Below are 72,089 nucleotides of genomic sequence, written 5' to 3' on the forward strand. Positions count from 1 at the left end.
CTCGGCGGACCAGGAGGACATCGATACTGTCATCGGGGAAGTCGCCAGGGACGCTGAGGCCGGGGCCAACAAGATCGCCACCGAAGAGGCCGCCAAGGGTGCTACCGAGGACGCCGCCAAGGAGCAGGTCGAGGAGGCCGGCAAGGCCGCTGCCGAGGAGGCCGGCTAGGCCGCTGCCGGGGAGGGGGTGGTCGACGACCAACCTTCCTCCTCCGCTGCCTCTGGCTTGGGCAGGTACCTAAAGGTGAGCGACGACCTGTTTGTCCACCTCCCAGGGACGGCGAGCACCGGGGCGCCCACCGAGGGGGGGGGGTGTTTGATGACGAGGTGCTCGCCGCCGCCGGGCTCGAGGTTGTCGACGAACCGAGCGCCGGTGGCGGCAGTTCCCAGGAAGAGCGGCTCCTCCAGGCCATGAGCACCAACTTCCAGAAGCTCCAGGCGCTTCACCGCGCCCGCCTGTACAAGGCCAAGTCCAGGATGGCGGAGGTGGACAAGGCGGAGGCGGACCTCGAGGAGCGCGTCGCCGAGGCACAGGCTTGGTTCCGCCAGGCCCACAAGGACTTGAAGGCCGCCCAGGACGTGCTGTCTGAGCGCAAGCTGGAGCTTGTCATGAAGCAAGCCGACATCGAGAAAGCCCAGTAAAGGGCGACGTAGTAGGCCGCCCAGGACGAGGCCGCTCGGCACTAGCACCAGGCCATGCTGAACTCCCAGGAGGAGGACCTTGCCGCTCGCGAGGAGAAGCTCGCTGCGACACTCCGCGGCAAGGACGAGGAGGTGGAGAAGCTTGTCGTGCAGCGGACCCAGGAGCTAGAGCAGAGGCACAAGGAGGCACTCAATGCTCAGGCCCAGGTCCAGGCCAGCAAGGTGAAGGAGCTGGAGGTGGAGCGGGATGGGCTGAAGGACCAGGTCCTGAAGCTGTCCAGGGAGAAAGACACGCTCAACGGCGCTCTGGTTGAGGCGCAGGCCGCAGTCCTCGGCAAGGCTGAGCAGCTCTCCAAGGCCAACAACTCCGTCAAAGACCTGAAGCTGAAGCTGGAGAGTCTTGAGGGGACGCTTTCGAAGGCCAAAACCCGGGAGGACGCCCTGACCAAAGCCCTGGAGGACGAGAGGCAGCTGCGGAAGAACGACGCCGCCAGCCATGAGGATTACGTGAAGGGCGAGAACCTCTAGCTCAGCCGCCTCGCCGCCGTCACCGACAAGACCACCACGCAGCTGGCTTCCATGCGGATGTCGAATGTGAGGTACGCCCCAGAGCCGAACTTGAGTCCCAACTGCAACCTGACCCTGTTCTTTGAGAGGGTTATTGGAGCCCTGGAGCGGCTCCACTCCAACCGGGCGGCCTCTCTGGCCAATGAGGCCCGGAGGCTCTGTCGGGGTGTCATGACCAAGGTCCTCGCCAAGGTGGCGTACTGGAACCCCAACCTCGACTTCGACGCCGCGCTGGAGAGCTTGCCGGAGGATGCGGACCTCGCAATGCTCGAGGAGCGTATTGAGCCCATCATCAGCCGCATCGATGGAGTTCAGAGGGTAGAGGGCCAGCGCCGGGATTAGGCACCCCATTTCTTACCGCCGCGGCGGGTTCATGACCAAGACAATTTTTATCTTTAGTTAGAACCGCAACAACAATTGATGTAATATAACTCTGCAGTACTTTTAATATCATGCACGCTATCTTCCCGTTAGATCTTTCTTCGTACGTTCATACCCTATGCTTGTTGAGATAAGGCTGCCGGCGCGTAAACCCATGCCGTGGTGCTTTAAGGACAGATCCTTAGCACCCTGCCGGAAGGGCGCTTGCTGCCGGGCAAGCCACCTTGCCGCCAGCAGCGCGGCCGCTTGAACTATTGAGCGGACTCGAGGCAGGACAAGAGCGTAGCTGGGGACAGGTAGGCCACCTCGCCGCCGCCAGCACGGCCGCATGAACTGTCGAGCAGGCTCGAGACAGAAACAAAGGCATGGCCAACAGCGGAAGGGTCCCATCGCGTGCAGGTTTCCCGTACAAAGAATGAGATCTCTCGGGGAGAATAGCCTTCTATAAGTGAAAATAGCCAAGATTTCGCGTGACTTAGCTTTTCTGTCATTGCGTGGGCGTTCACCGCATGCGCAGGCGACGTCGCCCGTTCGTCTTCTTCCTTGGAGTGACGACCACCATGAAGCTGCTGCTCCAACCAGACCAGATTTCCACAACTGCGCCCCCTACCTGGCGCGCCAAGGATGTCGGTGGAAACGACACCTATGGGATCACTGGGATCCCTTCTACGGTTGGCGGGCGCGGGGTTCTGCAAAGAGCAGGTCTAGGAGCCAGCACAAAGATCCTTTACCCAGGTTTGGGCCGCGAGGATGCGTAAAACCCTTGTCCTGCTTTGGTGTATGTATTTGAGTGTTCTTGAGTTCTTGAACTAGCTACGGTTCGTGTCTAGCCCAAAAGATCCGAAGCCCTCTCCTGGTCGCCTCGGGCCTCCTTTAATAGACAAAAGGGGTTGCCACAGTGGCACACAGGAGCTGGAAAGGTGTACAGTACACAAGCTTATCGCCTGTCATTACGGGACAAGGCGCATTAAATGCACTCCTTAGGTGTCCCGTTGCTTTATTGGGGACGGCAACGAGGCCCGTCCCGTCCATTGCCGCTCCATCTTGCTCCGACACGCGTCCAGGCCAACAAGGCATGCAGCGCCATGTAGGCTGGTAGGCTGCTGAGATGGCGTGGTGGTAGGGTCTTCATGAAGATTTGCATGCCACCACGTAGGTGTTTGCTAAGCTGGCCTGGAAGCTGCATGTCGCCACGCAGGTGCCTGCCAAGCTGGTCGGGCTGGCAGCAGCATGGGAACCACAGTGGAGTCTTGGCAGACGCGGGCCTGGCTGCGGCCCCGTAGGTGTCTTCGGAAAGGGCCTTGCTGGGGCCCCGGCAAGGGTCTTGCCGTGGCATCGTGGTCATCCCCGGCAAGGGTCTTACCGGGGGTCTCGTGGATTTCCTTGGCTAGGATCCCGCCGAGGATCGTCGTCTTCTGGTCCTCATCTGCTCTTGTGTGTTTATGATCTTGACAAAGATCTGCATGCCACCACGGAGGTGCCTCCCGAGCCTTGGTTTTAATGTGGTTGTTGGCGGCGTTGGGACCCTTGGGCTCAAGGGTGGCTCGCTCTGCTGGCGTTGGGCAAGTTGCCCCGGCAAGGCTCTCGCCGGGGCCACGGAGGCCGCCTCGGCAAGGTTCTTGCCAGGGGAGTCCGCCTCGCCCTCTTGCTCTTTGTGTCTCTATCCAGGCGTAGGTTTGCCCATTTTGTGCTTCTGTCTCCTCCCTTTGCCCTACTAAGTGCGGCCGCAGGCGCGGCTCTGACGGCCCGTGCACAAGTAGAGGGGTACAAAAAGGACCCCTACTTTTGTACACCGACATTGTGTGCAGGTATCGTTTACATATTGTTGCTCGGTTATCCTACTAGTTTGATAACCTTGGTATCATAACTGAGGGATATAGTTGTCGTAGCTGTGCTGTATCATCCCTTCCTCTTTGGGGAAATACCGATGGAGATTCAAGCCACGGCACTTTGGCGTAGTGATAGAGGAATACCCATCTATTGGGGATAACCAACAGAGTAGCACTTATCTGACCTGGGACATAAACTCATAAACACTTTTACTTATGTCTTATATTCCCAAATGTTAAGAAAAGACCAAATGGTGTTGTCATGCCATTCCATATCTTATATGGTGTCATTTCAACAGATTTGATGGTGCTCTTTTTCAGTGTAAAAGCCGCCACATTAAAAAGCATATTGGCAAATTGATTAATGTAATCTTTCATCTCACCATGCATACATAGTTTGATTACATCTACTCAAAACATTCTACTCTTAGTGATGTTCTGGGAAGTGCAAGCTATAAAATTCAGTTCATAGCTCATCAGACATTCGCGAAACTTGTAACTTAAATATTCCTTTCTGCAATCTAATCGTAGAAACATCATTTTTCTTGTTACAATAATTGCTACTTTATTCTAGAAAACCTTTTGAAACATTTCAAAGGCTCCAGATTTGTGTCTCAATAAGTAAATATAAATATCTAATTGAGTCATCCTTGAAGATAGATAAATCCACTGCTTGCAACAACACTTATTGGACTACATGCATCATTATGCACATTTCCAATTATTTTGTTGCTCGTTCTTTATGGCTTGTGAATGGTATTATAGTTTAATTCACTATTTGGACGAAATTTGCAAGTGTGAGATGATTCATAATCGGATGACTTCAAAATTCATCATTATGGAATTTCTCCATGTCGGTTTCTCCAGTGTGACTAAATGCGGTGCCACACATATGTGGTATTCTTTTAGTGTTGCGATATTTAGTGTTAGTGTTATGGATGTTCAAATTTACCATCAATATTCATAACATACATGCCATTCATAATAGGAGTATGCCCTATTGTTCATAATATCGAACAACTATTGTCCTGTCATGAACAACCTCCTTGTAACTTTCTATGCAATGGGCTAAAGTGTACAAAACTCTAAAACGAATTATGACAAAAAACACAAAGGTAATATGCTGATGGAAAAGTATCATAACTTTTACAAAGTTTTCAACACATATTTTAACCTCATTGTTTGTTGGTCATTTAGGTCGTTGTAGTTTCTTGCAACGATTTGCAACAACATGCAATCGAGTCGATATCCCTGCGATTAACTTTTAACCACAAAATCTCAAAAAAATAGTGATCAACAATTTAATCATAATTTTCAAGAATTACACTTACTTGACCAACTTACTCTACATCTTATAACATGTATGACATTCATACCTGAGCTGGATATTACAGTCTTCTTTCTTTTGCCTTTTTACTTCTTATAGTTTTACTTCAATATTTTTCCTACTCACCAAAGAAACATCCAACTTTAAGAGTGGCGTGAGCCCCGAACTTCCCTAGGCATGTAAGTCTCATTATATCCTTTGATTTTGTTCTTTCTCTTTAAGTTCTCACCATCAACTCATGATTGACGTTCTTCCGGATTTTACGCATTTTAGTCTTAAACATAATTGAACGCTTCACTAGAACTTGCAAACAAAACATTTCTTTAGATGTCACATATCTTTCAGCCTTTGTTTGTTTCTGAAACAATTTCCAGTTCCAAGAATATCACATAACTATCCCAAACATTTTGAAGTTCAGATTTCTCGGAAGCAAGCATACTGTAATGTAATTCTAGCCTTTTGGGTCGAAAGATGTGAGTCTCGTCATCCAAAGCATCGGCAGGAGAGTATTGTAAGCATGCAGTAGGACAAAAATCCTTCTTGGCAATTTAGAAGACAATCCTCTCAATCGTAAAGATTCAACTAGATAAATCACAGCTAATCAATTTCAACAGCAAATGTGGAACCAAGAGCCATAATTCTACAACTATAATGCAAACAACACGTAGATATTGTCCCTAATTAATTTGCACTGGTGTTTAAACAAATATTAATACAAAGTGCACTCCCACTCAAATCAATATCTCTCATAATTGAAAGTGAGTGATCAAGACCCTGATCTTATTCACGGCCATTGATGTGGACATCACTGATGACATGAATTTTGACCGGTAGGAAAACATTTGCCGATCATATCTCCATATGACTCTTGTTCATCTTTCAATGCTTCATGCTCCAAGCTCTGAAAGATTCTGCCAGAACTTCAAGACAACCGAGTGTTTTCTGCTTGCATGGTCTGACCATCCACCTTCTTACACCTCACGATCCATTTGTACTCATCTGGACATGATGCACACAGAAAACCTACGTGTTATAGACGGTTGCAACACTGGGAAGAGCACCTTTTAACTTGATATTTATTATGAGAGATCACTCTAATAATTGACTACTGTGTGATGTCAGCTAGACTACGTCGGTATTTCCCCAAAGAGGAAGGGATGATGCAGCACAGTGATGGTAGGTATTTCCCTCAGTGATGAGACCAAGGTTATCGAACCAGTAGGAGAACCAAGCAACACTACGTAAACAGCACCTGCACACAAATAACAAATACTCGCAACCCGACGAGTCAAAGGGGTTGTCAATCCCTTTCGGGTAACGGCGCCAGAAATTGGCAAACGGACGGGAGAAAGTTGTAATAATTTGATAGATCGAACGCCAAATAAAATAAAGTGCAGCAAGGTATTTTTGTATTTTTGGTTTAATAGAACTGAAAATAAAGGCAAAGGAAAATAGAGCACAAAGGCAAAAATATTAAAGAAGAGACCCGGGGGGCCGTAGATTTCACTAGTGGCTTCTCTCGAGAAAATTAGCAAATGGTGGGTAAACAAATTACTGTTGGGCAATTGATAGAACTTCGAATAATCATGACAATATCCAGGAAATGATCATTATATAGGCATCACGTCCAAGATTAGTAGACCGACTCCTGCCTGCATCTACTACTATTACTCCACACATCGACTGATATCCATCATGCATCTAGTGTATTAAGTTCATGAAAAAACGGAGTAATGCAATAAGAACGATGACATTATGTAGACAAGATCTTTTTATGTAGAAATAGACCCCATCTTGTTATCCTTAATAGCAACGATACATACCTGTCGGTTCCCCTTCTGTCACTGGGATTAAGCACCGTAAGAGCGAACCCATCACAAAGCACCTCTTCCATTGCAAGATAAATAGATCAAGTTGGCCAAACAAAACCCAAATATCGGAGAAGAAATATGAGGCTATAAGCAATCATGCATATAAGAGATCAAAGAAGACTCAAATAACTTTCATGGATAAAAAGATAGATCTGATCATAAACTCAAAGTTCATCCGATCCCAACAAACACAACGCAAAAAGAGTTACATCATATGGATCTCCAAGAGACCATTGTATTGAGAATCAAAAGAGAGAGAGAGGAAGCTATCTAGCTACTAACTACGGATGCGAAGGTCCACAAAAGACTACTCACGCATCATCAGAGAGGCATCAATGGGCATGATGAACCCCTCCGTGATGGTGTCTAGATTGGATCTGGTGGTTCTGGAACTTGCGGCGGCTGGAATTGATTTTCTTCGACTCCCCAAGGGTTTCTGGAATATTGGGGTATTTATAGAGCAAAGAGGCGGTCCGGGGGCACCCGAGGTGGGCACAACCCACCAGGGCGCGCCCGCACCCGAGGTGGGCACAACCCACTAGGGCGCGCCCTCCAGGCGCGCCCTGGTGAGTTGTGCTCCCCTCGGAGCACCCCCCCAGGTGCTTCTTCAGCCCATAGATGTCTTCTGGTCCCTAAAAATTGCACAAAAAGTTTCGCTGCATTTGGACTCCGTTTGGTATTGATTTCCTGCGATGTAAAAAGCATGCAAAAAACAACAACTGGCACTTGGCACTATGTCAATAGGTTAGTACCAAAAATGATATAAAATGACTATAAAATGATTATAAAACATCCAAGAATGATAATATAACATTATGGAACAATCAAAAATTATAGATACGTTGGAGACATATCAGCATCCCCAAGCTCAATTCCTTCTTGCTACCTCTTGAGCACTGCGTTGGTTTTCCCTTGAAGAGGAAAGGGTGATGCAGTAAAGCAGCGTAAGTATTTCCCTCAGTTTTTGAGAACCAAGGTATCAATCCAGTAGGAGGCCACACACGAGTCCCTCGCACCTACACAAACAAATAAAATCCTCGCAACCAACACAATAAAGGGGTTGTCAATCCCTTCACGGTCACTTACGAAAGTGAGATCTGATAGATATGATAAGATAATATTTTTGGTATTTTTATGATAAAGACTAAAAGTAAAGAAAGCAAAATAAACAGCGTCAGAAATAGCTTGTTGTCGGGAGTTTAATATGATGGAAAATAGACCCGGGGGCCATAGGTTTCACTAGTGGCTTCTCTCGAGAGCATAAGTATTACGGTGGGTAAACAAATTACTGTTGAGCAATTGACAGAATTGAGCATAGTTATGAGAATATCTAGGTATGATCATGTATATAGGCATCACGTCCGCGACAAGTAGACCAACTCCTGCCTGCATCTACTACTATTAATCCACACATCGACCGCTATCCAGCATGCATCTAGAGTATTAAGTTCAAAAGAACAGAGTAACGCTTTAAGTAAGATGACATGATGTAGAGGGATAAACTCATGCAATATGATATAAACCCCATCTTTTTATCCTCGATGGCAACAATACAATACGTGTCGTTTCCCCTACTGTCACTGGGATCGAGCAACGCAAGATTGAACCCAAAGCTCAGCACTTCTCCCATTGCAAGAAAGATCAATCTAGTAGGCCAAACCAAATTGATAATTCGAAGAGACTTGCAAAGATAACCAATCATACATAAAAGAATTCAGAGAAGATTCAAATATTGTTCATAGATAATCTTGATCATAGACCCACAATTCATCGGATCTCGACAAACACACCGCAAAAAGAGTTACATCGAATAGATCTCCAAGAAGATCGATGAGAACTTTGTATTGAGATCCAAAGAGAGAGAAGATGCCATCTAGCTAATAACTATGGACCCGAAGGTCTGTGGTAAATTACTCACACATCATCGAAGAGGCTATGGTGTTGATGTAGAAGCCCTCCGTGATCGATTCCTCCTCCGACGGAGCGCCGGAAAGGCCCCAAGATGGGATCTCATGGGTACAGAAGGTTGCAGCGGTGGAATTAGGTTTTTGGCTCCGTATCTGGTAGATTCGGGGTACGTAGGTATATATAGGAGGAAGAAGTGCATGGGTGGAGCAACGTGGGCCCCACGAGGGTGGAGGGCGCGCCCCCCTACCATGTACCCTCCTGGTTGCTTTCCTAACGTAGGGTCCAAGTCCTCTGGATCACGTTCGTTCCAAAAATCACGTTCCCGAAGGCTTCATTCCGTTTGGACTCCGTTTGATATTCTTTTTCTGCGAAACTCTGAAATAGGCAAAAGACAGCAATTCTGGGCTGGGCCTCCGGTTAATAGGTTAGTCCCAAAAATAATATAAAAGTGTATAATAAAGCCCATTAATTCCCAAAACAGAATATAATATAGCATGGAACAATCAAAAATTATAGATACGTTGGAGACGTATCACCTGCTCGTCCTCGAGTAGGTAAATGATAAAAACAGATTTTTTTAATGTGGAATGTTGCCTAACATGCCATTTCATATTCATTTCTTTGTAGCATGGACATTTGGACTTTTATATGGTTCAAAGCAATAGTCTAGTTTTGAGATGAGGGCTGAAATACTCAAGCATACCAACAAGCAACCATGTCTTTCAAAACATCAACGCTAAAACAAGTTATCCCTAGCCCATCATGCTCAATCATTGATCCATTCATGAAACACACACGCATATTAGCTACACCCAATGCTCAAGTAGGATCATAGTGCCCCCTAGTTGGTGCTTTATAAGAGAAGATGGAGACTCAAATTGAAGATAAAAATTGCATAAAGTAAAAGAAAGGCCCTTGGCGGAGGGAAGTAGGGATTTTAGAGGTGCCAGAGCTCAAAGCTAAAATTGAGAGATAAAAACATTTTGAGAGGCATACTTTTCCCACAAATGAAAATGACTTAGAGCTCCCAACACTTTCCATGCTAGATATGTCATAGGCGGTTCCCAAACAGAAAATAAATTTATTCCTTTTTCCACCATACTTTCACTTTCCATGGCTAACCGTATCCACGGGTGCCTTCCATACCAACACTTTCCAAGGAATTTATTATTTGACAACATAAAGTAAATTCATTTTTCAGTTCGAGACTGTGCATCCCTAATATCTTTGCCTTACTCTCGTGCAATGACAAGTGAATAAACACTCATCATGAGAATAACACATCTAGCATGGAAAATATCGGCCACCCCTCACCGCCTCGTGAGTGGTATGACCACACAAAAGAGAAATTTATTTTGAAAATTAGAGATGGCACATACAAATTTGCTTAGAACGGCAAAAGAACATCGCATATAAGTAGGTATAGTGGACTCATGTGGCAAAACTGGTTTAAAGGATTATGGATGCACCAGTAGTGATCATACTTAGTGCAAAATGAAGGCTAGCAAAAGATTGAGAAGCGACCAACCAAGAAACGAATAATCTCATATGCGAGCATTGAGCATAATTAACACCAAATAATGCACCACAAGTAGTATGTAATTTCATTGCACAACTATTGATTTTCATGCTTGCATAGGGAATCACAAACCTTAACACCAATATTCTTACCAAAGCATAATTACTCATCAACATGACTCACATATCACATCATCATATCTCAAAACTATTACAAAGGATCAAGTTTATTTTGTCCAATGATCTTCATGAAAGTTTTTATTATATCCTTCTTGGACATCTATCACTTTGGAACTAATTTTCATGTGTTGATTTTGATAAGCTCAAACAAATATAAGTGAAGATCATGAGCATAATGTTTCTTTCTCTCGAATTAATTTAAGTGAAGCAAGAGAGAATTTCTTGAAAATTTTACTAACTCAAATAAATCTAACTGAAGCAAGAGAGCATTTCTTCAAAAATACAAAAGCACACTGTGCTCAAAAAAGATATAAGTGAAGCACTAGAGCAATTCCATAGCTCATACAAATTTTAAGTGAAGCATAGAGAGCAATTATAACAAGTCACGGCATAATTTTGGCTCTCTCAAATAGGTGTGTCCAGAAAGGATTCCAGACTTAAAACAAAAAGCAAATCAAGCAAAGACTCATATCATACAAGGCGCTCCAAGCAAAACTCATAGTATGTGATGAATAAAAATATAGCTTCGAGTAAAATACCGATGGTCGTTAGAAGAAAGAGGGGATGCCACTCGGGGCATCCCCAAGCTTAGTTGCTTGCTTCTCTTTGGATAATAGCTTGGGATGCCATGGGCATCCCCAAGCTTAGGCTCTTCTTACTCCTTATTCCTTCATCCATCGTAACATCACCCAAAACTTTAAAACTTCAATCACACAAAACTCAACAAAACCTTCGTGAGATCCGTTAGTCTAAGAAAACAAATCACTACTATAAGTACTATTGCAACCCATTCACATTTTGTTCTTGCATTATATCTATTGTATTCCAACTTTTTGATGGCAAAAACTCTTCAAAGAAAACCATGGAATCATCAAAACAAGCACACAACGCAAAGAAAACAGAATCTGTCAAAAACAGAATAGTCTGTAGCAATCTGGATATTTTGAATACTTCTGAAACTCCAACAATTCCGAAAAATTAGGACGACCTGAGCAATTTGTATATTAATCTTCTGCAAAAAGAATTGGTATTTTATCAAGCTTCCGTTAAAAAAGAAAATTATTTTTGTGAGCGTGGAAGTTTCTGTTTTTCAGCAAGATCAAACAACTATCACCCAAGAAGATCCTAAAGGCTTTGCTTGGCACAAACACTAAATTAAACACAAAAAACAATCATAACAGTAGTATAATTGTGCAAACACTCAAGAGCAAAAGGCAAAAGACAAAATAAATTTTATTCATTGGTTTGCCTCCCAACAAGCGCTATTGTTTCACGCCCCTAGCTAGGCATGAAGCAAAGGATCTAAGTTTTGTAATCTTTATTCTTAATTCCCTTAGAGGCGTTTTTATCATGAGGTTTTGTAAAAACAACATAAAACATATTTTCCCTAGAAACCTTAGCACTATTGAGTTGCTTATCATCATAACCCCTATGATTTTCGGCAACAATCCAAGAGTAATTGTCGGCGTTCTGGGAACGGGGGTCCCCAGACTTGCCTGCCTGCGGCCCACAGCGTGGCCAAGCTAGCAGGTCGTACGGCCCATCTTCATCAACAAGGCATCCAAGACCGTCGCGAGGGTGCAAGCCTCGTGAGGCGGACGACGCAAGACCTCCTCTAGAGTGGCCTAGCCAGGCAGGCTCACGAGGAGCAGAGATATCAAGGCGGGGCAAACCTCACGAGGCTCTCGTGACGTGAGCCATGACGAACGACACCAGGCGAGCGCCAGCGCGCGCAGCGTCCTTATTTCCTCTTTGGTGCTAAGGAGGCCAGCGCAGGCGAAGAGTACCGAGGCACCAGGCAAAGGTTGCTATATTGGTGCAACGAGACCAAGACCAGGAGGACGGCAAGACGGAGGTCATCGTGGAGCCCAAGGCAACGTCACCACCAGAGCTTTTCGCAGGCGAAGACCACTTTTGTCAGGATAGCTTGTACTAGCTGTCCCCCTTCAAATTTGCCCGCCGTTGATGGCTCCCTTCTCGCTCGATATTTGGGAAGAGGACCAGGGCCTATATAAGTAGAGCTAGCCATCACAGTAGGGGCATGGGGCAATTCACCCAGCTCTCACCCTCACAAGTTAGTCAGGCACAAGAACACCTCAACCTCAGGAGGCTGTTCTTCCCTTGTACTGTTCATCATCAGCCCTAGAGGCAATCCACCACCACCACATTGGAGTAGGGTATTACACCACAACGGTGGCCCGAACCAGTATAAACCTCGTGTCTTTCTGTGTTGCGAGTTCGTCAAGTTCGTCCGCGAGATCTTAGCGAGCTAGGGCGTAGATCGGTAGGAGGGAAAGTCTTCACGCGCACCCCAGTGTTCGAACCTTAAGGGTTTGCCGGAACCCCACATCTGACATTTGGCGCGCCAGGTAGGGGTGCGCCGGAACTTCTTCTCCACCAACCGGCTCGCCGACACTCCCCAGTCACGATGTCTGGCGACTCAAGGGCTGGCTCCGATCGCTGGGCGGCCTGGCCGGCCCGGGCAGCGCCGCCTGCCCATGAAGGTCTCGACACCGCACTCCAGGCGGCGCGAGCGCCGCCCAACCCCGCCGGGCGCGGGCAGCACGGCCAGGCGTCGTCCACCCTCGCCCCGCGGCAAGTACGAGCCCCGGAAAGAGCGGCAAGCCATGCCGCGGCAACGGCACCGCACTCACGGCGGGAGCAAGCAAACATGCGGACAGTGCTCACCATGGCAAGGGAGCTGCTACGGTGCAGGCTGATGGAAAGTGGACGGGATACACTGCTGGAGCGCATTGTCGAGCTGCTAGATGCAGCGGCGTCGGGAGCACCACCCTTCTGCTATCGACTTCCTCCCCAAGCCGCTGCAGGGCCGCGCGGTGAACCTCACCACATCCGCGCGCCATCCACTACGCCCGGGGGCTTCATCAACATCAGCACGGCCAGCGGCGTAGGGGGCTCCGACTCCCCCATGCCGCCCGCGACAAGCACGGGCGCAAGTGCCGCCGTCCATGGTCCCAGCCGGATGCCGTGCGGTCATCTACAGGACGCCACAATGGGCCGAGGAACATGGAGCGTGGGGCACCACAGCGAGGTGTTCGGGGTGACGGCCCCGGAAGCCTACGTGCCCTGCATGATGGACCAAGGGTACGCACTAGAGGACGACCCAGGCGCGTTCATTGGAGAAGATTGGGGAGAGGGGGCGCTAGGAGCCGAAGCCTTCCAAGAACCAACAGAGAACCACGACAGTCGCGCCGGCAACGACAACTACAGGGTACCGCTAATCTCTCAGGAACAGGCTTATGCTAACCATGGGTTACAGATGACTCAGGTTGCAGCGTCGATCGACGACCCTGGCACAGCGGCACCCGTTCCAACAAGGGAGACACGCTGGGGGCCGCCGGGAGGGAGCCAGGAGCAAGGCCCCTCCCCACGGCGTGCAACGCTTGGCAGCACCCGGAGGTAGGCCCTCTGCCAGGGAGGCCTCGACAACCCTTCCCCCGGCAGAGGACCTGTGGTCGCCGAGGGAACCGCTGGCGTCCTCTTTCCCTCCTTTGTGTCGTCCTGGTGACCGGTCAGCTCAGAGGAGGTCAAGGGTGGCGCAAGGCAGGGCCCTCGTCTGGCGATATGAAGCAAGGCCGGTACCTGTGAAGGAGGCCCAGTGCCTGTGAAGCTCGCCGCCCGTGACACTCTCACGTAATAATGAGTTGGGGCTGTACACGCCCCGGAGTCTCAGGGGTGCCGGCCTCAGGCCCTGGGGCTCCCTCCCACGCCTAGTGGCAGCACTTAGCTCCACGCTGGTGAGAAGACTTGAAGACCAGAAGACTAGACTAGGTGCCGGACGCAACCTTTTGCTTTGGATCTCTCTCTTTGTAGCTCTGCTTTCTGGATCTGGATTCGAGTGGAAGCTGAATTTTATTCATGCGCGCAGGGGAGCCTTTTCTTGTTCGAGCAATTTCTTGCCTTCTGGATCTCATTTTGACTGGGACTCATGTCCATCGCCTTCCCCTCACGAGCTCCTCGCGAGCGGGACAGCGCGAAGCGCGCACGCCAAGTGCGCGCAAGCACTACAACTGGTGCTCAGCTCTGGTGGGGCCCCTTCTGAAAGGGCGACGAGCTCCGCAGGGTTCTCAGGAACTTGCCATGTCGCAGCCCAGCTCAAAGCTGGCGCAGACTAAGGTAAACCAAGGCAGAAAACTCGCATCAGGGTTCACAAGTTCATGAGGACAGAAACTCACATCGCATGGGAAAGTAAAAATTGCAATTTGCTTACATAAGGGGCTCCCCCTCTCAAAATGCTCTTACAAGTTTTCCAAGGGCCACGCCCGAGTTTGTGCGCAGGATGAAATGACAGGAGAACAAGGGAACAACCAGAAATGTCACTCGCTGCGTCACCCGCGGATGCGTCACTCGCGTCGTCATCGTCTTCATCGGCATCGTCGCCGCCATCGGCGACGCCCCCGTCGCCATCGTCAACCACGTCGCCTTCATCTGCGATGACCACCACCGCGTCATCCTCCGAAGTAAAGGCCCTGACCAACGCGTCCACATTGTCCTCAACCCAACGCGCTAGGTTGCCCCGGACAGCTGTAGGTACGGGGGCGATGGCGGCGTCAAAATCAAAGTTGGGTCGCATTCAGGAGGTGGCTAAAGACACGGGAAAAAGTGCGCTCGATCAGGCCAGGCCCCCTTTCCTCCACAAGCTGGCGAGCTCTGGCAGATCGAGCCTCCAGGCGCGTCACCACCTCGGTGAAGAAGGTCAGGTGGCTGGCATAATCATTCGAGTGAGGGGTCGGCGCCTCCACGTCGCAAATATGGCCAAGGGCGATATTGGCCCTGTTCAGGAGATCCTGAAGCATAGGGGCATGCTCGCGCTCCAGCGTTCCTCGCTGGAGCACCTCCTCCATGTTTTGCCTCGCGACGGCCTCTGCGTCATCAACCCGCCTCCGGAGGGAACGCAGCTCGGCGCGGGTGGAGGCCAAGTCCGCCTGCGCCGTAACCAGGGCGGCGGCCGTGGCTTCCGCACGCCTCTCAGCCTCGTCCAACCTGGGCCTGAGGGCAGCGGCCCTGCCCTCATCCTCCACGCCCGCGAGCTTCAGCTTCAGGTCGTACCTACCCTCCAGGTCCGCGCGAACCTCGGCCATCCGGCGGTTCACCTCCTCCTCAACTCCGGCCTCGCGAGCCCCGACGGCATCTTCTGCTTGAGCGACTTGACGTTCCCTTGTCTCCAGTCGCTCGAGCTCAAGGCTACGCTCCACATCTTCTAGGACCAGCGTCTCACTACGCTTCCGGACCTCCTCGTCCTCCGCGGGCGTCCCCCTCAGTGATGCAAGAGCGGCCCTGCGCGCCTCCACCTGCTGCTCAAAGGATGCGCTCCAGGCTTGGAGCTCCCACGCGCGTTCCTCCGCGGCCTCGCGACGGCGGTCAGCCTCACGAGCCTCTTCCAAGGCTCGCGAGCGGGCTTCATGGGCGATCTTGAGGGACGCCTCGGCCTTCGCATTCTCAAGGTCGCGCTGGTAGCGACCGAGGTTGATGGCCACCCTCAGCTTGCGCTGCTCCTCCTCCAGCCGAAGACCTTCGGCCTCAAGGCGCGAGTCAACACCCTCGAGCTCTTCACCAAGTCGGCTCATCGCGCTCATCGCCTCCTGGAAGAGCTCGTGACGAACCACGCTCCACCCGCGCTCAAGCTCTAACGCTTGGCCCTCTTCGTCCTCCACCTCGGGGGCTACGGGCGGGGCGCCAAGCGGCGCGCCACCCCCCGGCAGGGGGCTGGCGCCGCACCCAACACCAGCCCGTCCTCGCGAAAAGCCTGAGCCGGCTGAGGCTCGCTGCTTGAGGAGGAACCGAAGATCGAAGCCAGCCAGCCGCTGCCAGTAAGAGAAGAGGGATCCTTGGGCACGCCCGCCAAGGTCCATGCCAGACCGTGGGGGAGGGATGGCCAAACTGCGGGCTCAGCGCGCCGCAAAGGCAGAGATGCCCCCCCCCCACCGACCCGACTCCAAGGGCGGTAGGAAGACTGGAAATGCTCAAGGCAGATGGGGAAGTTAATGAAGGAGGAGGCCGCTTCTCGGGAGACGCAACAGCTTCAACGGAAGGGGCCCTGGAGAACTGACGTCAGAATAAGGAAGCTACACGTAGGAAGCCATGACAACAAGGTACTTATGCGTCAATGGCGATGTACTTTCGCCGCTTCAACGGCCCGAAGATGCTGCCGCTGCTAGGAGATCCTTTCCTCTTGCGGAGCTCCCCGAAGTCCACACAAAGACGATCGAAACGCTGGACGTGACGGCCGGCGCGCGGTGGGGCCGAAGAAGAGCCTCGAAGGATACCTTCAGAGGTGCCTGGTTGCAGCAAACAGCCGGGCACCGTCTCACCACAACCTCCCGAGGCCCCTGGAGCCTTGGCCTCGAGAGCCGCATGCTGTGCCTCCTCAATAATCGGCACCTCAGGAGGGGGGTCGCAGGCCCCCGAAGACGACGCCCCGGGATCATCAATCGACATGCGTTCCTCAGGACTTGGGCCACCGGCCCCCGTCGGAGCTCGCTCTCCCGCATCTTCACCTGGGGCGAGCTCGGCGCCGGCGGCGAAGAAGGGAACCACGACGATGGGGTTCTCATGAGGCCCCTCCAGGCCGATTGGCCGCGGCCCCCATTCATCGAAGGGAGGCATGTTCTTTGTTCATGCAGCGGTACAGCAAACAGTTCTTCCTAGGCAGTTCGGCCGGCAAGGGGACGCCCGTCAGGACCTTGAGCACTATTTGCCGCATCCCGAGGAGGTGCCCAGACTCCTGAAACCTCATGTGGTCCTGGCTGCTCAGCATGGTCCACATTGGGTGGGAATAGCGCTGAAGCGGAGCGACCCGACGTTGGACGAATTCCTTCACCACCATCGGCGCAGTTACACCGCGATCGTTCAGCAACCTCAACCTGAACCAGACGTTCGCAAGGCAGGGGCTCGTGAGCCGCTGATGGCTCCAGCCGGAGTTGGGAACGGCGGGCCCTGATGGAGCCTGGAGCAGAGGACTGAGCACGCCGGCATCGACGAACACCCACCGTGTCCAGAATTCGCTTGTGGATGGAGGAAGCTCGAAGTCGATCCCCTCACCCGCAGTCGCAGCCACGGCATGTAAGCTCACACATCCTGAGCTTTGTTGAGGGTCGGTCAGATGCAATGAGAAGAAATGGTGAAGGAGGGCAACAGAAGGGGCTATGCCAGCCATGGCTTCGCACACGAAGGCAAAGACGGCAAGAAGAGTTACAGGCTGAGGGTCGAGATGCAGCATGTGGATCTGATAATGCTCAAGCACCACATTGAAGAAGGCGGAGAAGGGAGGAAGCAGGCCAGCCCAGAGGGCATCTATGAAGATTGGGACCTCGGTGGCCGCCTGAGCCGTGCGAGTGCGAGACGCAGGCCAAGCCACCGTCTCCCCCCACTCATTGAAGCTGGAAGCAAGCATCGGGCGCACCTTGTCCACGGCCTCGTCGTTGAGCACCCGAGACCGGCCGAGCGCCAGCGCAAAGGGCGGAGGCGCAGCTGGCAGAGAAAGGGGTCTTTTCCCCTTTTCAGCTTGTTTCGGCGCCATGGCGATGGAGCAGGCGGAGCGCAAGTCAGATCGGAGAAGGGAAGCAGAGCCACAAGGAAGCAGGGGAATTGGGAAAGCAAGGCGTAGGAGACGGAGGAATAACTGTGTAGGCCGCAGGGGCTGCATAGCCAGGCAGATTCAAAGGCAGCGTGGGGAAGCGGAGGCGCCCACGTCCAATCAACCGCCATGCGTCAACTGAGGCCGCAGGCTTTTGGGGCCCGCAGTGCTCCGAACTTGACCCTTGGCTTCGCCACGAAGCCAAGCCCGAGCGCACCTTGGGCCCGGGGGCTACTGTCGGCGTTCTGGGAACGGGGGTCCCCAGACTTGCCTGCCTGCGGCCCACAGCGTGGCCAAGCTAGCAGGCCTTACGGCCCATCTTCATCAACAAGGCATCCAAGACCCTCGCGAGGGTCCAAGCCTCACGAGGCGGACGACGCAAGACCTCCTCTGGAGTGGCCTAGCCAGGCAGGCTCACGAGGAGCGGAGATATCAAGGCAGGGCAAACCTCACGAGGCTCTCGTGATGTGAGCCATGACGAATGACACCAGGCGGGCGCCAGCGCGCGCAGCGTCCTTATTTCCTCTTTGGTGCTAAGGAGGTCAGCGCAGGCGAAGAGTATCGAGGCACTAGGCAAAGGTTGCTATATTGGTGCAACGAGACCAAGACCAGGAGGACGGCAAGACGGAGGTCATCGTGGAGCCCAAGGCAGCGTCACCACCAGAGCTTTTCGCAGGCGAAGACCACTTTTGCCAGGATAGCTTGTACTAGTTGCCCTCCTTCAAATTTGCCCACCGTTGTTGGCTCCCTTCCCGCTCGATATTTGGGAAGAGGACCAGGGCCTATATAAGTAGAGCTAGCCATCACAGTAGGGGCATGGGGCAATTCACCCAGCTCTCACCCTCACAAGTTAGTCAGGCACAAGAACACCTCAACCTCAGGAGGCTGTTCTTCCCTTGTACTGTTCATCATCAGCCCTAGAGGCAATCCACCACCACACTGGAGTAGGGTATTACACCACAACGGTGGCCCGAACCAGTATAAACCTCGTGTCTTTCTATGTTGCGAGTTTGTCAAGTTCGTCCGCGAGATCTTAGCGAGCTAGGGCGTAGATCGGTAGGAGGGAAACTCTTCGCGCGCACCCCAGTGTTTGAACCTTAAGGGTTTGCCGGAACCCCACATCCAACAGTAATGTTGATTAACATTATTGAAAACTTGTTGGGTTATATCTAAAATAGGGACTTCCTTTTTAAGATTCTCATCAAAGATTTGATTATCCCCAAGCAAATGTCTTAACGCATAATCACTATTGTAAAGAATTTCATCTATCACAGGCTTTTCACGATTCATGCCATAAAATTCAAAGATTTCCCTAGCTTCCCATATTATGTAGTCAAACTCATTCATAAGAACGAGAGTGGCCAACTTTTTAGCCTTAGGATTCTTTATAACAGGAAGCTAAAAAACAATCTTTGCAAAGTAGGATGAGTACGGATAAATTTACTTTCAATTTTCAGAACTAGTGCTGAAATAGCATCTGCATAAGATCTAGTATTCCTAAGTATAGGAGCATCATGAAGACTTAGATTCCCAACACAATTGAAAAATTCTTGGATACGTTCTTTTCCCATAACATTCCCTTGCCCCAAGATAAAAGTTTTAGCATCCAGATTGCCCGTACGTCCAATCTTAGGAGTTAGTCTGTCATCTGTCGCTGCCATACCGAAATCACTCATGATTGTAAGCAAAGGATAGATCTGATGAGAAAAATGGCGAACAAAAAAGAGGGCAAATAAAACGACAAATTTTTGTGATGTGGAGGAGAGGAAAATGAGAGGCAAATGGCGAATAATGTAAATTGCAAGTAGATGAGATTTATGATTAGGAACCTGGTAGATGTTGATGATGTCTCCCCGGCAACGGCGCCATAAATTCCTTTCGATGTCTACTAGACTATGTCGGTATTGCCCCAAAGAGGAAGGGATGATGGAACATAGCGACGGTAGGTATTTCCCTCAGTTATGAGATCAAGGTTATCGAAACAGTAGGAGAACCAAGCAACACTACGTAAACAACACTTGCACACAAATAACAAATACTCGCAACCCGACGTGATAAAGGGCTTGTCAATCCCTTTCGGGTAACGGCGCCAGAAATTGGCAAACGGACATGAGAAAGTTGTAATAATTTGATAGATCGAACACCAAATAAAATAAAGTGCAGCAAGGTATTTTGGTATTTTTGGTTTAATAGATCTGAAAATAAAGACAAAGGAAAATAGATCGCAAAGGCAAATATATTAAAGAAGAGACCCGGGGGCCGTTGATTTCACTAGTGGCTTCTCTCGAGAAAAATAGCAAACGGTGGGTAAACAAATTACTGTTGGGCAATTGATAGAACTTCAAATAATTATGACAATATCCAGGCAATGATCATTATATAGGCATCACGTCCAAGATTAGTAGACCGACTCCTGCCTGCATCTACTACTATTACTCCACACATCGACCGCTATCCAGCATGCATCTAGTGTATTAAGTTCATGGAAAAACGGAGTAATGCAATAAGAACGATAACATGATGTAGACAAGATCTATTTATGTGGAAATAGACCCCATCTTGTTATCTTTAATAGCAATGATACATACGTGTCGGTTCCCCATCTATCACTGGGATCAAGCACCATAAGATCGAACCCATCACAAAGCACCTCTTCCCATTGCAAGATAAATAGATCAAGTTGGCCAAACAAAACCCAAATATCGGAGAAGAAATATGAGGCTATGAGCAATCATGCATATAAGAGATCAAAGAAGTCTCAAATAACTTCCATGGATAAAAAGATAGATCTGATCATAAACTCAAAGTTCATCCGATCCCAACAAACACACCGCAAAAAGAGTTACATCATATGGATCTCCAAGAGACCATTGTATTGAGAATCAAAAGAGAGAGAGGAAGCCATCTGGCTACTAACTACGGACCCGAAGGTCTACAAAAGACTACTCACGCATCATCGGAGAGGCACCAATGGGCATGATGAACCCCTCCGTGATGGTGTCTAGATTGGATCTGGTGGTTCTGGAACTTGCGATGGCTGGAATTGATTTTCTTCGACTCCCCTAGGGTTTCTGGAATATTGGGGTATTTATAGAGTAAAGAGGCGGTCCGGGGGGCACCCGAGGTGGGCACAACCCACCAGGGCGTGCATGGGCCTCCAGGCGCGCCCTGGTAGGTTGTGCTCCCCTCGGAGCACCCCCAGGTGCTTCTTCGTCCCACTGGATGTCTTCTGGTCCATAAAAATTCCACAAAAAGTTTCGCTGCATTTGGACTCCGTTTGGTATTGATTTCCTGCGATGTGAAAAACATGCAAAAAACATCAACTCGCACTTAGCACTAGGTCAATAGGTTAGTACCAAAAATGATATAAAATGATTATAGAACATCCAAGAATGATAATATAACAGCATGGAACAGTAAAAAATTATAGATACATTGGAGACGGATCACTGCGCAATCAAAGGGTGCAAACAACAAAGGGATAAACATTCACACAATTCTTAATAGCATGATACTGTATAGCCCTGGGCGCCGGGAACTTCTCCATGGTCCTCCGAGGTCTTCATGAAAAATTCTCCGAAATTTTCGTGGCGACAATTTTGAAAACTACCACCGTGGCAACGCTTTTGTTTTCCTCCTGAAGGAAATATGCCCTAGAGGCAATAATAAAATTGTTATTTTACATTTACTTATTCATGATAAAGGTTTATTATTCATGCTAGAATTGTATTGATCGGAAACCTAAATACATGTGTGAATACATAGATAAACACAGTGTCACACCCTGCCTTTTGTAACATGTCACTTGCATTAATAAAGCATGAAAATTTGGTCCAACAAAAACTTTTGCATTATTTGGCTTTTATTTTGGAGTTGGTTTTCTCTGTGTGGTTTTTCAAGTGCTCTCTAAAGTCAACTACTCCACCTTATATACTTCATCTCCCTGTCCCAAACTTCTTCCCAATGATAATGCCATGTGTATAGTGCAATATAGTATTTTCTTACAAAAATAATTTGGCCAAATAGTATTTTTCAAAAATTAGTTTTCCAAAAACCCCTGAATTGAGGTTTGCACTACAAGTACTTGATTTGGGGTATGAAAAATATTTCAAAGAGTATATTTGAAACCTATTAGATATAGGACTCCCATAAGCCACAAAAATATAATTTTAGAAGTATTTTTTCTATTTTATTTAAAGGCTTTTTCTTTAGGCCAGAAATGGTCTTTAATAGGTTAAAATTATTTAAAAGCTTAAAAAATATTTGAGAAAAATCAGGCAAAATCAGTGGACATATATTTTCCATATATAAGAGTTTCAACACATGGTCATGTTCAAAATATTGGACAAACCCTCCCAAAACTACTTCTGCCCATTTCAAGGATTTGAAATATTTCTACAGGAAATATTTTCATAAAAATCCAAGGAAACATCCAGCAAGTCACAAATGCATATTGTGATCACCTTGCAAAGCCTCATCTCAATTAAGGTCATTTTGGTTCACCAAAATGCCCCAAAACCCTCTCTGACCAGAATCAAATTTGAACAACTTTGTACTACCAACTTTCTCTCCTTGACCCCAACTTTTGTGAGCATGTTCACATGACAAAATGAGGCCACTACACCAAGTGGTGCATCAAGGGGAAGAGATTTGCTCAACTAGATCTACACAAGTTCATTTCTGCTAATTTCTAGGGTTTACAAAAGTTGCATTGACAACTTTGCCCAAATGAGCTCAAAATTGGTGGAAGGCCCTAATTATATGTGCCATTTCACCTTGTGGAGTCTCATGACAAATGGAGACCATCTACTTGCCCAAACCAATATCAAACACCTTCTGCCACTTTACCAAAATGCCATTTTTGACCTCTTCCACTAATCTCCATGGGCTCAACTTTGTACCACAGCTGCTCCTGACCCTCTTCTACCTCCAGTAACTTTCCCCTGGCCATTGATCAATGATGGAGGGGTGAAACACCCCCATTTACCTCCCTGGACAGTAGCTTCTCTCTCCCTCAACCTCTCTCCTCACTCCAGTGTCCACCCAGGGCATCCAAAGCCCCTCCCCCTTTCTTTACTACACCCTAGAGCCACCAGACATATTTGGCCGCACCCCCGTGGCCTAAAAAATTGTCGTGCCAGCCGTTTGCATGCTCCAGAGCGCGCTACAGTGCGGCCAGGCACTTTAGCCGCCCCTGCCAACCAACCCCGGCCACCTCGCCCCCCCCCCCAGCACGCCCAACGATGCGCCTCGACGTCTGTGACACGCCACGCCTCTGTCCCCCTCCTCCTTCTCCCTCCTCTCGCCCCAGCTCGCACGCGCGCCGGCCGCCCGAGCGCACCAGTGAGCGCGCTCGCACGCGCGGAGCCTCTGCCCCCTGCTCCCTATCTCTACTCTCCCTCGCTCTGGACCAACCCCACAAACGCCTCAGACACGCCCCGATGAGCCCCCGTGACCCGCTTCGACCGCAACAGGCTCGCCGGCGCACACCTCTTCGGTGGACCGCCGCCCGCCTATTTAAGGGCCTCCCCGAGCCCTCCTCTCCTCACCACTCGCTCTCCCACTCCCCTAGTCACCCCCTACACCGCCCGCTCCTCTCCAGAAGCTCTTGAGCTCGAGATCGAGCTCGAGCTCCGCCGCGGCGGCTCGCTGTCGTCCGCACGGTAGAAGCTCTCCCCGCTGCTCCTAAGCCCCGATCTGGAACCCCCGCACGCCACTGACCATTTCCCCCTCTTTCCCGGTCGTTTTGCAGTCGGAAACGGCCAAAGCCATCGACGCCCGACGCTCCTCCGCCGCGAACCTCGTCGCCGGCGAACCAGGACACCCCGGAGACCACAACCACCTCCACCCGAACGGCGACTCTGCGTTGAGTCCAACCCTGCCCTCCTCTCGCCTCGCCGTGCCCTGCATCGTCGCCGGTGAGCTCGACGGCCCTCTGTCGCAGGGTTAGGGATGACAGGCGGGCCCCGCCTGTCAGCCTCTCCTCTCCCTCGCGTCCCTCTCTCTCACTGGCGCCTGGGCCCCGCCCGTCAGGTTCAAACCTGGCGCGCGCGTGCTGCTCGGCTCGCCTGGGCCGAATCGCCTCTAGGCCTGTGCACTGTGGCTGTTTTGGCCCAGTTGCACAGTAGTCTTTTTCCTTTTCTTTTTCTGTCACCTTCCCAAAAATTCCACAGGATTAAATATTTATCCAAATGCAATAATTCCAACACCCATATTTTTCTAAAAATACCACCTATTTAATGGTATAACTTTCACTCATGTCCAAACAACTTTTATGTACTGTTCATATTCAAATTCAAATTTGAATATATTTAAACCCCTCTAAAAATCCATTTCTCCTATTCTGCCACTCCAAATCCAAAACTAGGAATTTTCCCCTTCTTAGTTTTCACCCTAGTATTTAACAAAAATGAGTTGACATTTTTCTAAGCACTTTGGTTTTTCTGATTTATTATTGCCTTATTTTTTTCTCATTATTATTTTGTGATGATAGATTGCGTTGCTGACGAAGGAGTTGGACCAGAAGACTTTGAAGACCCAGAAGACTTTGCTGAGCCAGGCAAGCAGCCCTTTGACCATGTCTAAGAAACCCTTTTTATGCATGTCATATGGCACTTTCATTGCTTGCATCGAAGTCATGATAAAATGGTGACCACTTGAGGTGGTTTGCCTCCATTGCTTTCCTCGTTGATACTTGCATGGTGCATGACCCTACCTCCTTATGAGGGTTATGCCGGTAGGAGTAGGTAGGATGCTGGAGTAGTTGCTACGCAAAAAGGGACGGGAATATGCATGGTGATGAAGACAAAGTATTTTCAAAAGATTTTTTTTTTGAAAACCCCGCCGGGTGCCACTTATGCCCGAGGGAGATAATGAGATGGGTAACCACTTGATGACGAAGTGGTGTACCGAGGCAAGTGTGTGTGTGTTGTTTTCGGAAACGGATTAGATTTAAGATTTGTCGACTGTCCCAACCTTACATGCGCAACCACTCTACCCTTATCTGGGAAAGGGCATTATTGATTACCTAGGCCGGTACTAGCTTGGAGCCCGCATTACTAGTGACGTGAGAGTCATTGTTGCGCTCTCTCGGGACGGGTTCGCGCCAGGTAGGGCGGCCATGACTGTTTTTACAGGGCACCGGAACAACGTTGGTACCCCGTGCTTGTGGTATGTGATGAATATGGGAGCGAGGCTCCAAAATTTTAAGATGTGAAATGTTGGGCACGGGGGTTACTACCAATCGAGTGGACTCTATGTTAGTGTCGTCTAGGGAAAGATAGTGATCGGGTGCTTACCCCGGGTACTTGAGGTACCGCGGGTCGTGGATGACACGGAAGTTCCCCGGAGCTTGTGGGTAAAGTGTGTAACCTCTGCAGAGTGTAAAACTATTCGAATAGCCGTGTCCACGATCAAGGAAAGTTGGGTGGTGCTGCTTAAACTACGTCCAGAGTTTTACAAACCGCGCGTGTGTGTGTGTGTTTATAAAACTATTTGGGTTAAGTCAGATGGCTTGACACGATGATCAAGTTGGATTGGTGTCCAACTCCGCTTATGTTGATATCTGTAACTTGCTCATACGGATATCTGTACTCTCATGATGCATACTTTACAGGTTGATAGATCATGTCATTGCACTCAAAACTAGCTTTCTGCAAACTACCTACTTAGTGCTATATCATTGCATTATTGTGCCTTGTTCCAATCATGGGTTGCTTGCGAGTACATTCAAAGTACTCATTGGCTTGCCACTGGTTATTTAATTGGCCAGGCATGGAAGAATAGGAGTTCGAAGAAGAGTTCTTTGGAGATGAACATGCAAACTAGGACGTTTCCCAGTCAGAATGCCTGTAGGGTTAAGGCAGATGGCACGGGTTCTACTTATCGACGAAGATTTCCGCTGCTTAAGTTTATTTGGTATTCAGCCCTTGTGGCTTTATCTATGTAAGACTTGACCATAATGGTCATAATTTGTGTAAGACGGTATGTATGGATGTAAGACTCTTGTTACTGAGCTTCTGTGTGTTCAGTGAGCATTGATCTCTGGGATCACTGTACACGTGCATTCGGTGATCATGACTTATGGGTCGGGGTCCCCACAGAGCTGGTATCAGACCCATCTTGACTGTAGGAAGCCTTAGTTAGCATGGGCGTTAGTTAGGATAAAACCCGTTTTGCAAAACCCTCTATACTCCTCTTCTTTTCTAAGCTTACCAAACCCAATATATATTGACCTCTCCCATTCAACCTTTGTAGATGGCTGCCGTACCCGAAGACTTCCTGACCACTGGATTTCCCGTGCTTCTCGAGGATAGCCTCAAGAAGTGCCAGTTTCACCGAGCCCCCATTTTCACCTACCATGAGCATTGGATCAATGACACCGAGACGGAGTATCATGTGGAAGTGATCGTGAAGGCTAATGACTCTCCGACAAGCTGGTTCTTCGAGGGACCCCAGATGGCAACACTGGTTCTTGCTGTCGAGACGGCAACCCTCAAGGCACTCACCCGCCTCCGAGACCTTCTTCCCGAGATGGCGGATGAATTGGCAACCCGCTTCTTGCCTTATCGGAAGGAGGGTGAGGACGAGAGCAGTGCACCAGCTCCACCACTGGAGGAAGGACTTCCACTTCGATTCGATACCTACTTCAGCCTTTGTGCCGATAGTTTGGCACAACACTTGGCCTCGGAATCAATGGAGCTCCGAAAGGAACTTCACGAGACCAAGGAACTTCTTCGCCAAGCACAAGGAAAGATAGATAGGATCAAGAAAGAAGGTGCTCCCCCTGGACAGCCCGCAATCGCATACCGAGGTAGAAGACCCCCAAAGGATGGAGAACCACCACATCAGCACCGCATGAGCACGAGGGATTACCGCAAGCTCTTCACACCACCGGCAAAGCAACACCGTGTTGATCTCCTCCACTCCCCCACCCCTTCGAGCAATGAAGGAAGTCATGCTACTGATGACGAGGAGGAAGACACGGAAGAGCTAGACTACGCGACCGAGCATTCCACCACTTAGGCATCATTCGCAACTCGGATATGCCAGTTCGTAACCCCTACGGTAGGATAGGTCGAGTACCCCCTATGCGAAGTCGAGTCCTTGTAATGGTTCATATGAAACCATGTAGTGTTGTGTTTGCTTTTGATGTGTTTGATGGACGTCGTGCTGTCCTTCGGGAACTTGTAAGCGACTACATCACCCATTTGGATTTTAATGAATGTGTTTGGCCTTTTTGGCCCTTGCATGAAAACAATTAGTGTCATACCGACCCCCTTACTAGGCATCCCATCTATATTGCTCTCCCACATCTTTCCCAATCATGAGACCTTGACCGCTCCAACAGGATGCTTGTTGTAACACGTACTGGTACCTCTACCCAGCACAAGAAGCCGGAGCAGGAGCCAGTCAGGACCAAACCCAAGGACAAGCTCCACCACCGCCACCACCTCCAAACATGGACATGGCTCAACTTCTCCAAGCCTTCCGAGAGGAACGCCAAGCCAACACTGCAGCCCTCCAGATGATTGCTCAGGCTGTCAACCGCCAGCCGGCGGGGAACTGTAGTGGACGTTCCACGTTGGTGGAGTTCAAGAAGCATGCACCACCTACCTTCATCAAGACTATTGAACCCCTGGATGCAGACGACTGGGTCTGCACCATTGAGGATCTGATGGAACTAGTCGGCTGCACTGAGGACCGTGAGAAGGTGGCATATGCTGCTCACTGTCTCGGGTGAACTGCCAGAGCTTGGTGGGATGGATTCAAGGCCATGCATGCTGAGCAAAACATCACTTGGAATGACTTCAAGGCAGAATTTCGCAAGGCCCATGTTCCTTCCGGAATTATGGCCATCAAGAAGCGTGAGTTCCGAGCCTTGAAGCAAGGAAGTAGCACTGTCAAGGAGTACATGCAGAAGTTCAGTGTTCTCTCAAGGTATGCTCCTGAGGATGTCAGCACTGATGCTGCCAAAAGAGAGCGCTTCATGGAAGGCCTTAACCAGACTCTGCAGTACTCGCTTGTTGTGTGTGACTGCCCAACCTTTCCTGATCTGGTGAACAAGGCACTCATGCTTGAGGACAAGCGACGTGCTTTGGACGATACTCATAAGCGCAAGATGATCAGCAAGGGTAGCTCCAGCAACCAGAAGCCTCGCCCGTGGCAGCCAGCCCCGGTCAAGCCAACCTATCAGCAGCCAAGAGCCCCTGCACCCCGCACCAACTATCAACCTCAGCAGTATGCCAGCCCCAGGCCAGCTTACAACAACCCAAATAACAATGCCGGCAAGAGCAACAACTCCAATCAAGTCACTTGCTTTGGCTGTGGTCAGCCAGGACACTACTCCAAGTATTGCCCCAACAAGAAGCCCGATGCCCCGCGCCCCAATGCACAGAACCCGGGACAAGGCCGCGGAATGCCACCAAGGAACCAAGATCCCCGCAACCCGCCCAACAATGGCAAGGGTCGTGTGAATCATGTCACTACAGAAGAAGCCCAGGAAGACCTGGACGTCGTGCTGGGTACGTTCCTTGTTAACTCAGCACCTGCAACTGTCTTGTTTGATTCTGGAGCCACGCATTCCTTTGTCACCCAAGAGTTTGCATTAAAAAGTGGCATGACCCCTACACCCCTGAATAACCCTATGGTGGTACAAACCCCCAGAGCAGAGATGAGAGCCAAGGTAGGTTGTAAGGGAGTCGGAATCGTCATTAACGGGGTAGACTTCCTAGCAGACCTTATCGTCTTAAGATCACGAGGCTTGGATGTGATCTTAGGAATGAATTGGCTCATCAAGCACCAAGGCTTGTTAGATTGTGCCAACCGGACTGTCACTGTGACCAATGACCAAGGAGTCAAAGTTAAGTTTGCTCCCAATCCCTCCTCTGCTCAAGGCGCCCAAGTCAACTGTCTGTCAAAAGTTGGATTGGAGCGAGTGCCGGTAGTATGCGAATACCCCAATGTGTTTCCTGATGAGCTACCGGGAATGCCTCCTGACCGATACATTGAGTTCATCATCGAGCTCATACCCGGAGCAGGACCCATCTATAAGAAGCCTTATAGAATGGGATCGGAAGAGTTAGCAGAGTTGAAAAAGAAACTGGAAGAGCAGTTGAGGAAGGGATTTATCCGCCCTAGTGCCTCCCCTAGGGGATCACCTGTTCTGTTTGTGGCAAAGAAGGACGGTACCATCCGCTTGTGCATTGACTACCACTCCCTCAATGAAGTTACAATCAAGAACAAGTACCCACTTCCCAAGATTGAAGATCCGTTTGATCAACTCAATGGGACCAAGGTGTTCTCCAAGATCGACCTCAGATCTGGGTACTACCAGCTGAAAATCAGACCCCAAGATATTCCGAAGACGGCATTTGTAACCAGATATGGCTTGTATGAGTGCACGGTCATGTCCTTTGGATTGACCAATGCCCCAGCTTACTTCATGTATCTCATGAATAAGGTCTTCATGGAATATTTGGACAAGTTTGTCGTCGTCTTCATTGATGACATTCTTGTCTTCTTGAAGACGGAAGAAGAGCACGAGCAACACTTGAGGATGGTCCTAGACAAGCTTCGAGAGCACCGACTGTACGCCAAGTTCAGCAAGTGCGAATTTTGGCTGCATGAGGTTGGATTCTTGGGTCATAAATTGACTGCCGAAGGATTGTCAGTGGATCCCACCAAGATTCAAGCCGTGACTGAATGGCAAACCCCGAGCAATGTGAAGGAAGTCAGAAGCTTCCTCGGACTCGCGGGATATTACCGCAAGTTCGTTGAAGGATTCTCAAGCATTGCCCGACCCATGACCCAGCTCTTGAAGAAGGACAAGAAGTTTGAATGGACACCGAAGTGCGAAGAAAGCTCCCATGAGCTGAAGAAGAGATTGACCACCGCCCCAGTTCTGGCCACACCTGATATTCACAAAGAATTTGTGATATATTGTGATGCGTCGAGAGCCGGGCTTGGAGGTGTTCTTATGCAAGAAGGCAGAGTCGTAGCATATCTGTCTAGACAGCTACGTCCTCACGAAGAGAACTATGCTACTCATGATCTTGAGTTAGCAGTAGTGGTGCATGCCCTGAAGACATGGCGACATTACCTCCTAGGGAAGCGGTGTGAGATATACACAGATCACAAAAGTCTGAAGTATATTTTCACTCAGAAGGAATTGAACATGAGGCAGAGAAGATGGCTAGAATTGATCAAGGATTATGATCTCAGTGTTCAATACCACCCTGGGAAGGCTAATGTGGTAGCAGATGCATTAAGAAGAAGGGATAATTAGATTTATGCCCCTAGTTGTGTCCCACTCATCTGTTTTACCCCTAATTCCCAAAAGTCACCGGTTCTGTCCAAATCACTTTGCTCCTCTTATGCTTTTGCCCTTTGACCGTTTGACCGTCAGTTTGAAAACTTCATAACTAATTCATACTAAATCATAAAAATGCAAATAAGATACCAAAATGTTCAGAAAAACATCACCTATATGTTAGTGTCATTTGCATTCATGAAAAAAGTGTTGGAAAGTGCCCATCCGAGTTTTAGCTCTTATGCTACCACCATGAATAGTAAAATCTAAAAAAGTTCAAAAATAATTCAAAAATAATTTGGTGGCAAAGAATGACAAATGTTTTAAGTGCCTGCCAAGTTTCATTAGGGAATAACATTCATGCGTGCCACGACAAAAAAACAATCAGCACTCCAAAATAGATTATTTTTTTGCCATGACTTCCACGAATGTCGTTCCCTAATGAAACTTGGCAAGCACTTACAACACTTGTCATTCTTTGCCACCATATTTTTTTGAATTTTTTTAGAGTTTACTATTCATGGTGGTATCAAAAGAGCTAAAACTCGGATGTGCACTTTCCAACACTTTTTTCATGAATGCAAATGACACTGACATATAGGTGATGTTTTTCTGAACATTTTGGTATCTTATTTGCATTTTTTTATTTTGTATGAATTAGTTATGAAGTTTTCAAACTGACGGTCAAACGGTCAAAGGGCAAAAGCATAAGAGGATCAAAGTGACTTGGACGGAACCGGTGACTTTTGGGAATTAGGGGTAAAACAGATGAGTGGGACACAACTAGGGGCATAAATCTAATTATCCCTAAGCAGAAAGGCTTGTTCCTTGAATGCTATGCTTAAGGAAAGGCTACCCGCCTTGTATGAAGAACTTGAAAGCTTCGGGTTGGAACTGGTTGCACCAGGATTCTTGGCCAACCTCGAAATTAGGCCTACCCTGATGGATGATGTTAAGGAAGCTCAGAAGGGACACGAGAGTATTGAAGGCATCAAGAGGAAGATCAAGGAAGGCAAGTTCCCAGGGTTCTCAGAGGAGGAGCAAGGAATTGTGTGGTTCAGGAATCGCATTTGCGTACCCAGCAAGGTTGAGCTCAAGAACTTGATCTTGCAAGAAGCTCATGACACCCCGTATTCCATCCATCCTGGAGGGACCAAGATGTATCAAGACCTGAAGGAAAGATTTTGGTGGCACGGGATGAAAAGAGAGATTGCCACCTATGTTGCAAAGTGTGATGTATGCCAAAGGGTCAAGGCTGAATATCAGCGACCTACTGGATTGCTCCAACCACTCAAGGTTCCCAAGTGGAAATGGGATCAAGTTGGAATGGATTTCATCACTGGACTACCTAGGTCAAACAAGGGACATGACTCCATCTGGGTCATAGTTGATCATTTGACCAAAGTAGCCCATTTCATTCCTGTCAAGACTACCTATGATGGCAACCAGCTGGCAACCCTTTACATCAACAGAATTTGTAAGCCTTCATGGTGTTCCAAAGGAGATTGTGTCAGATCGAGGGACCCAGTTTACCTCAAGGTTCTGGAAGAAGTTCCAAGAGGCTATGGGAACCAAGTTGTCCTTCAGCACTGCTTTCCACCCACAGACCGGAGGTCAGACAGAACGAGTGAATCAGATACTCGAAGACATGCTCCCTTTTGCCGAGTTCTCCTACAACAACAGTTATCAGTCAAGCCTCCAGATGGCACCATTTGAGGTGTTGTACGGACGCAAGTGTCGCACACCCCTCAATTGGTCAGAAACCGGAGAAGGGCTAGTCTTTGGACCAGATGTTCTCTGTGAGGCGGAAGAGCAAGTTCAGCTAGTCAGAGAGCGACTGAAGACCGCCAAGTCAAGACAGAAGAGCTATGTTGATACTCGTTGCCGACAAGTAGACTTCCATGTCGGAGAGCATGTATACCTGCGAGTAACTCCTCTTAAGGGAACCAAGCGTTTCCACGTTAAGGGAAAGCTCGCACCAAGATTTATCGGCCCCTTCGAGATCACCGCACGACGCGGAGAAGTTGCATACCAGTTGGAACTGCCACCTGAACTATCCGATGTGCACAACGTATTCCACGTCTCACAACTCCGGAAGTGTCTCCAAGTTCCAGACAAGCCTGGTCTTTACAAGGACGTCGATCACCAAGCCATTGACCTTCAGCCTAATTTGACCTACCGTGAGAGGCCCAACTGCATTTTGGACGAGGCTGAACGACGCACTCGAAGGTTTACAAAAGTTGCATTGACAACTTTGCCCAAATGAGCTCAAAATTGGTGGAAGGCCCTAATTATATGTTCCATTTCACCCTGTCGAGTCTCATGACAAATGGAGATCATCTACTTGCCCAAACCAATATCAAACACCTTCTGCCACTTTACCAAAATGCCATTTTTGACCTCTTCCACTAATCTCCATGGGCTCAACTTTGTACCACAGCTGCTCCTGACCCTCTTCTACCTCCAGTAACTTTCCCCTGGCCATTGCTCAATGATGGAGGGGTGAAACACCCCCATTTACCTCCCTGGAGAGCAGCTTCTCTCTCTCCCTCAACCTCCCTCCTCACTCCAGTGGCCACCCAGGGCATCCAAAGCCCCTCCCCCTTTCTTTACTACACCCTAGAGCCACCAGACATATTTGGCCGCGCCCCCGTGGCCTAAAACAATTGTTGTGCCAGCCGTTTGCACACTCCAGAGCGCGCTACAGTGCGGCCAGGCACTGTAGCCGCCCTCGCCAACCAACCCCGGCCACCTCGGGGCCCCCCAGCACGCCCAACAATGCGCCTTGACGTCTGCGACACGCCACGCCTCTGTCCCCTCCTCCTTCTCCCTCCTCTCACCCCAGCTCACACACGTGCCGGCCGCCCGAGCGCACCAGTGAGCGCGCTCGCACATGCGGAGCCTCTGGCCCCCCTGCTCCCTATCTCTACTCTCCCTCGCTCTGGACCAACCCCACAAACGCCTCAGACACACCCCGACGAGCCCCCGTGACCCGCTTCGACCGCAACAGGCTCGCCTGTAACGCCCACGATGCGGCTATATCTCCCACGTGTCGAGGCACGACTTAGAGGCATAACCGCATTGTGGTTTTGTCGCAAGAAGGGTCATCTTCACACAATCCCATGTAGTGAACAAGAATGGGATAACGAGAGTTGGCTTACAATCGCCACTTCACACAATACATAAATATAATTCATACATCATCCAAAATACACACATAGACCGACTACGGTCAAGATCCAAATGAAAATAAGATAACCCCAAATGCTAGATCCCCGATCGTCCCAACTGGGCTCCACTACTGATCATCAGGAAACGACACATAGTAACGACCACGTTCCTCGTCGAACTCCCACTTGAGGTCGATCCCATCATCTGCACTGGCATCGTCGGCACCTGCAACTATTTTGGTAGAATCTGTGGGTCACGAGGACTCAGCAATCTCACACCCGCGAGATCAAGACTATTTAAGCTTATAGGAAAGGATGGTGTAATGAGGTGGAGCTGTAGCAGGCACTAAGCATATATGGTGGCTAACATACGCAAAAGAGAGCGAGAAGAGAAGAAACAGAACGGTCGTCAACTAGTAATGACCAAGAAGTGATCCTGAACTCCTACTTACGTCATTCATAACTCAACCGTGTTCACTTCCCAGACTCCGCCGAGGAAGAGACCATCACGGCTACACACACAGTTGGTGTATTTTTATTTAAGTCAAGTGACAAGTTCTCTACAACCAGACATTAACAAATTCCCATCTGCCTCATAACCGCGGGCACGGCTTTCGAAAGATATTACCCTGCAGGGGTGTCCCAACTTAGCCCATTATAAGCTCTCACGGTCAACGAAGGATAAACCTTCTCCCGGAAAGACCCGATCAGTCTCGGAATCCCGGTTTACAAGACATTTCGACAATGGTAAAACAAGACCAGCAAAGGCGCCCGATGTGCCGACAAATCCTGATAGGAGCTGCACATATCTCGTTCTCAGGGCACACCGGATGAGACATCCTACGAGTAAAACCAGACCTCGAGTTTCCACGAGGGGGCCCCGCAGTCTACTCAGTTCGGACCAACACTCGAAGGAGCACTGGCCCGGGGGGTTAAAATAAAGATGACCCTCGGGCTCGCGAAAACCCGGGGGAAAGGCTTAGGTGGCAAATGGTAAAACCAAGGTTGGGCCTTGCTGGAGGAGTTTTATTCAAGGCGAACTGTCAAGGGGGTCCCATAAATCACCCAACCGCGTAAGGAACGCAAACTCAAGGAACATAATACCGGTATGACAAAAACTAGGGCGGCAAGAGTGGAACAAAACACCAGGCATAAGGCCGAGCCTTCCACCCTTTACCAAATATATAGATGCATTAGCTTAATAAAATATATTGTGATATCCCAACATATCCATGTTCCGACATGGAACAAACTTCAACTTCACCTGCAACTAGCAACGCTATAAGAAGGGCTGAGCAAAAGCGGTAACTTAGCCAAACAACGGTTTGCTAGGAAAGGATGGTTAGGGGCTGACATGGCAATATGGGAGGCATGATATAGCAAGTGGTAGGTAGCGCAGCATGGCAATAGAACGAACAAACTAGCAAAGCAAAAATAGAAATGATTTCGAGGGTATGGTCATCTTGCCTGCAAGGTTCTCAGAGTTGTCGAAAGCTTGATCCTCGTAAGCGTACTCAATAGGTTCCTCGTTCACGAACTCGTCTCCGGGCTCTACCCAAAACAAGAACACAAGCAACGGAACCACAATCAATCACGGGAAATGCACAAGCAACATGATGCAATACATGAATGATATGCGAGATGGGATATGCGATGCATATGCGTGCTCCGGAAGGAAAATGATGAACAAGGCAGTAACTTGGCAAACCAAGCATGCCACTGGAAAGATGAGATGATTTTGGTTGAAATCGATATAAAGATCACCGGAAACGGATGCACGGTTTGCAAATGGCAAGCAAATCAAGAATGACCCGAATCTGAGATTAACAGCATGATAGGACTTAGGATACATCAAGAAACTATGCTACAGCACTCTAACATAGCAAAAAAGCATATGGCAGTAATCTACAGGAGATGCTTGACAAAAGATGAACACTGAGCTACGGCTAGTTCACACCACAGCAGGTTCAAACAAGCATGGCAAAAGTGCAAAAGATATCAGGTTCACAGACTTGGTGAAATTACTGGGCATGGCAGAAACAGCATCAGGTAGCAATGTTCAGAGCATGACATCAACATGCTACAGGAACTTAACATGGCAAAACAAGGCATGGCAGTATTCTACTAAATGCATATGACAAAAGTCCCTTACTGACCATAAGCCAAGAAGGACCAGAAGATATGATGGCAACCATGTAAACATAGCAAGTTTCGTTAACAGTTTTCAGACAGCAGAAAACAGAGCATGGCAGAAACAATAATATGAAGGCATCTTGGTGAGCTTGATGCACTCACCACAAAGCAATGCATGACAAAACAAGCATGCCTACAGCAAGATGGCATGTTTATAAAGCTATCCATGGCAAGAGCAAAAACATAGCATGTATGGATCAAGTACAAGAAGCTTGGCAAAATTGAATAACATGTAAACAATCTGCCAGAATTATTTTATAGCAAACGTAGAGCAAGATTGAATCATGCTATGGCACTCCATAATTGCAAACAAGGGTAGGAATGGATCAATTACAACAAAAGCTACAAAACATCCTTACTGAACATCTCCAACATAAGCATGGATCTCCCTGTAGCATCAAGTTTACATGGCAACAAAATAACAGCAGTCACAGACTTGGAAAAACTACCGAGTCTCTGAAATCGGAAACATTACGGAGCCTAGTTTGCATGCTTGTGCTAGTCACGACAAAGATCACAAAACTACATGGCATACACCTCTGTAAAGATGGCATGGCATACAACAAAACACATGTAGAGCTCATGCCCATAAGATGCACAGATTAAATGATACAAAAATAACAAATCCTCAAGTACTGATAAGTAACAGCAGATAACAACAACTAGCACTATTACACCAGAGATTTGGGCATCAAGATGACCTCAAATGAACATGGTGCCATGGAACAAAATGAAGATCATCATGAGACGAACAATTCGATATATTACACGCGTGAAATGGAGCTATATGCAGAGAGTTACGATGCAATGAACATGGGCATGTACTGTGAAAGAAAAATGACTTGGAGAAAAATGAGAGGGAAGGAAAAGTCAACCACTGCGAGATCTAGATCGGGCGGCTTCGAGCTCGGGCCGCCGGAGCTTCGGCCGGAGCAGAGGTGAGGTCGCCGGCGTCCGGCGTGGAGGTGGGAGACGGCGGGGCGGCAAGGTGGAGGAAGGAGGCGGCGGAAGGCGCGGCGGAGGAGAGGGGCGGCGCTGGGCGACGGGGGGGCGGAGGCGCGGCGGCACGGCGGCGCCGGCGAACAGCGGGAACGGCGGCGGCGATGGCGGCGGGGCCGGCCGGTGCGGGCAGCCGCGGGAGGAAGAAGGGGCGCGGGGCGCGGGCTGGAGGAGCGGGCTCGGGGGGGCCTCGCACGGGCCCCTGCGGGCCGGCAGCGATGTGGGCGCGGGGTGCCACGTGGCGGCGTCCCGTTGGCTGCGGGCGTCGGTGGAGAAATGTCCGGCCGGCGGCGGACGTGTCCGGCGGCGCGAAGGAGCGGGTTAGGGTTTGGACTGCGAACGTATTTCGGGAGGGATGCATATATATAGGTAGAGGGAGTTAGGAGAGTCCAAATGAGGTGCGATTTTCGCCCACACGATCGTGATCGAACGAACTAGAGCATGGAAGAGAGTTTGGTGGGTTTTGGGCTGGTTTTGAGGGGGGTTTGCTGCAACACACGGAAGGCATCTGCGGTTACCCGGTTAACCGTTGGAGTACCAAACGACCTCCAAATGGAACGAAACTTGACCGGTGGTCTACCGGTGGTATACCAAGGCCACTTGACAAGCCTCGGTCCATTCCGAGAACGTTCAACACCCGCTCACAAAAAGAAACAATACGGGTGCGCCGGAGGAGGTGGGAGCGCCGGATTGCAAAACGGACAACGGGGAAAATGCTCGGATGCATGAGACGAACACGTATGCAAATGCAATGCACATGATGACATAGTATGAGATGCATGACAAGAACAAAATGCAAAACAACAAACAACACCCGACCACGAAGGAAAATATCATAACACATAGCCAAAAATGGCAAGAGTTGGAGTTACAAATATGGAAAGTTACATATGGGGTGTTACAACACTCCACCACTACGAGAGGATCTCGTCCCGAGATCTAGGACTGAAAGAACTCCGGATATTCGGAACGGAGATGGTCCTCGCGTTCCCAGGTGGCTTCCCGGTCGAAATGGTGCGACCACTTCACTTTCAGGAATTTGATTGACTTATTGCGAGTCATGCGCTCAGTTTCTTCAAGAATAGCAATGGGGTGCTCATGATAAGACAGATCTTCTTGGATGTCAATCTCTTCGAAGTTGATGGTGCGCTCAGGCATCTTGAAGCACTTGTGAAGCTGTGACATGTGGAACACATCATGCACGTTCGCGAAGTTGGAAGGAAGCTCAAGTTGATAGGCGAGGTCGCCTCTTTTGCCAATGATCTTGAAAGGACCCACGTATCTAGGGGCAAGCTTCCCTTTGATACCGAAGCGACGAGTGCCTTTCATTGGAGAGACGCGGAGGTAGACATGGTCTCCGATCTCGAAAGCCACATCACTGTGCTTACTATCATAGTAACTCTTCTGGCGCGATTGCGCGGCTTTGAGATTTTCACGGATGACTTTACACATTTCTTCAGCCTCTGTGATTAAGTCATTGCCAAGAAGTTGGCGTTCACCAGTCTCTGACCAATTGAGAGGAGTACGGCACTTTCTGCCATAGAGAATCTCGAATGGGGCCTTGCCTGAACTCGCTTGGAAGCTGTTGTTGTAGGAGAATTCAGCATATGGAAGACAATCTTCCCATTTCATGCCAAAGGAAATGACACAAGCCCTGAGCATATCTTCAAGAATTTGATTGACTCGCTCGACTTGGCCACTAGTTTGAGGATGGAAAGCTGTGCTGAAGCGAATGTTTGTGCCCATGGCCTTCTGGAAGGAGTCCCAGAACTTAGAAGTGAAAATGCTTCCACGATCTGAAGAAATCAATTGTGCAATGCCGTGCAAGGAGACAATCCTGGAGGTGTATAGCTCTGCCAACTGAGCTGCGGTGATGGATTCTTTGATTGGAAGGAAATGAGCCACTTTAGAAAGCTTGTCGATGACAACGAAGATAGCATCATTTCCGCGCTTGGACTTTGGAAAACCAGTCACGAAGTCCATTTCGATATGATCAAACTTCCACTCTGGGATAGCAAGAGGTTGGAGGAGACCAGCTGGTCGTTGGTGTTCTGCTTTCACTCTTCGACAGACATCACATTCATTCACGAACTGAGCAATTTCTCGCTTCATTCGAGTCCACCAATACGACTGCTTGAGGTCATGGTACATCTTCGTACTTCCAGGATGAATGGAAAGAAGAGAATTGTGCGCCTCGTTCATAATGACTTTCCTTAGATCACCTTTAGGAACCACAATCCGGTCCTCGAAGAATAAAGTGTCTCTGTCATCAATGCGATAGCACTTGTATTTGGAAAAACCCTTGTCGATACCACGTTTCACCTTCTTCACCATGGCATCAAGAAGTTGTGCCTCGCGAATTTGATCTTCCAAAGTAGGAGAGACTATGAGGTTGGCAAGAAAGCCTTGAGGAACAACTTGGAGATTCAGCTTGCAGAAAGCTTCACAAAGATCCGGTTGGAATGGCTTGAGAATTAGGCTGTTGCAATAAGCCTTCCTGCTCAAAGCATCTGCAATGACATTGGCTTTGCCTGGAGTATATTCAATACTCGGATTGTACTATTGAATCATTTCGACCCATCGAGTCTGCCGGAGGTTGAGGTTGGGCTGAGTGAAGATGTACTTGAGACTCTTGTGATCGGTGAATATGTCCACTTGTCTTCCCAACAAGAGATGTCTCCACGTTATTAATGCATGGACAACTGCCGCCAACTCAAGATCGTGAGTGGGGTAGTTCTTCTCATTGGGCTTCAACTGACGAGAGGTATAGGCCACAACTTTCTTCTCTTGCATTAACACAGCACCGAGACCTTGGAGAGAAGCATCACAAAAAACTTTGAATGACTTGGATTCGTCAGGAGGAGTTAAGACAGGAGCTGTGACTAGTTTCTCTTTGAGAGTGTTGAAAGCAACATCACACTCAGGAGACCAGACATACTTCACATGCTTCTGGAGGAGGTTGGAAAGAGGCTTTGCAATCTTAGAGAAATTCTCAATGAATCTTCGGCAATAGCTTGCAAGACCAAGAAAACTGCGAAGCTGTTTGACATTCTGAGGAGGTTCCCAATTCACAATTGCGGACACCTTCTCGGGATTAACAACGATGCCCTTGGCAGAGATGATGTGACCAAGGTAAAGAACTTCATCGAGCCAAAACTCACATTTTGAGAACTTCGCATAGAATTGATACTCTCTGAGCTTGTCGAGCACCAATCGCAAATGTTTGGCATGATCCTTCTTATTCTTGGAGAAGACCAAGATATCATCGAGATACACCAGGACGAATTCATTGGTATAGGGGTTGAAGATGAAATTCATCATCCGAGAGAATGTTTGAGGAGCATTGACAAGGCCGAAAGACATGACAGTATATTCATAAGAACCAAAACTTGTTCTGAATGCTGTCTTGGGAATATCTTCTTCACGAGTGCGAATCTGATGATAACCCATACGAAGGTCAAGCTTGGAGAATACTTTAGCACCTTTGAGTTGCTCGAATAGCTCATTGATGTTGGGAAGTGGATACTTGTTCTTGATTGTCTTCTTGTTCAATGGACGGTAGTCGACACAAAGTCGGTCCGTGCCATCCTTCTTCTGGACAAAAAGAACACCACAACCCCATGGAGACGAACTCGGTCTGATCAAACCCAGACGCTCTTGTTCATCGAGCTGTTTCTTCAATTCCTTCAGCTCCTTAGGTCCAAGCTTGTATGGACGCTTACAAACGGGTTCAGTGCCTGGCTCAAGATCGATAACGAACTCAACTGGCCGGTGAGGAGGCATACCCGGAAGCTCTTCTGGAAAGACATCTTGGTACTCACAAACGACTGGAATTTGAGAGATGGCATTCAATTCGCCCTTCTCATTGAGAGAAAACAACCGAATGGTTTCATCACGAGCGGCATAAATGATAACATCCTCAGAAGAGTGTGTCAATTGAATTTCCCTGGCAGCACAATCAAGTTGAGCCTTGTGCTTAGAAAGCCAGTCCATCCCGAGAATAAGATCAATATCCGAGTCACCAAGAACAACTGGAGAAGACATAAATTTATAGTTCCCCATCTTGATGGAAACATCGGGAGCAACCAAACTAGAAGTCAAAAGCTTTCCCGGAGAAACAACTTGCATAACTTTGGATAAAATCTCTGTGTCAACATTGTGCTTTGATGCAAATGGGTATGACAAGAAAGAATGCGATGCACCAGTATCAAATAAGACTTTTGCAGGAATATCATTAACTGAGAGATTACCCATTATCACATCAGTAGATTCCTCTGCTTGAGCTGCATTCATCATGTTCACCTTTGCAGACTTGGGATTATGCTTGACCACTGCATTGCTGGAAGATCTGACAGGAGGAGGAGGCGGAAGGCGCCTTTGGTTGAAGCATTTGTTAGCATAGTGACCTTTCTGCTGACACTTGTTGCAAGTCACCTCTGAGAGTGGACGATGATAAGGAGCATTCGACTTTGGAGCTTGGTTCTGAGACTTGTTCTGATAGCCAGAGTTGGAAGAGTGGGAAGATCCATGGCCACCTTTGTTCTTCTGCTGGTAAGGCTGACGAAACGGAGGAGGAGGAGGCAACCAGAACTTCTGTTGCTTAGCAGCCACAAGTGAGGAAGAATAAGACTGAACTGCGTCCCTGACTCTCTTCTTAGAAGCCTCACACTTGAGCTGAGCAGCCTCTTGCTTCAGTGCCATGTTATAGAATTGATCAAACTGAGTAGGCTCAACAAGAACAAGAGCTAACTGCAGATCCTCTCTAAGGCCACCTCTGAAGTGATAGATCATGCTCTTTTCATCAGGAACGTCTTGTTTAGCGAAGCGAGCAAATTTCTGAAACTGGATGTTGAATTGATACACAGACATGTTGCCTTGCTTGAGATTGCGGAACTCCTCACGCTTGCTCTCAACAACACTTTGTGGAATGTGGTGCACTTTGAAATCCCGACAGAAGTCAGTCCAAGTGATCACACGACCTCCTCTGGAATCTTCGTATTGTTGATACCAATCAGCAGCTTGGTCCTTGAGTTGAAAAGAAGCAAACTTGACATAGTCCTCAGGCCTGACATTGCTACATTCAAAATGCTTGTTGATGTCCACGAGCCAATCATCGGCATCCGTGGCCTCGGCACAGTAGCTGAAAGACTTGGGCTGATTTGCGAGAAACTGGTTGAGTGTAGTGAAGTGAGACTGATTGTTGCCTTGACCTTGATTTCCTTGATTGCCTTGCCCTTGGGTGCGTTCTTGCAAGAGCAGAATCATCTGAGCATTGGCGTTGGTGGCTGCCAAGATAGCTTGCCATGCCTCCGGAGGCGAAGGTGGTGGCGGAGGGTTCGCCTGACTCCCTTCATTGCGATCCGGATTCTGACGCGTTGGCGGAGCCATCCTGAAGAGGGTGACATCCGTTAGCATCTTGATAGACAAATAAACAAGTAGAATCAACGGATAGAAATTGCAACATATAGTCTTCACAATAAACATTCGAACGAGGATGAACGAATGAATTCCATAGTAAATCATCGCACTTCCATAAATTGAGAAGCCACTTAGAAAAAGATATGGAATCAACATTTGATTTCGAAGCAACTCGAATACCACAATTAAAAACAAAACAAAGTATTGGCTTGCAGAATAAGCCGGAACAAACATATGATAGATATTTTGTCCGAAGTTTTCGTGGTGGGGCCCACACGGGCTCGATCGTACAGCACCATCATGTACAAGGCAGTGCACATGACATACGAAGCGTCCCCGAGTCGGCATAGCCAAGGACTCTTTAAGAAACTATGAGACCACTGTAAAACCAACCGTGGAAAGGCGGACCACTAGACGTCGAACCCCAATCTCATATCATGCGTCTGTCGGAAAGATATCCTAGGAGCTACTTGAATTCCCACTTATAAACTCCCGAAACTTTCTGGTTATGCAATCTGGTGTTCGGGATACAGGGGACACAAAATATATCACCCAAACTAGCAATCCCTAGATCCACCTGTATCCATCCGTCAACACATAACCAAGAAACCTTCGGAAATCGTGTACCTCAACCTTCGAAAAGCATACGTTATACGAGTTATGGCAATACTCCCGAACTCCCGCCCCAGTACTGGGTGGCGTCGAGGTGATCTCACCAACAACTGCATAAAAGAGATTTCGATGTCGGCGAAACTCAGGTATTCCAGAACTGCAACGATAAAATTGTGACGACAACACCTCCGAGCTCAACTCCCCGGGACACTGCCACAACCCCTAAATGTCAGGAGGCACCAAGAACAATGTTCTCGTCACAAAACCATCGGAATGATTCCAAGATACCCGCGTGATCCTAAAAAAAATTAGTGAAATTTGAGGAGAGAAGAGTCAAAAATTCTACGTCAGGAGGCCTCACCAGAGCGACGAAGAGACTGAGGAGTAAAAAGAATCCTACTCTCCGATATATATACTCCTAAGACTCAAAACATTTTTGTTCTAGACTCAACAACGTCAGCGATTCGATCAAACAGGGGGCTCCTAAGTCGGGGATGGCTCTGATTACCAACTTGTAACGCCCATGATGCGGCTATATCTCCCACGTGTCGAGGCACGACTTAGAGGCATAACCGCATTGTGGTTTTGTCGCAAGAAGGGTCATCTTCACACAATCCCATGTAGTGAACAAGAATGGGATAACGAGAGTTGGCTTACAATCGCCACTTCACACAATACATAAATATAATTCATACATCATCCAAAATACACACATAGACCGACTACGGTCAAGATCCAAATGAAAATAAGATAACCCCAAATGCTAGATCCCCGATCGTCCCAACTGGGCTCCACTACTGATCATCAGGAAACGACACATAGTAACGACCACGTTCCTCGTCAAACTCCCACTTGAGGTCGATCCCATCATCTGCACTGGCATCGTCGGCACCTGCAACTGTTTTTGTAGAATCTGTGAGTCACGAGGACTCAGCAATCTCACACCCGCGAGATCAAGACTATTTAAGCTTATAGGAAAGGATGGTGTAATGAGGTGGAGCTGCAGCAGGCACTAAGCATATATGGTGGCTAACATACGCAAAAGAGAGCGAGAAGAGAAGCAACGGAACGGTCGTCAACTAGTAATGACCAAGAAGTGATCCTGAACTCCTACTTACGTCATTCATAATTCAACCGTGTTCACTTCCCGGACTCCGCCGAGGAAGAGACCATCACGGCTACACACACAGTTGGTGTATTTTTATTTAAGTCAAGTGACAAGTTCTCTACAACCGGACATTAACAAATTCCCATCTGCCTCATAACCGCGGGCACGGCTTTCAAAAGATATTACCCTGCAGGGGTGTCCCAACTTAGCCCATTATAAGCTCTCACGGTCAACGAAGGATAAACCTTCTCCCGGAAAGACCCGATCAGTCTCGGAATCCCGGTTTACAAGACATTTCGACAATGGTAAAACAAGACCAGCAAAGCAGCCCGATGTGCTGACAAATCCCGATAGGAGCTGCACATATCTCGTTCTCAGGGCACACCGGATGAGACATCCTATGAGTAAAACCAGACCTCGAGTTTCCACGAGGGGGCCCCGTAGTCTACTTAGTTCAGACCAACACTCGAAGGAGCACTGGTCCGGGGGGGGTTAAAATAAAGATGACCCTCGGGCTCACGAAAACCCGGGGGAAAGGCTTAGGTGGCAAATGGTAAAACCAAGGTTGGGCCTTGCTGGAGGAGTTTTATTCAAGGCGAACTGTCAAGGGGGTCCCATAAATCACCCAACCGCGTAAGGAACGCAAACTCAAGGAACATAATACCGGTATGACAGAAACTAGGGCGGCAAGAGTGGAACAAAACACCAGGCATAAGGCCGAGCCTTCCACCCTTTACCAAATATATAGATGCATTAGCTTAATAAAAGATATTGTGATATCCCAACATATCCATGTTCCGACATGGAACAAACTTCAACTTCACCTGCAACTAGCAACGCTATAAGAAGGGCTGAGCAAAAGCGGTAACTTAGCCAAACAACGGTTTGCTAGGAAAGGATGGTTAGGGGCTGACATGGAAATATGGGAGGCATGATATAGCAAGTGGTAGGTAGCGCAGCATGGCAATAGAACGAACAAACTAGCAAAGCAAAAATAGAAATGATTTCGAGGGTATGGTCATCTTGCCTGCAAGGTTCTCAGAGTTGTCGAAAGCTTGATCCTCGTAAGCGTACTCAATAGGTTCCTCGTTCATGAACTCGTCTCCCGGCTCTACCCAAAACAAGAACACAAGCAACGGAACCACAATCAATCACGGGAAATGCACAAGCAACATGATGCAATACATGAATGATATGCGAGATGGGATATGCGATGCATATGCGTGCTCCGGAAGGAAAATGATGAACAAAGCAGTAACTTGGCAAACCAATCATGCCACTGGAAAGATGAGATGATTTTGGTTGAAATCGATATAAAGATCACCGGAAACGGATGCACGGTTTACAAATGGCAAGCAAATCAAGAATGACCCGAATCTGAGATTAACAGCATGATAGGACTTAGGATACATCAAGAAACTATGCTACAGCACTCTAACATAGCAAAAAAACATATGGCAGTAATCTACAGGAGATGCTTGACAAAAGATGAACACTGAGCTACGGCTAGTTCACACCACAGCAGGTTCAAACAAGCATGGCAAAAGTGCAAAAGATATCAGGTTCACAGACTTGGTGAAATTACTGGGCATGGCAGAAACAGCATCAGGTAGCAATGTTCAGAGCACGACATCAACATGCTACAGGAACTTAATATGGCAAAACAAGGCATGGCAGTATTCTACTAAATGCATATGACAAAAGTCCCTTACTGACCATAAGCCAAAAAGGACCAGAAGATATGATGGCAACCATGTAAACATAGCAAGTTTCGTTAACAGTTTTCAGACAGCAGAAAACAGAGCATGGCAGAAACAATAATATGAAGGCATCTTGGTGAGCTTGATGCACTCACCACAAAGCAATGCATGACAAAACAAGCATGCCTACAGCAAGATGGCATGTTTATAAAGCTATCCATGGCAAGAGCAAAAACATAGCATGTATGGATCAAGTACAAGAAGCTTGGCAAAATTGAATAACACGTAAACAATCTACCAGAATTAGTTTATAGCAAAAGTAGAGCAAGATTGAGTCATGCTATGGCACTCCATAATTGCAAACAAAGGAAAACATCCTTACTGAACATCTCCAACATAAGCATGGATCTCTCTGTAGCATCAAGTTTACATGGCAACAAAATAACAGCAGTCACAGACTTGGAAAAACTAGCAAGTCTCTGAAATCGGAAACATTACGGAGCCTAGTTTGCATGCTTGTGCTAGTCACCACAGAGATCCCAAAAATACATGGCATACACCTCTGTAAATATGGCATGGCATACAACAAAACACATGTAGAGCTCATGCCCATAAGATGCACAGATTAAATGATACAAAAATAACAAATCCTCAAGTACTGATAAGTAACAGCAGATAACAGCAACTAGCACTCTTGCACCAGAGCTTTGGGCATCAAGATGACCTCAAATGAACATGGTGCAATGGAAAAAAATGAAGAGCATCATGAGGCGAACAATTCAATTTATTACACACGCGAAACGGAGCTATATGCAGAGAGTTACGATGCAATGAACATGGGCATGTACTGTGAAAGAAAAATGACAGAGAAAAATGAGAGGGAAGGAAAAGTAAACCACTTCGAGATCTAGATCGGGCGGCTTCGAGCTCGGGCCGCCGGAGTTTCGGCCGGAGCAGAGGTGAGGTCGCCGGCGTCCGGCGTGGAGGTGGGAGACGGTGGGGCGGCGAGGTGGAGGAAGGAGGCGGCGGAAGGCGCGGCGGAGGAGAGGGGCGGCGCCGGGCGAGGGGGGCGGAGGGGCGGCGGCACGGTGGCACGGCGGCGCCGGCGAACAGCGGGAACGGCGGCGGCGATGGCGGCGGGGCCGGCTGGTGCGGGCAGCCGCGGGAGGAAGAAGGGGCGCGGGGCGCGGGCTGGAGGAGCGGGCTCGGGGGGGCCTCGCACGGGCCCCTGCGGGCCGGCGGCGATGTGGGCGCGGGGCGCCACGTGGCAGCGTCCCGTTGGCTGCGGGCGTCGGTGGAGAAATGTCCGGCCGGTGGCGGACGTGTCCGGCGGCGCGGAGGAGCGGGTTAGGGTTTGGACTGCGAACGTATTTCGGGAGGGATGCATATATATAGGTAGAGGGAGCTAGGAGAGTCCAAATAAGGTGCGGTTTTCGCCCACACGATCGTGATCGAACGACCTAGAGCATGGAAGAGAGTTTGGTGGGTTTTGGGCTGGTTTTGAGGGGGCTTTTGCTGCAACACACAGAAGGCATCTGCAGTTACCCGGTTAACCGTTGGAGTACCAAACGACCTCCAAATGGAACGAAACTTGACCGGTAGTCTACCGGTGGTATACCAAGGCCACTTGACAAGCCTCGGTCCATTCCGAGAACGTTCAACACTCGCTCACGAAAAGAAACAAGAGGGGTGCGCCGGAGGAGGTGGGAGCGCCGGATTGCAAAACGGACAACGGGGAAAATGCTCGGATGCATGAGACGAACACGTATGCAAATGCAATGCACATGATGACATGGTATGAGATGCATGACAAGAACAAAATGCAAAACGAAAAACAACACCCGACCACGAAGGAAAATATCATAACACATAGCCAAAAATGGCAAGAGTTGGAGTTACAAATATGGAAAGTTACATCCGGGGTGTTACATCGCCGGCGCACACCTCTTCGGTGGACTGCCGCCCGCCTATTTAAGGGCCTCCCCGAGCCCTCCTCTCCTCACCACTCGCTCTCCCACTCCCCTAGTCACCCCCTACACTGCCCGCTCCTCTCCAGAAGCTCTCGAGCTCGAGCTCCGCCGCGGTGGCTCGCCGTCGTCCGCACGGTAGAAGCTCTCCCCACTGCTCCTAAGCCCCGATCTGGAACCCCTGCACTCCACGGACCGTTTCCCCCCTCTTTCCCGCTTGTTTTGCAGTCGGAAACGGCCGGAGCCATCGACGCCCGACGCTCCTCCGCCGCGAACCTCGTCGCCGGCGAACCAGGACACCCCGGCGACCGCAACCACCTCCACCCGAACGGAAACTCTGCGCTGAGTCCAACCCTGCCCTCCTCTCGCCTCGTCGTGCCCTGCATTGTCGCCGGTGAGCTCGCTGGCCCTCTGTCGCAGGGTTAGGGATGACAGGCGGGCCCCAGAAGACTTTGCTGAGCCAGGCAAGCAGCCCTTTGACCATGTCTAAGAAACCCTTTTTATGCATGTCATATGGCACTTTCATTGCTTGCATCGAAGTCATGATAAAATGGTGACCACTTGAGCTGGTTTGCCTTCGTTGCTTTCCTCGTTGATACTTGCATGGTGCATGACCCTATCTCCTTATGAGGGTTATGCCGGTGGGAGTAGGTAGGATGCTGGAGTAGTTGCTATGCAAAAAGGGACGGGAATATGCATGGTGATGAAGACAAAGTATTTTCAAAAGATTTTTTTTAAACCCCGCCTGTCGTGGAATTGTCACGGCAGATGTCCTCGTGCAAGGACTTAGTCGTGGAGCCATCGCAGCTAGGAAGCTTAAAGGGGTTAAACGGGACAAGGAACACGAGGGTTATACTGGTTCGGCCCCTTACAGTGAAGGTAAAAGCCTACGTCCAGTTGAGGTGGTATTCGTTAGGGTTTCGACGACCAGGAGCTAAACCGTCCTGCCTGGTTATCGATTTGGTCTTTTCTGTCCTTAAACCGCCGCCGGGTCGTCCCTTTATATAGAGAGGTTGACACCCAGCGGCTCTCAGAGTCCCGGCCGGCTCATAACAGTGTCCGGCTTGGACTCTTAACTATTCTTGCCTTACACTACAAGTTTCACCTTAACGGCGGTTATCACTACGGGCTTTAAGCCATCTCCAGGTCTTAAGCCCATTATTGACCCGCCGTCTATAAGTTTGGTACTGGGCTTCGCGTGATGACCACTATTACGTAACCCGGCCCCTCCTGGGCGGGTGACTCTAATGGTTATATCCTCAACATTAGGCCCCAGATTGATTTGAACTGGTTCATGTCAATCTTCCATCCCTTTGAGAGAAAATCTTCCGGCTTATATTTGTGCGAAGGTTATAACCCGCCGTGACGTCATCTTCTGGATTCCTGGTAACCCGCCGTGACGTCTTCTTCCATTAAGTTCATTTTTTTATTCTGTCATACTCCAACAGATCTTTATCTTTAATGGCCATCCCGAAAATCGAGGCGCTTCTGTGGCGAGATAATCACGCCTTGGCCTCCTCGTTTCTCGCGCCCACTTATTAGCCTCACCTTATAAATAGGCCCGGCCCGTAAGCCTTCATTTACTTATCTCCTCCATCGTCTTCCTCCTCTGACACCCGAGAGCTCGAGCTCCACCGCCGCCGCCGCTCTCCTGGTCTTCGTCAACCTCGGCCGTTGCATCACCCTGACCTGTCCAGAGAAAACGGCGGCGACCTCCGCGACTCATCAGCACCCGTAAGTCCTTGCCACTCCATAGAGTAGATCCGCATTAGGGTTCTTGCCGTTCTCCCCTGTTCTTCGCAGTTCGTCGCCATTTCTTCACAGTTTCTTCCACACGGCCCCCTTAGATCCAGAAACCATATAGAACTCGTGCGGCTGTGGTTTCGCACCCATTTTCAATAGTAGCATGTCCCCTTTACTTGCAAAGAGATCTCCTTAGAGCTCATGAACTTCTCTGTATCAGTTTTCTAGGTCTAGAAATTTTTTCTTTCTAGTCGATCGTTTGATCCAAAATAATTACTGCGATTTGTGAAACTTGTTTGTGCCACACTTAGTCAAAAATTACATCTGTTAGCTATGGCGGCTCATATCTCCGGCTTAAAAGAGGCCATGCGCTGTGAAATTTCCGACTCATTTATGATAGAGTTTTAAACAACTTGAATTACTCACGATGCCCACAGCGGCTTAGATAACCCGACACAGTCAGCCATATGTCATTAGGCCCCTTCATAAGCCGCCATCTTGAATACTGAACTGTAAACTTCCTCCGGCTTATAGTTGAACCGGACATTTCCTTTTGTCATAGGCTTTCGTCTTTCACAATGCCGCCCAAGGCTCCCAAGGCACCCATCACATGCAACTGGATGAGCTCCAACGTTACTGATGATACTTTAGCTGATTTCGTGAAGACGGGTTATCTGCCAAAAAAGGAGGTCATGTCCTATCGTGCCCCTGACCCGTCGGAAGAAAGACCTCAACCAAGAGATGGCGAGGTTGTGATATTTGCTGGTCACATGAGCCGGGGCTTCGCACTGCCCGGCTCAAAATTCTTTAGAGATGTTCTGAACTTCTTCGATCTGCGGCCGCAAGACATAGGACCCAATTCTGTGTCAAATATTTGCAACTTTCAAGTATTCTGCGAAGTATATCTTGGAGAAGAGCCCAGCCTACTGCTCTTTAGGGAGCTGTTTTATGTGAACTGCCAGAACGAGTGCGCCAATGGGCCGAGCTTGGAACTTGGTGGAATCTCCATTCAACGACGGAGAGATTGCCTCTTTCCTTATGCTGAGCCGCCAATCCACCCAAAGGACTGGAACCAGACATGGTTCTACTGCCAGGATACTTCTCCGGCTGATGAGAACCCTCTGCCCGGCTTTCATGCCCTGCGTCTGGAACCAAATCACCCCCTGCCAGACAAACTATCTCAAGCTGAGCGTCAACCACTGATCCCCACCATCAACAAGATTAAGGCTCTTCTGGGAAATGGCCTCAACGGCATTGATCTGGTCCGGGTCTGGATTTCTTGGCGGGTGATCCCCTTGAGCCGCCGCCCCGGCTTAATGTGTGATTACACGGGCCGGAAAGATGACCCTCTGCGGCACAGCCGCAACGACCTACCTGAGGACGTCGTTGACGACATGACCAAGTCCCTCTTGAATGAGAGCTTGACAGACTGCGGGAGGACCGGCTTAAGCCCCTTCTGCCAAGCTAACCCGGCTCCGGCGGTAAGCTACCAATCTGAGCACTTTTACTTTCTATTTTAACAATTTTCATTTTAACTTCAAGGAAACCTTTGTTGCATTTTTTCAGGCTAATGACAAGTTCTGGAAGGTCAAGTATGACCATGAAGCTGCCAAAAAAGCCAGGAAGGCTAAAAAAGCCGCCAGGAGAGCCGCTCCCCACAAGAAGGGGAGTAAGCCTAGCGCCTCAGAGCTGCTTCAGTTAGATGATAGCTCCGAGTCAGAGGTAACCTTTGATTCGTTAGACTCTTATTTTGTTTTTCGTCTGTCTTTTAACCACCTTATTGACTTGATTATCCGCAGGATGATACCGGAGCGAGTAACCCGGTGACTGAAGAGGTAACTATACTTTTCTCCGACTCGGACCCCTTGCCAAGGCTGAAAGTCCGAAGAGTAACCCGGAAAGTAAGATTTTCGCATCCTTTAGCTTATCAAGATCCTCAATTTCTTTTGAAGCAACAGATTCATGAGAGCCGGAGGCAAACCCGGGCCAACAAGGATGCAGACCTCTCCTCCGGCTTACCTGAAGCATCAAGGAAGCGCCGGACCGAGGTTATCTCCAACTTATATCCTCTTCATCCTTTGGCGGGCATCACACGTCAACCACTCAACTCTTCTGATTCAAATTACCAGGAAACTTCACCTTCCTCCGGTGACTCCATGCAATCCAACTTGCCGGCTTTCAAGACTGCACCCGGGTAACGACGATCAGCTTATGTTGTGCTTATCTTACTCATGCTTTTGTACTAACCTTTTGTCCTTTCAGTGCTCAAGCAAAGCTCAGCAAGAGAGCGAAGAAAACTAAGCCGGTCGAAGAGCCGGTCTTGACTGAACCGGAGGCTTCTGCTCATGAGCCGCCGTCTGCCTCAGCCCCTGAAACCACCGCTCCAACTGACGAGCAAGTCATAGAGGATTCTAATAACCCGGAGATCCCCAGCCCGGCTCAACCAGTCGATGACCCGGACGTTGTAATCACCCAGACAGAGTTTGTCGAGCCGGGGAGACCCACTGTGCTGGCTAAATGCTCTGCCAAGGAAGAGCTGCTAGAGCGCCGCAGGACCAAGCTGGATATCACCAACTATGCTAACTTGAGCATTGTAGATATCGTCTCCGGCTATGTTAATCAGGTGCACAACAGCCGGGACCTGGAGATTGACATGGTAAAGCAGATACAGCAAAAATCTGAGGTACAACTCGCTTGCTTACTCCATAGTCATTCTTACCATGCTAGCCCCCAAGTCTATTACTTATGATAGAATACGTTGTAGACTTAACTTCCGGCTTACCTTCATGATCCGGCATTTATAAATAGAATCTTTCAGCATACATTAGCCCCCAAGTGCCAAGTGTCTTTGCTTGCAAAGTGCTTGGGACTTTAATAGTGCATGATAACTTCTTAAACTGTAACCCGGAATCTATACAGGCTGCCTGCAAGACATTGGAATCTGAAATCTCTGAACTGAAGAACCGCCTGAAGACTCAGGAAACTGAGACCCGGAAGGCCAATGCCAAATTTGAGTTCAGTGTTGCTGCACAGGAAAAGCTGAAGAAGAAATTTGAAACAGAAAGAAAGACTTGGGCCGAGGAGAGAACTGCCTTGCTCAGCCGGGCCGAACAAGCAGAAGCTGCTCTGACTGAGAGAACCGCCGAACTCTCCGGCTTAAAACGCCATGTGTCACAGATGGTCTCCGCAATCTTCGGTGAGTCATTTTGCCAGTCTTTAACAAGTTTTCATTTTTTCTGTCTTATAAGTCCCACCATTGCCATTCAGCTCACCTGACTTTGTTAAACAGGTCCCAGAAGCTCCAACCTAAATCAGAGTGTTCTGACCAAACTGAAGGCCGTGTACACATTGGTGGAGCAACTCTACACCGGGTCACAGCGTGCGTTAGCCATTGTGGCTCTGTCCAACGAGGTTCCGACTCACCTGGAGGACGTACTCAGGCGGCTTGTCGTTCTTCCTCAGCGCTTCCAAGAGCTAAGATGGGCCTCTACAAGAGCCGGAGCTATAGCTGCGCTGAGCCAGGCCAAGGCTTTTCTCCCAGAGCTAGACCCGGCCGACATAGCTCTTGGCTATCCCAGCCTGAAGGAAGATGGCACCCCCTTTGACCAGAAAGACTTCGCTGCCTGTGTGAAGAGCGTGCGCCCGGTGGCCACCCTGATTGGGAATGACACCGACCTTACCAAGTATCAGCCGGGCTATGACGCGGAAAATCAGAGGATCCCCACTCCACGCTATGAAGCCATCAGCTTGATCCCTCCGACTCGTAAGCATACCTTCGCCCCAGAAGTTGACCCGGCCGGGTTAATTGATGACGAGGCTCAATTTGAAGCTTTGAGCGGCATTGACTGGAAATCATCAACCTTCCAGGTCATGGAATCAGCCGGAGGAGCGGAGAGGGATGAGCCAGAAGCTTCGACCCAACAAACATCTTGATTTTTAGGCGGCTCATGGTTACACTTTAAAACAATGCCTCACCTTTTGGACTCGGGGAGTCTTGTAATAGAGTAGGACAAACACTTAATTCTGTCGTGCCATCGTGCACGTGTTGAATGCTTAACTCCATGTAAGCTGCTTCTTCATATTCCTCCGGGTTATAATTGACCATTTATTTTCCTTAAGTTTGAAGAACTGTCTTTAACCATCCTGCATAGAAAACAAATCACAAGTCTCTGAGCAGCTTACCGCACTGAGAATCATAGACTTTATATATAACCCGGAATATGAACCAAAGTCACCAAAGACTGGCCCTCAATTATATCCTCGATGTAACCATAATAGCATACTTACAAGCCTTCAAGTATACTTCCGGTTTATGTAACCCGAATAATGAGATTAAGACCTCAACTCCAGTTCACCAGCATCGATAATGCTTATTGTATGCTAACAACATTGTTAACCAAAGTTAAGCCGGCGGAGCAAGAACCGCCCTTGCACACTGTTGATATTATCAAAACAACTTGTTGCAAACCAAAAGATCAAAACTTAAGGGCTTCTGATTCGAATACGACCAGAGAACCGTCCCAAAGGGGTTAAGCTAAGATTCGAATGCGATCATATAGCCCCCAGTGGGTTTGGCGTTGCCGACCAAGAGGGTACCGACAGCTATGTTCTCTTAGGTTCGAATACGACCCATGTTTGAATAGGAAGCCCCCAAATACTTTAAGAGTTGTTTAACGACGCTGATTCAAATACGATCCACGTCGGTTCCCAAAGGGGGTTGAACTATGATTCAAATATGATCAAGGAAAACTCCCCAATGAGCTCGGCAGTTTGCCAATCAAGTGGGTATCGACAGCTATGTTCTCTTTGGTTCGAATATGACCTATGTTTGAACAGGAAGCCCCCAGGTGATTATATTGTTAACAGCTAGATTCGAATACGATCATAAGCCGGATCCACCTCCAAGTGACCATGTGATGTTGTAATGGAAATAACACGTTTACCTTTGGAGGAAAAAAGGACGGAGGTCCTGCTTTATTATTTATCATAATATATACGTGGCTATAGAAATATGTACATTACGAGAGCCGGTGGCTCAAGTGTAATAAGGCCGAAGCTGAGCTATGTTCCACGGCCGACGGGTCTCTTCCTTCGACTTACGTGAATCTTTGTGCTCCCGAACATTGATAAGGTAGTATGACCCGTTGTGCAAGTTCTTGCTGACCACAAAGGGCCCTTCCCAAGGCAGGGATAACTTGTGTGCATCTGTTTGATCTTGGATAAGCCGGAGCACCAGATCACCTTCCTAGAAGACCCGGGACTTAACCCGGCGGCTGTGATAATGGCGCAAGTCTTGTTGGTAAATCGCTGAGCGAGCTGCTGCCACATCACGTTGTTCGTCCAACAAGTCAAGAGCATCTTGGCGCGCCCGCTCGTTATCCGCCTCAACATAAGCCGCCACTCGAGGTGAGTCATGAGGGATGTCGCTAGGGAGGACTGCTTTTGCTCCATAAACCATGAAGAAAGGCGTGTAACCCGTAGATCTGTTAGGAGTAGTATTGATGCTCCATAACACGGAGGGTAACTCTTCCACCCAACAACCCGGCGTCCGTTGCAAAGGGACCAAAAGCCGGGGCTTGATACCCTTCAAGATCTCCTGATTAGCTCTCTCAGCTTGACCATTGGATTGAGGGTGAGCCACTGATGAAACATCAAGTCGAATATGCTCTCGTTGACAAAACTCCTCCATGGCGCCCTTAGACAGGTTGGTACCATTGTCAGTTATAATGCTGTGTGGAAAACCAAAGCGAAATATCACCCTTTTCATCAACTGAACCGTTGTGGCTGCATCACACTTACTAACTGGCTCTGCTTCAACCCATTTTGTGAATTTGTCAACTGCCACCAAAAGGTGGGTCTTCTTATCCTTGGACCTTTTAAAAGGCCCAACCATATCAAGTCTCCAGACCGCAAATGGCCAAGTAATTGGAATCATCCTCAGCTCCTGAGCCGGCACATGAGCCCGTCGCGAGAACCTCTGACAACCGTCACACTTACTGACCAAGTCCTCCGCATCAGCATGAGCCGTCAGCCAATAAAAACCATGACGAAAATCCTTGGCCACAAGGGATTTTGAGCCGGCATGATGGCCACAATCCCCCTCGTGAATCTCACGTAAAATTTCTTGACCTTTCGTAGGGGAAACACAATGCTGGAAAGTTCCAGTAACACTGCGACGATGCAGCTCACCATTGATAATTATCATTGACTTAGACCGCCGGGTTATTTGTCTGGCCAAAGTTTCGTCCTCAGGCAACTCTCCCCGGGTCATGTAAGTCAAATATGGTACTGTCCAGTTTGGGGTGATGTGGAGAGCCGCCACCAACTGTGCCTCCGGGACAGGGACAGCCAAGTCTTCCTCTGTAGGCAACTTAATAGAAGGGTTATGCAAGATGTCCAAGAAAGTATTAGGCGGCACCGCCTTTCGCTGAGAGCCCAGCCGGCTTAATGCATCAGCCGCCTCATTCTTCCAGCGATCCATGTGCTCTACTTGGTAACCCTGAAAGTGTCCAGCAATGGCATCAACTTCACGGCGATAAGCCGCCATGAGAGGGTCCTTAGAATCCCACTTGCCTGACACTTGTTGAGCCACTAAATATGAGTCGCCAAAGCACCTTACCCGGCTCAAGCTCATCTCCTTAGCCATCCGAAGACCATGGAGAAAGGCCTCGTACTCAGCCGCATTGTTAGTATAGGGAAACATCAACCGTAGCACATAACGAAACTTGTCACCTCGAGGGGAAGTTAAAACAACTCCAGCCCCCGAGCCCTCTAGTTGCCTAGACCCGTCGAAGTGAATAGTCCAATATGTATTATCCGGCTTCTCTTCAGGCACCTGCAGCTCTGTCCAATCGTTGATGAAATCCACCAAAGCTTGAGACTTGACAGCCGTGCGTGGCACGTATTTCAGACCATGAGGCCCAAGCTCTATAGCCCACTTAGCCACTCTTCCTGTGGCTTCTCTGTTTTGGATGATATCTCCAAGGGGAGTAGAACTAACCACCGTGATGGGGTGACCCTGGAAATAATGCTTAAGCTTCCGGCTTGCCATGAACACGCCATAAACAAGCTTCTGCCAATGTGGATACCGCTGTTTGGACTCAATGAGCACTTCACTGACGTAGTAAACCGGCCGCTGAATCGGATACTCCTTACCGTCTTCCTTGCGCTCCACCACCACAGCCACACTGACGGCTCGTGTGTTAGCGGCTACATACGGTAATAAGGGCTCCTTGTCAACCGGAGCAGCAAGAACTGGGGGCTCAGCCAGCTGTCTCTTCAAATCCTCAAAGGCAGCATTAGCAGCATCATTCCAGATAAAGTCATCTGTTTTCTTCATCAACTGGTACAGTGGCATGGTGAAAGGATCGATACGGTCGACTAGAGGGGGGGTGAATAGGAGACTACAAATTTTACTCTTTCTTGTCAATTTTAAGGCTTAGCGGATAAAAAGGGTTCACTAGATATGCAACTAGGTGAACACAACCTATATGACAAGCAAGCTCTAAGCTAAATATGCTAGGCAACAAACTAATTAGCAAGCCAACAAGCATGCAAGGCTAAGTAAAGTGCGGGAAAGGATTAACCACAAGTGAGACGAGGACGCGGATTTTATCCCGAAGTTCACTCTTCCTTGGGGAAGAGCTACTCTCCGTTTGGAGCGGTGCCGGAGCCAAAGCTTGCGGAACGCCACCGAAGGCTCACCGTAATCTCCTTCGAGTCACCCCCAACGGATGAGCCTCGAATCACTCGGGGTTGGTCTTGAAGGCGACCACCACACCTTTACAAACTTCTCCGAAGCACACCACAAGCAAGGAAGCTTCCGGCGGAACCTCTAACCGCCTAGGAGCCCAAGCTCCAAGAGTAACAAGTCATGGTGGATGAATGTTGCGGGCAATGCGATTTGGTTTGGTCAAAGTGTAGATCGGGTCTTGCTCTCCCAATCCCCAAAGTTTCAACAAGATTGGGTGGAGGGATTGAGAGTAGTGAGCAAAATGGGGTGTAGCAATGGAGGAGCTCAACAAGACATTAGGGTTAGAGGATGGAGGAGGAAGAAGGGGGCTTATATAGTGTTCTTGGCCGGGAGGGGATTTCTGCCCGTTGGACCCCGTGCGCACGGGCCAAGTCAGCCCCGTGCGCACGGGGTGTCCAGTGAGTTTCGAGGTACCCCATGCGCACGGGCCAAGTCAGCCCCGTGCGCACGGGGTGTCCAGAAATATTCTGACTACCCCGTGCGCACGGGGGTCAGAGACCCCGTGCACACGGGGTGTCCAGAAGATTTCTGATGAACCATCACAGGACACCACGGCAAAGCACACAAGAAGTGGAATATCTGAGGAGGTGTAGGAGGGCTGGTGTATCTGTCTTGGAGGCATTCCCACACGACACTAATTCCATGAAGACCCCTCTTGATAGTGCGGTTTTACCTACGACTCAAATCGAACCAAAACGAAAAACCTTCGAGTCGCCGGTAACCACGCCTTTGATCTTTTTGGACTGGGGGGTCGCACACCTCCATCAATGGACACCTTGGAACCAACGTCCTGAGATAAACTTTAGCAACCAACATTAGTTCCACTAACCACATTGTCATCACAGCAAAATATAATCTAAGTGATACTTGCACTTTCAATCTCCCCCTTTTTGGTGCATTGATGACAACATGGTTAGGACATGGCATATAGGATACAACTTAAGTAAATAGCCATGCGACAATAGTTGATCAAAGGAGCTCCCCCTATATATGTGCAAGGAAAAAAATGCTTGATTATGCATCAAGCACACACATATGAGGCTCCCCCTAGATCCACATTGTCAAGGCATGCGATCAACATAATAAAACCCAACACGGTGCCTAGATCACATGCAAGTGTGGTGAACAGAAAACGTGAGACTAACATATAGAAGCTTGATCATACTCCACAAGATATATCAACATAAGCATAGATAAATTCCATAAAGTAGATAGTCTCTAACATAGACTAGGTAGCTCACGAGCACACCGCGAAAGCAAGTAAATAAGAGTATCTCAAGCCAAATAAACACAACCAAAACAAACGAGGCCTTGAGATCTCACCCAACTGAAACCAACTGCAAACGCCCCTAATAGAACACTTCTCCCCCTTTGTCATCAAGACAACAAAAAGGGAAAAGGCGATGCTAACGAGACTCTAGACAAGAGGAGGTGCGCTCGAAGCATCATCATCATCATCAAAGTGCCATCCCCCCAAGGGAAAAGAACGAGTTGTGGCCACACTGTCGATGTCCTCGGACCCTGGACCAACCTACTCACCAGCTGCAGCACGCTCAGCCTTCTTCTGACGCCTCACCAGCTTGCCCTTGTTGATCTCCTTGACCTGGCGGCGCTGAATGGACTGACACATTTTGAACATGTTGCTCACGGTCTTCAGAAGAGACTTCTTCTCCTCTCTGGTGAAACTGGCATCAGTAGCAACCTGCTTCCCTTTGCTACCCGGAATCCGCACATAGGATGAACATCCCTCAGTGTAGGTAGCACGATCCTCAGGCCTGGGGTTGCGCCCCTTCTTGGGAGGCACATATGGTGGAGGAGCAGCCGGAAGCCAGTTGGAATCACGCTTCGGAAAGGAGGTGCGGTACTTGGCAATGTACCTGGCGGGACAGACAGACTCAATCAAAGCTTGGATGAACGGAGCATAGATGCATGACTTGTTCTCCTGAACACACTGCCTGATCTCAAAGAACATGAAGTCCAGAACATCCACTTTTTTCTTGTCATGAAGGTAGACAAAGATGTCCAACATGGAACTCCTCAGATTGTGAGAGTCCCCGGTCTTAGGATTAAGCGTGTACCTAAGAATGTGACGCATAGTATCATAGGTTGGCTTCAAATGTTTGATAGAACCGGTGGTGAAGGCCTTGTCTGACTTGTACGCAAAAGCAATCCCATCCTTGTCTCTACCTGTCTCACGAACACGGCCATACTCAGGATGCTCCTCAGCAAAGAACTGATACGGAATGATGTCAGAGAACTTGGCCATGGAGGCCTCACACTCATATGTGCCAGACATCCAAGTCATAGTGCGAGCCTCATCACTGTGGAAGTATACGGTGGCAAAGAACTGCATCACAAGATCTTCACTGAACGGATGGTGGAAGGCGACGAACGGGATCAAGCCAAGCCTCCCAAGAGCACTATACACACCGGGATAGGTATGATCATTGTCCCGAAGAGCCTCCACATTGATTTTCTTGTGGGGGGGGGCAAACTTGTTTTTCTTGGTCATGATCAGCTCAGAGAACACACGGTGTTGAAAATCATTCTTGAATCTTGGGTCAACCCCTGCATCAGTGTTTGGCACATAGGGGAAATCCTGCCTGCGAGCCCAAAGCTCTGGCTTGGTCCACTTAGAGAGAGGTAGATTCTTGACATTCCGACCTCCTGGGAGCACATGTTCCTCTCCTTCCTCCTCATCAACATCATCAGCAGAATCATCCTCATCTTCTATCTCTGCATCTGCGGGGTTCTCATAGTGAGCATCTTCCTGCGAATCATACTCCTCTTCTGAATCCTCGGAGGCTTCAATCACTGGCTGCTTGGAGGCGGCACGGCGAACACGGCCCAGCTCAGAGCCCTGACCAATGCTTTCGGACGGCTGACGAGGAGCCAAAGTGAATTCCCTGGAACCTGCCTTGGTGCGCTTGCGACGGAGCTCGGACCTCTTGTCAGTAGAGTCTGAAACACAACAGCAACAAAACACAACAAACACGAGAGACACAAATAAGAACAAGTGCTCAAGAAGCTGGCGAGGAATGGAAGACAGAGAAGAAACAGGACTGGCACCACTGTGTACCCCGTGCACACGGGGGTCTGACCACCGTGGACACGGGGGTCCCGTGCGCACGGTACAAGGCCTGTGGACAAGGGGGCCCCATGCACACGGTACAAGGCCCGTGGACACGGGGTTCGCCCAGCGGAAACCACTTCCAGGTCGAGATCCGGGAGTGAGTGCGGCAGGGAGAACCGCCACAGTAATGCCCATCTGATTCTAGTCTACCACAAGGGACGACTGGCCTAGACTAGTAGAGGAGGAAACCCTAGACTAATAAGGATCCAAGGAGGAAAAGAAGGACAAGGGGAGGGGGATACCAGATGAGGACCCCATCCCGGGAGATCTCCACGGAGCAGCGAAGTCCCACGGCGCACGGAGGAGCACCGGCGACAAGGAGGCGACGGCGGCGGCCTGGAGGCGATCTGGGGCGTGGAGGGGGCGACTGGGTGGGAAAGAACCCAAACCTCCCCACATCCCACCTCTTCAGGGCCAGAAACCGCAGACCTCGTGCGCACGGGCTAAAGGCCCCGTGCGCACGGAGGCCCGTGCGCATGGTACAAGGACCGTGGGCACGGGGTATCCAGAGGATTTTGACAGGAAGAAGCTTGTTGGGTTATGGCTGAATGCAAATTCTTACCAAGACCCCAAAGAGCATTCCCGCCTCACTTCTGAACACGTCGCAGAAGAAATCCAACACTACTAGAAAGGAGTATGTGTAGCACTTGCACTGGAAGAGAATCGAGAAACACACACACACGGAAACACGAACACAAGGACAAGAAGAACCACACAAAAAAAGAAAAAAAATGATCCACCCTCCAACGGAGGGCGGTGGCCGAAGCCACCATGTTTGAGTTTGTTTGGCGAAGATATGAACCTTGGGCCCAAGACCAATACTCATCTTTGAAGCACAAATGCCATCTTCAAATGGCTAATGTGAAAGATTTTGATCAATTTATGCACTAGTAGGATAAGATAGCTCATTAGTTGAGCTAGCTCCCCCTACTTAGGTGCCTACATCTAAAACAAGATACTAGTAGAGTATGTGTGTGTATGCAAGAACCTCAATCCAAGTTACTTATATCCACGATATTCAGCTCATGCCTTAACTCGCGGAATCTTGCTTCATCAAGTGGCTTGGTGAAAATGTCGGCAAGTTGCTTCTCGGTGTTGACATGGAATAAATCAATGTCTCCCTTGGCCACATGATCTCGAATGAAGTGATGACGAATCTCGATATGTTTGGTTCGGCTATGTTGCACTGGATTGTCGGCGATCTTGATTGCACTTTCATTGTCACAAAATAGAGGCACTTTGTCACATTTGACACCATAATCCATCAAAGTTTGCCTCATCCATAATAATTGTGCACAACAACTTCCTGCGGCAATGTACTCGGCCTTGGCGGTTGAAAGGGACACACAATTCTGCTTCTTTGAAGACCAACTTACCAATGACCTCCCTAGGAATTGACATGACCCGGAAGTGGACTTGCGGTCTACCTTGTCTCCGGCCCAATCCGAATCCGAATATCCTAATAACTTGAAAGCTGCTCCTTTGGGGTACCAAAGGCCCAAGTTTGGGGTATGAACCAAATATCGAAGGATTCTTTTCACTGCTGAAAAATGGCTCTCCTTGGGAGCGGATTGAAATCTTGCACACATACACACACTCAACATAATATCCGGCCTAGATGCACAAAGGTAAAGCAAAGAACCGATCATAGAGCGATATACCTTTTGATCCACATCTTTACCATTGGGATCAAGATTAAGTTGGCCATTTGTGGGCATGGGCGTCTTCAAGGGCTTGACATCTTGCATTTTGAACCTCTTGAGAATGTCTTGAATATAAAGTGCTTGGTTGATGAAGGTTCCTCCTCTCAATTGCTTCACTTGAAATCCGAGGAAAAACTTCAACTCTCCCATCATGCTCATAGCAAATTCCTTGGTCATAAGATTCTCAAACTCAACGTTAATAGCATGGTTAGTGGAACCAAAAATAATATCATCAACATATATTTGGCACACAAACAATTCTCCTTTTACCCTCTTCGTGAAGAGAGTGGAATCTATTAACCCGATCTGGAACCCCTTCTCGCTTAAGAACGCCGTAAGGTGATCATACCAAGCACGAGGTGCTTGTTTAAGTCCATAGAGCGCCTTATGGAGTTCATAAACGTGAGAGGGGTGATCGGGGTCTTCGAAACCGGGAGGTTGTTTGACATACACCAACTCCTTAAGAGTACCATTAAGAAATGCACTCTTCACATCCATTTGATACAATTTGAAATCATGATGTGAAGCATATGCAAGCAAGATACGAATGGACTCAAGACGGGCAACGGGGGCAAAGGTTTCACCGAAGTCCAAACCTTCAACTTGGGTGAACCCTTGTGCCACTAACCTTGCCTTGTTTCTAGTGACTTGTCCATGCTCATCTTGTTTGTTCTTAAAGATCCACTTTGTTCCAATGACATTATGATGTTCTTTGGGTCTCTTCACAAGAGTCCATACTTTGTTGCGGGTGAAGTTGTTGAGTTCTTCATGCATGGAATTTACCCAATCCGGGTCGTCAAGTGCATCTTCAACCTTAAGGGGCTCAACACAAGAGACAAACGAGTGATGTTCACAAAAGTTTGCCAAACGTCTACGAGTAGTTACCCCTTTGTTGATGCTTCCATAAATGTTGTCGGTGAGATGTTGAAGATGCTTTAACTTGGTGGCCGCTTTTTGCACTTTGAGGGTAAGCTCTTCTTCACTTGGTTTTGAACTTGTGGAAGAAGCTTGGCCTGGAGAATGCTTTAGCCTTGGAGACACCCTTCTCCTCACAACCTCTAGTTCTTGATCACTTGGATGTGATGATGTGGAAGACACTTGAGGTTGGGATTGATCTTGATCTTGATCAAGAGCTTGACCTTGGGCCTCACGGATTGGTTCTTCGCCATTTGGTTGGGCTTGCCCTTGATCTTGCTCGGGAACATGAGGGACTTGATCTTGTTCTTGGATAGGTTCATGATTTTCCATAGCATCTTGACCTTGTGGTGGCGGTGATGACTTCCCTTGTGGAGAATCCACAAGAGGGGCTCTTACTCCTTCTTCTTCTACTTGGACTTGGGGTGTTTCTTGTGGATGAATGTGGCCTATCCCCATAGTCCTTATAGCTTGTGAAGGAGCCTCATCACCTACAACACTAGGAACAATTTGCTCCGCACGGGAACCATTATCTTCATCAAACTCCACATTTACCGTTTCCTCAATACATCCGGTGGATTTGTTGAGAACACGGTAAGCATGAGAGTTTGATGCATATCCAACAAATATGCCCTCATAAGTTTTAGGCGCAAACTTAGCTAAACGGGATTTCTTATTTAGAATGAAACACTTACAACCGAATACTCGAAAGTATTTGACGTTAGGCTTTCTCCCGATTAGGAGTTCGTAGGGAGTCTTGTTCTTGAGCTTACGAAGATAAAGCCGGTTTGTAGCATGGCACGCGGTGTTGATGGCTTCGGCCCAAAGCTTGTATGGAGACTTGTACTCGTCAAGCATGGTCCTTGCCATCTCAATGAGAGTCCGGTTCTTCCTTTCCGCAACACCATTTTGTTCGGGAGTGTATGGCGCGGCATATTGATGCTTGATCCCCTCATCGCTCAAGAACTCGTTCATAGTGTAATTTTTGAACTCGGTGCCGTTGTCACTTCGAATTGCCTTGATCTCACAATTATGTTGACGTTGAGCTTCTTTGGCAAAGTTGATGAAGGTGTCTTGAGTTTCATCTTTAGTCTTGAGAAAGAACACCCATGTATATCTTGTATAGTCATCGACAATGACAAGGCAATACCTCCTCCCTCCCAAACTATCATAAGATGGAGGCCCAAAGAGATCCAAGTGAATGAGCTCGAGAGGCCTCAAAGTGGTAATGATAGTCGACACCTTATGAGCTTTTTCATGAAGTTTTCCGGCAATGCAAGCACTATAAGGACGATCTTTGGCAAAAGACACATTGGTTAGTCCAAGGATGTGCTCCCCCTTTAAGAGAGCTTGTAAATTTCTCATGCCAACGTGTGCTAGCCGACAGTGCCAAAGCCACCCCACGTCGGCCTTCGCCATTAGACATGTGCAAGATAAGTTTTCTCATTTGAGAAATCAACCACGTAAAGGTTGTCTTCAACATGCCCAACAAAGACCACTTTGAGATTGCTTCTCTTAAAGACGGTCACATGAAATTCGCCGAAATGAGAATCATAACCGGCACGTGCCAATTGAATCGTAGAAAGTAAATTGTAGTGAAGGGATTGAACAAGCATGACATTCTTAAGTGATGCATCACTAGAGATTACCACCTTGCCCAAACCCAATACCTTGCCCTTGCTATTGTCACCAAAAGAGATGTTTGAAGTGGCCTTGAGCGAATCAATGAACTCCACAAGCATCTCCCTCTCTCCGGTCATATGATTGGTGCAACCACTATCGATCACCCATTGTGTTCCACCGGAGGTATAGTCCTACAAGAATCAAGCTTTGATTTTAGGTCCCCATTTTGCAATGGGTCCTAGAGAGTTAGCAACAAGGGTCTTAGGAACCCAAATAGTCCAAGCATAATCATCATAGTTAGTGCCAACAAATTTAGCAAAGGTATGACCATCATCTCCTCTCATGAGGACATAAGATGGGTTGTTCTTGCCGGCAAACTCTTTGGGAATGGCCTTGTCCCTAGTGACCTTGTCATCCCCGACATTCCCTTTTTCCTTCTCCTTCTCCTTGTGTCCTTCATGAACAAATGCTATCTTTTGTTGGGGAGGAGAAGTAGGACCGATCTTCTTCTTGTGGCTCTTCTTCTTGGTCTTCTTCTTCTTAGAAGAGGGGTCAAACCCAATTCCCTCCTTGGCAACACACTCCTTTTGGTTGCTCAAGAGGTCATTGAGGTTTTTCTCCCCTTGAATGCACGACACAAGCCCTTTCTCAATTTGGGATTTTAACTTCTTATTCTCCTCTTGGAGAGAGGTGCAATCATGAGCAAAGTTAGCCGTACAAGATTCATCATTTAAATCAATATGAGGGACGGAAGTAAGAGCCTTAATGGTTGTAGCTTTAAGTTGAGCATAAGACTCGGTGAGGGCAATGAGGTCACCTTTGACAACCTTGGAACTAGTCACAAGGAGCTCATGTTCCTCAACAAGTCTCGTGTGATCAACTAGAAGCTTTTCAACCCTTACTTTAAGGGCATCATTGTTCTCAAGAGCAAGTTGCAACGCATCATCGGTTTTAACAAAGTCAATTTTATGAGAAGACAAGGCTTCCTCAAGTGATGCTCTCATGACACTCTCTTCATGTAGCTCGTGCTCAAGGAGTTCGACTCTCTCTTTTTCCTCTATGAGGAGGTTTTCAACGTTCTCAATAAAATCATCGCGTTCGGCGAGTGATTTAAGGAGATCGCTAAAACGAGCACGAGCTTCACCATGAAGAGTTTTCAAGAAAGCCATCAAGGATTCCTCATCATTATCCACACCATCATCACACTCATCCTCCACTATCTCACATGAAACATTGGGAGTGTGGATGATGGGTTTTTGAGATTTGGACTTTGTTTTTACCTCTTTGACCATGAGGCAATGATGAGTGAACGGCTTGTCCTCGTTGGGAGAGTCGAAGAGGCCGGTGGTGGAGGAGGAGGTAGTGGCATGCATGGCAATGGCGGCCGTGCCCACATGATCATCATCACCGTCATCTTCATCTCCGGACATGTACTCCTCATGAACAAGAGCCTTGTCATCTTTCCTCTTGGAAAACTTGGTGAACTTCTTCTTCTTGAGCACAAGCTTCTCGGACTTGTCTTCACGTATCTCATAAGGACAACCGTGCACAAAATGTCTTGGGCTATCACAATTGTAGCATTTTCTTCGTCCAAACGATCTTCCTTGCAGATTCTTCCCTTTGTTTGCCATGGTCCCGGAATATTTCTTGACCAAGAGATCCAAGTCTTCCGCAAAGTCATTTGCTGGGCATGAGGTGTCAACATCTTCCTCACAAGTCTCTTCAACAACTTCTTCATCCCTTGAGGGTTGGGCAACTACTTTCTTGGCCTTCAATGCAAGATTTGAGTTCTTGGTGGCTTGAGCTATGGCAAAGGTCTTCTTGGACTTGGTCTCCAAAAGAACATGAGTTGAGAAAGTGGATACAACTTGTGCCGCGGTCAACTTTTGATAGTCCGGGCGTTGATGTATCATCATCACCATGGTATGTTCCGTGAGAACCATAGCATCAATGAACTTGTCCTTAATGAAATCATCATTTGCCCAAGTGCACCCAAAGGTTCTCAAATTGAGCACAAGAGACTTCAACCTTCGATATACCTCTTCCGTGGACTCACCCTCATTTCTCACAAATAGGTTGACTTCTTGCTTGAGCAAAGCCAACCGAGATCTTCGAATTGCTTCATCACCTTCGAGGGCCTCCTCAAGGCAATCCCAAATTTCCTTGGCGGTCTTGAGTAGAGCAATGGAGTCACTATAGTCATCGGTCACCGCGGTGCGCAACATGTGGTGGGCGGTAGCATTGAGTTGATCATCAACTGCTTCTCTTGGATGAGATTCATGGGATCCTTGGGGTTGAAACCGTTGACCACAATCCACCATAGTTGTGTAGATGCACTACGAATATGAGACTCCATATCTAGCTTCCACTTAGCAAACACGTTAGCTTTCAAAGGGGGCGGAGGCCCCACAGGATTAATGCGAGGGTGCTGCAAGGGTTGTGGTGAGTAAAAGGGTTCCACGGCATTGTACTTGGGAATTTGAGTGCGAGCCGGGGATGCAAGAGGTTCTCTCGAATCATCCGCATCATGAACCGCATTTGGATCAAATGAGTTTGAGGCGGATGTCGAGGGCTTTAAGCGAGCATCAATTTCCTCCTTGACCGAGGAGCAAACTTCTTTCAACATAGAAGTTTTGAGGTCCGCAAACATTGAAAGAATATCGGTCGCGGTCAACGGGGCACCCGGGTTAATGGGGGCGACGGGAGCAACGGCCGGAGCAACAAGTGCGTCAGCCGCGACGGGGGGTAGGTTTTGACCATCCTCCGCAAGTGGTGCGTCACCTCCCTCATTCCCTAGATCGACCATATCCTCTAAGGTTGTAAAACCTTATATTAGAGCACGAGGCTTTGATACCAATTGAAAGGATCGATACGGTCGACTAGAGGGGGGTGAATAGGAGACTACAAATTTTACTCTTTCTTGTCAATTTTAAGGCTTAGCGGATAAAAAGGGTTCACTAGATATGCAACTAGGTGAACACAACCTATATGACAAGCAAGCTCTAAGCTAAATATGCTAGGCAACAAACTAATTAGCAAGCCAACAAGCATACAAGGCTAAGTAAAGTGCGGGAAAGGATTAACCACAAGTGAGACGAGGACGCGGATTTTATCCCGAAGTTCACTCTTCCTTGGGGAAGAGATACTCTCTGTTTGGAGCGGTGCCGGAGCCAAAGCTTGCGGAACGCCACCGAAGGCTCACCGTAATCTCCTTCGAGTCACCCCCAACGGATGAGCCTCGAATCACTCGGGGTTGGTCTTGAAGGCGACCACCACACCTTTACAAACTTCTCCGGAGCACACCACAAGCAAGGAAGCTTCCGGAGGAACCTCTAACCGCCTAGGAGCCCAAGCTCCAAGAGTAACAAGTCATGGTGGATGAATGTTGTGGGGAATGCGATTTGGTTTGGTCAAAGTGTAGATCGGGTCTTGCTCTCCCAATCCCCAAAGTTTCAACAAGATTGGGTGGAGGGATTGAGAGTAGTGAGCAAAATGGGGTGTAGCAATGGAGGAGCTCAACAAGACATTAGGGTTAGAGGATGGAGGAGGAAGAAGGGGGCTTATATAGTGTTCTTGGCCGGGAGGGGATTTCTGCCCGTTGGACCCCGTGCGCACGGGCCAAGTCAGCCCCGTGCGCACGGGGTGTCCAGTGAGTTTCGAGGTACCCCATGCGCACGGGCCAAGTCAGCCCCGTGCGCACGGGGTGTCCAGAAATATTCTGACTACCCCGTGCGCACGGGGGTCAGAGACCCCATGCACACGGGGTGTCCAAAAGATTTCTGATGAACCATCACAGGACACCACGGCAAATCACACAAGAAGTGGAATATCTGAGGAGGTGTAGGAGGGCTGGTGTATCTGTCTTGGAGGCATTCCCACACGACACTAATTCCACGAAGACCCCTCTTGATAGTGCGGTTTTACCTACGACTCAAATCGAACCAAAACGAAAAACCTTCGAGTCGCCGGTAACCACGCCTTTGATCTTTTTAGACTGGGGGGTCGCACACCTCCATCAATGGACACCTTGGAACCAACGTCCTGAGATAAACTTTAGCAACCAACATTAGTTCCACTAACCACATTGTCATCACACCAAAATATAATCTAAGTGATACTTGCACTTTCACATGGCCTTTTCACCCAAACGGCTTATAAACCGGCTCAAAGCAGCGATGCGGCCTGCCAGACGCTGGACGTCGTTTATGCACGCCGGCTTAGCCAGAGAGGTGATTGCCTTGATCTTTTCCGGGTTAGCCTCAATGCCTCTTTGAGAGACCAGGAAACCCAAGAGCTTGCCTGCGGGAACACCAAAAACACACTTGGCCGGGTTAAGCATCATCTTGTAAACCCGGATATTATCAAAGGTTTCTCTAAGATCATCTACCAGGGTCTCCTTCTCCCTAGACTTAACCACGATATCATCCACATAGGCATGAACATTGCGCCCAATCTGGTTATGAAGACAATTCTGCACACAACGCTGATAAGTCGCCTGTGCACTCTTAAGTCCAAAAGGCATAGACACATAACAGAAGGCTCCAAAGGGAGTGATGAACGCCGTCTTCTCCTGGTCCTTAACTGCCATCTTAATCTGATGGTATCCAGAATAAGCATCCAAAAAACTTAAGCGCTCACAACCCGCCGTAGCATCAATGATTTGATCAATACGGGGGAGAGCGAAAGGATCAGCTGGACAAGCCTTGTTTAAGTCCGTGTAGTCCACACACATCCGCCAGGTGCCATTCTTCTTGAGCACGAGTACCGGGTTAGCTAACCATTCTGGATGAAAGACTTCAACAATAAACCCGGCCGCCAAGAGCCGGGCCACCTCCTCACCAATGGCCTTCCGCCTCTCCTCATTAAACCGCCGAAGGAATTGCCTGACCGGCTTAAATTTCGGATCAATATTGAGAGTGTGCTCAGCGAGTTCCCTAGGTACACCTGGCATGTCAGAAGGTTTCCATGCAAAAATGTCCCTGTTCTCACGGATGAACTCGATGAGCGCGCTTTCCTATTTCGGATCCAGATTGGCACTGATGCTAAACTGCTGAGATGAGTCACCTGGAATGAAGTCAACAAGTTTAGTCTCATCAGCTGACTTAAATTTCATTGCCGGCTCATGCTCCGTAGTCGGCTTTTTCAAAGATGTCATATCTGCAGGGTCAACATTGTCCTTGTAAAACTTCAACTCCTCTGTTGCACAAACAGACTCTGCATAAGCCGCGTCACCTTCCTCACACTCCAAGGCTATCTTTCGGCTGCCATGAACCGTAATGGTCCCATTGTGACCCGGCATCTTGAGCTGTAAATACACGTAACACGGCCGTGCCATGAACTTGGCGTAAGCCGGCCGCCCAAATATAGCATGATACGGACTTCTTATCTTGACCACCTCAAAGGTCAATTTTTCCGCCCTGTAGTTGTACTCATCTCCAAAAGCCACTTCCAGCTCAATCTTACCAACTGGATATGCCGACTTACCAGGCACCACACCATGGAAAACAGTATTGGACTGGCTGAGGTTCTTATCAATCAACCCCATACGACGGAAGGTCTCATAATAGAGGATGTTGATACTGCTACCTCCGTCCATGAGAACCTTAGTGAATTTATATCCCCCCACCTGAGGAGCCACCACCAGGGCCAGGTGACCCGGATTATCAACCCGGGGAGGGTGATCTTCCCTACTCCATACAATAGACTGCTCAGACCATCTTAAATAGCGTGGAACCGCCGGCTCAACAGCATTCACAGCCCTTTTGTGAAGCTTCTGATCTCGCTTGCACAGACTGGTGGTAAACACATGATACTGTCCACCATTGAGCTGCTTTGGATTGGTCTGGTGTCCCCCTTGCTGCTGTTGCTGATGACCCTGGCTAGACTGTTGATTAAAGCCCCCTTGCACATTCTGAGAATTGGAATTTGAGCCGCCGCCCGGGCCATGAAAGTCGTCGGCGCCTGAGCCGCCGCCCGAGCCATTGTTGCCATTAAAGGCATTGGAATTCTTAAAGGCCTTCATGATTGCGCAATCTTTCCATAGATGAGTAGCTGGCTTCTCCCTAGAGCCATGCCTTGGACAAGGCTCATTCAACAACTGCTCAAGCGTCGGGCCTGACCCGCCGGCTCGGGGAGGTGGCCTCCCCTTACGGCGCTGGTTGTTGCCCTGTGAGCTGGCGTTGGCCACAAACTCTATGCTGCCATCAGCCTTACGCTTGCTACCTCCTTGGTTCGCCGGGTTATGCTGAGGACCCTTGCCATTGCCGTTCTTCTTTCCCTTCCCTGTCCTTTCATCATCTGACGCGGGGTCCTTGGTACTATCAAAGTCGGCGTACTTGACGAGAGCCGCCATCAGCGTACCCATATCATTGCAATCGCGCTTGAGCCGCCCGAGTTTCATCTTCAGGGGCAGGAAACGACAATTCTGCTCCAACATTAAGACTGTAGAGCCGGCATCCTCTTATCAGATGAATGTATTATCTCTTTGACCCGGCGAACCCAATGGGTTGTAGACTCACCCTCCTGCTGCTTACAGTTAGTCAAATCCACAATGGACATAGACTACCTACAGGTATCTTTGAAGTTTTGGATGAATCGGGCTTTCAGCTCAGCCCAAGACCCGATAGAATTCGGTGGCAGCCCTTTCAACCAAGTGCGGGCAGTCCCATCTAACATCATGGTGAAGTACTTGGCCATTGCCGCTTCGCTGACCTCCAGCAACTCCATGGCCATCTCGTAACTCTCAATCCAGGCTCCGGGTTGTAAATCAGCCGTGTAATTAGGCACCTTCCTAGGCCCTTTGAAATCCTTGGGCAGACGTTCATTGCAGAGAGCCGGCACCAGACAAGGGACACCTCCGGTCCTCGTAGGTATACCCACGTCAATGGAAGCCGTCGGATGAGCCGGGGGTGACTGGTAAGCCGTCAACTGAGGCACCTGCTCCGGCTCTTGCCGTGCTCTGTCTTGGTCTACTGCGTGAAAGGCTCCGTTATGAGCCGGGCCGTGGCCAGGAGGCAAGTCATGGCGTCGGACATTACTTGAGCCGGTCGCTGAGACCATGTGTCTGCTATAACTCGGGCTCCGGCCTGGACGAGGGGTTGAATGAATCCTGTCCCGGCTATAAGAATACGCCTCTTGCTGCGCCAGAGCCGTCTGAAGGAGTTCTCTGACCCGGCGGGTTTCAACCGCTGTTGGAGAGTCACCATCAATTGGGAGAGCCGCCAGCCGTGCCGCTGCGGCGACCATGTTTTCCAACGGGTTGGCATAATGACCCGGTGGTATTGGCACGTACTGAGGAGGGGCAGGATTCACCCGGGGAGGTCCCATCACTTGGGGCTGAACTGGCGTTCCGGCCCCGGGCACTATGATCTTTGGCGGGTTACTAGATCCTGCGCCAGGCGTGTTGAAGAGGTTTCGAGGATCGCAAACCGGAGGGAGTCGAGATTGGACCTTTTGATGCCTCCTTCTCATGACCTTATTGGACGCGTTTTGATTCATCGTGAGCCGGAAAGACTGTGCCTGAATCAGCTGAGTCTGGGCGTCGAGAGCCGCCCTCTCTGCAGCCATCCTGATCCCCTCCGCCGCCAGATCCTCCTTGGCCTTTGCTAGATCCAACTTTAACTGCGCCACCTCCGCGTCATGCTGAACTTGATCCGCCGGGGCAACCGTAGCGGTCAACAGGACCGTCATCTTGTCTGTGAGATCCATCAGCACCTGAGCCGGCGAGGGCACCGGGCTTCCTGACCCGGCGGCGGGGTTTTGAACAGGTTGTGCGCCGGCCATGAAGATTCCAACTCGGCTCGGCGGCTCAAAGGGGTCCGGAATGCTGTCGCCATCGGAACAACCCCTGAGCCTGCCATCTTGAAGTTGATACAACGAGTTTGACTCATCCGTAGACGACTCGCCGTCAGAGCCGGCGGCCG

Source organism: Aegilops tauschii, chromosome 2 (assembly GCF_002575655.3).
Source record: "Aegilops tauschii subsp. strangulata cultivar AL8/78 chromosome 2, Aet v6.0, whole genome shotgun sequence".
Classification (NCBI taxonomy): domain Eukaryota; kingdom Viridiplantae; phylum Streptophyta; class Magnoliopsida; order Poales; family Poaceae; genus Aegilops; species Aegilops tauschii.